Source organism: Camelus dromedarius, chromosome 6 (assembly GCF_036321535.1).
Source record: "Camelus dromedarius isolate mCamDro1 chromosome 6, mCamDro1.pat, whole genome shotgun sequence".
In the NCBI taxonomy this organism is placed as follows: domain Eukaryota; kingdom Metazoa; phylum Chordata; class Mammalia; order Artiodactyla; family Camelidae; genus Camelus; species Camelus dromedarius.
Genome location: NC_087441.1, coordinates 62,097,998 through 62,159,570, shown reverse-complemented (window position 1 = coordinate 62,159,570; position 61,573 = coordinate 62,097,998). Strand labels below are relative to the sequence as shown.

The window sequence follows — 61,573 nt, the reverse complement described above, 5'->3', positions numbered from 1 at the left end:
TGGTATAAAATGCCTGACCAACAGACTGCATCTAGTTCCTTTCCCTTTTATAATGTGAACGACTAATTTTGTATGTGTAAATTTTCACACATCACATTTTCTTTAAATAGAGCTCACCCACTGCTATGGATTTAAATATGTCCTCCTAAAATTCGTATGTTGAAACCCTAAACCCTAATACGACTATATTTGGAGATGAGGCCTTTATGAGGTAACTAAAAACGAGGTTCTAAGGCCTAATCCAATAGCTTATGGCCTTATACGAAGAAGAAGACAGAGAAATATCTCCTTCCCTCTTTCTTTCCTTGCCTGCACAAAGAGGTCATGTGGGCACACGGTGAAAAAAGACAGCCTTCTACAAGCAAAGGGAAGAGGTCTCAGAATGCAACTACCTTGCAGGCATCTTGATCTTGGACTTAGCAGTCTCCAGAACTGTGAGAAACAAATTTCTGTTAAGTCACCCCATCTATGGTATTTTATTATGGCAGCCATGGCTGACTGATACACTCATAACTCTTTTCTCATCTAAATAAATAAAATACCAAAAATTATAGGAAAGTAGGTGAGGATGGCATAAAAAGGGCTATAAAATATTTTATTTTTCCAGGTCACCATGACATTTTAAATAATATTCAAAATGCTATGGATTTAAATGTAAAAAGTTAGACTGATTGATTTGCCACCTGTCCCTGAGAAATCAGTAAAATGTTTAAGGCTTTGTATTAAAGCACTGATTCACGGAAACGCATACATATTCTAGAATTTTTAAGCAATTAAAAAGATAAATAGAACTACTGACAAAACCTTCACAAAAATTTATAATACCTAACGACTATTTTTTAAAACCTTGGGAAAAAAATAAGTGAATGGTATCATTAAATGGGTTAGTTTTCCAAATTATATTTAGAGATCCTGCATTATCAGTGCCTGCTACATGGCTGAAACTCAGTAAATATACTCTGAATGAACACTGCAGCCAATATCCAAACACAAAATGGCCAATCTTGACAGACAAATGTGTTTCAAGGACAAAAGCACAGCAGGGGAAGGAATTATAAGTAGAGTTCTAAACACTGAAACTTCAAAGATAATCATTTAAGTTAACTTTCCTAAACGAATACACTTAATTCATATTTTTCTTTTGGAGAGACAATGTAAACCAAAAATCTACTTGACTAAATTTTTATGTAAGCTTTGGAATATAGTTACATACATTCAGTGAAATGTAGCTGCAACCACACAACCACAAATATCTTTAAGTACTGTTTTCACACCCAAAACAGCTATATATAACCTGTCAATCATCCAGCAAGAGTAAGGAGAAATCCTTGTTTGTTATGAAAAACTCATAAAGAATGTCTTCCTTACAGACACACAGTTCACTATGTAGAAAAATGAAAAGGGGTAGGGAGGGAATCTACTAAAATGTATTAACTCTAAGAAAGCAAAGCAGATCTTACTTCTGTTTCTCCACATGAGACATGATTGTTTTCAAAGTGATACAATACAAAGGTTATCTGTCTTATCTATTTGCCCCAAGGAGACTATGAATTATCTCTTTAAAAAACACCAATAACAAGTGATGTATGTCTAATAAAATTTGGATAACAGAAGCAAAATGAAAGGCTATGAGACCCAATCACCTTTAATCATTATTATTAAGTCTGTTAGTCTTTATTAAAACAAAACAAAACAAAAATCCAAAATTTCAGACACTGAATTACATGATATATACAAAATATACAAAAGTAAAAGAAAAAAACAGTGCATGTCTACTACCCTAGCACAACAGAAATTTCAACTGGTTATTCAAACCCAAATCCAAATGTTTTTTATAACCAGGACGTCACAGAGGTAACTTCCTTTTGTACCTAAAGTAAAAATAAATCTATTTAATAGAAGATTAAAAAAAAAAAACAAAACTAGAGTTCATTTGTGAATTGCTTAACAGTTCCAGTGTATTAAAATTCTAACCTAAGACATATATATAACCTAAGATATATATATATATATATATATATCTTAAAAACCCACAGGAAATCAGCTGGCATAAGTCTCAGAGAACTGAAGCTTTCTTGATACTGATTCCCATGTAAGTTGAATACAAAATGTCCATAACCGCCACCCTGTTCCAGTATAATTTAATATTGCTATAACTTGAAAACTTGTATTTAAATCTAGTTTCCTCAAACTGACATTTCATTGCTGTATCACAACCTTGAAGAGCAGTTATTTCATCTGACCAAAGGGATTAGTCAAAAAATAAAAACAGTAAAAAGCAATGCTCAAAACTCAAAATCCTCAAGATTCAATACAGTAATACTACTACCATCCTCCAATTCCAATTCATTTTGTGCTCCTGGGTTAATATAAACTCAACTGCTTCAAAAATACTCAAATCTGACTTACACAGCGTTCAGTGTTGCAGGAAACAGCCTGCAGAGCTCGGCCCATTCTACTGCTAGGATGTAAACCCACACCTCCCCCAGGAAGACTCCGCAGGGTTTAACGTCCCTCTCTGCTTGTAATTAGGGAGGGAGGAAATCAAGGGAGGATTAAGTTCCTATCTCCCAAAATCCACTGTGTTTGAGCATGTTGAACTAAAATATATACATAAAGAGCGATTTGTTAAGGTTGTTCACTTTTAAAATGATCAGAAACACAAGTATTTCCTTAATTTTTGTGTCCCTAATTTAAATAAACATCAGTATACCATTAAAAACATAAAGAATAAAAAAACTGCTGCTTTTCAGTTACCTTATTGAGCTCTGGAAACAGTTCTTGTATCACAATGTCCAATAAAACGTAAGTCAGCTAAAGCACCAAAAAAAAAAAAATTATTTTTTAAGGCATTAAGGACAAAAAACCCCCATAGAAATGATAAACACAAAATTCAGGACTATGGTTATCTCTAAAGGAGAAGGTAGAGAATGAAACTGACAATATAAAATGAGCACAAAATTAGCTTCAGTAGTATTCATAATGTTCTATTCTTAAGGTGAGTGTTAGATACATCTGTGTCCACCTGGAGACATTTTATTATTGTGCCTCATAATTCATGTTGTGTTAAATATTTTATGTGTAATAACAGTTTTAAGGAAACAAGCAGGGTACAAAACTGTAACTATATTAAGATCTCAACACAATATGTACAGAGTATGAACAGTAAAATGTTAATTGTGGTTATTCTACGTAATCTGAATGATGGAATTCTTGTTTAGACTATTACTTTATTTCATGAGTTTTCAGTATATGCCAAATTTCCTACAATGAATATATATTTATTTTTAACCAAAACAATTCATATTGTAAAGGGGAAAAAAGGTAATCAGCAAAAAGAGTTAACAAATAAAACACACTTTTTTCTACCGAATGTTTGAATTACATTGCCTTGATTTAGTAAAGCATCACTTCATAGTGGAATAACATACCAGACACCCTACTGTGTCATTCAACAAACCCAGCCAACACTAGTCCACCTGCTTTAATGAATTTTACCTGCTTGTTGAGAACCGGCTGCTGTAAACCATCAAACAGAAGTCTGATGCTTTCATACTTGGCTTCTTCACCAATACATTTGACTATCAGATCTAAACAAGAAAGACACATGTGAAACAATTTTATATTATAAAGTGACTCATTACAGACTAAATCATAAAGCAAAATCTTTACCCCATTTCCCTGGTTTTATGCAAAAACTATAAATCAGCATTTCCTAAACCAATTGTTTCCGCAAGAGGCTCTTGGAAAAACAGGGTTCTGTTGTCAAGCTGACAAATGCAGCATCGTGTATCCTTTTGGAGATTCACAATGCACGAAGCAAACCACACTGCAGGCCCTGGGGACTATTGCAGTAAAGAAATCGGTTTATACTATTAAGGGATAAAAGACAGTTGGGAAATAATACATATTTTATTATTCATTCAAGGAAAACAAAATAAAAACCTATAAAACAAATTTCTTCTATATAGCACAGGGAACTATATTCAGTATCTTGTAATAACTCTGAATGAAAAAGAATAAGAAAATGAATATATGTATACATATGCATGACTGGCACATTATGCTGTACACCAGAAATTGACACATTGTAACTGACTACACTGCAATTAAAAAAAAGGAAACTCTAAAATTATGTATGTACATTTGTACACATATGTATAGAAATGTATAAAAACTGTCTGTGAGGATTAACACCAAACTGGAGCACAGGGCTCCTTCTGCACAGTGGGGACAGGATGGTGTCTACATTTTGCTCTATTTATTTTCATAATGTTCAGGTATCTTAATATTTTTAAAAGTCTAATTTTATGGTGAACATAGACTCTCTTCAGTGAATATGACCAGTTTATTTCTGTACTTTTTGCATGATTACTAATTATAAACCATCTTACAGAACAATCTTTGGGGGAAATGTTTAAATACTAATTTAGGGTCCCAAAAGTTCCAATTCATGTTTGACTGTTATGAATCATTCCTGTTACCACAGAGAATCAGTCCTTATTAAAATCTCTGCTGGATATTCTCCTCTAAGCAGGAAAAGAAAAGTATTCTTAAGTAAACAAGGTGCTCAAATACTTGTCTTTCCCCCCACTCCCAATCATAATGAAACTCTTAATGCTGTTCATGGAAAATTCTCATTTTATGTTTGCTTATATGAGGCAAGTCTAACCCTAAGAGTTTAATTTGTAATAAGCATAGTAGATTCTTGATATTTTCAAGATATGTGGCCTAATGTGCATCTGTGTGAATCCTCCAGTTCACCGATACTGCATAGAATTTCCCAATTAATATGCATGAAGCGTAATGGACAAAAACAAGTGATCCTTTCAGATCCTTCAGGGGTCGCTAAGGAAGAAACGAGGAGAGGACAACAGAAAGGCATTTTAAGCTTCCTCACTAGTTACTTCTTTCTAAATGGAAGTCTTGAAGCAGATGTGATTCAAATTCATGCCTGAGCAAAATAACAAATTATTACATTCACTGGCTTTCCACGTGATTCTGAATATCAAAACTAAGACTGTTAAAACCTTCCATGAATGCTGAAGGCCACTATAGTACAAAACAGGACAGAAATGACTTCATTGTGTACCTACAGAAGATTTACTCAAAAACAGCTTCTGTTCCCTTTCACATTCAGACCAGGGATTTAACTTAACTGTCTTCATGCAGAGCAGCAGGACCATTCTGAGACTCACTTTTCAATGATGAGACTTCTCTAAGGTATGAAGGAATTCTCCAAAGCCCTCTTCCATTCTTACTCTGTATTTTCTCCCTTGGCATACCGACCCACTCACATGACTCCCATCTCTCTACCCGACACCATCACTCCTCTAGTTTCCAAACCTAGATATCTAATTGCTTACTAGACATGTCCTCCCACAGTGTATAGACTCTTCACATGCAAAATGTCCCAAGCTGAGTATCCTCTACTTTGACCCCTCGATGTTTTTTCCTCATAGCTCCCATCTCAGTAAGAGATTGCTATCATTCATTTACTTAGTGGTCCAAGCCTACTTCCTTCACAGCAGAAGTGATCACCCTCCTCCTTTGAGATACTGTGTAACTTGAACATGCCTGTGTTGTCAAAGGTATGTTTTGTCTGCATGTCTGTCTTCCTGCCAGACTGAGCTACCCAAGTACTATTTTTATATCCCTTGCACTCTACATAGTGCCTGGCACATAGAAGGTGCTCAATAAACTTGAAATGAATGACTGAATTATGATCTTCTACACACCAGTGGAGCTCTTCTCATGGTGAAGTGAGCAGCGGGACTCCAACGGTCCCACAAACACATCACTTTAATCATTCTGATTCTGAGCTACTGTTGAATCTAACTATCGTGTGAGTAGAAACAGTCTTGTCTTAAAGTTCTCAGTGCAAACACCATAAAAACCAAATTTTATTAACTAATGAGTTAATTTTAATTAGTTCTTATATAACTATTTCTAAGATTAAAAACTCACAGTAAAAATTAGCCTCAATAATTATACATTGTGACCTCAAAGGAATACTAATCTATATTAAACAACTTTTTAAATATTACACCTGGAATGTAATTCATCATTTCTTCAAAAGTCTGTTTTGCTCGTTTTTGCTTATCTTGGAGAGAGCGAGGTTCAGTGTTTTCACAGAATACAGCATCTAAAAAGAGACAAAAAGAAACATCTGCTGGAATTTACACCTATTATATGCAAGGTATTTCCTCGTGATAGAAAAACTAATAAACCAAAGAAAAACAAAACTTCTCACTCTTTCAGATCCAATTCAAATCATTTAGAGAACACAAAACATGAAAGAAACATGAGAAAATACAAACCTCTAAGAAGTGTTATGAGTGAGACCAAACGGTGCTCCTGAAACAGCTGTTCTAGTTTACAATGAAGATAATAGTCGGTGTACATTTCCAGGGTGTTTTTAAAGAGGATTCGAGTTCCCATTAAGAGATGATGAAGCCAGTCAGGAACTTGGAAAACCACCCTTCCTGGGAAGGATCACATGGAACACTTTGTTAAGGTAAAAAGATATCTGAATATTTTCCAATACAAAAAGCACAAATGGTCAATATTTAATTTGTAAACACTAGTAATTTCAATATGTTCAAGACCAATTATATATATATTGAATTCTTAGAAAAGTATCTTCAATTAAAAAAATTTACAATGGGGCGATACTCAAGAGCATTCATCTGCATCACAGAAGAAATACAACACATAAATGAAACATGTTTGAACAGTAACCATGTAGCTCTTACCTACATACATCAGGTAATCATAGACTCCTTCTACAGTCATCATCTCCATAAAGTAATTCTGATTTTGCTTTCTTTCTGTATTCTCAGCACGGTTTGCATTATTCTTAAACAGATCATTAAAAAGCTAAAGGAAAAGATGAAATAGTAAAAAAGATATAGTTTACTATACCTGCTGATAATAATTACTAAAGGTAAGGTGATACAGAGCAAAGGCATTGAAACTTTTTCCAGTCAAAACAGAGTATCAGATAGGTTAAGATCTGCCTCCAAGATTCCACATTTATACCCAAAACTGAATGAAAAAATACAAGATTTTGGGGGGAGGAGTCAAAATATTATATAAAAGTCTAATCATTTTAGACACAACAGACAATTATTACCCATAAAGAACCCCTTTGATTTTTTACACCAAAAGGAGGAAATGAACATGTAAAGATATAGAAAGCATTAACAATAGCTAACTTTAAATCTAACATGATTTAAAAATTATCACTATTCAATCGAAGGATGTTCAGAGATGAACATTAAGCTTTAAGTAGTTTATTTGGACAGTAACAGTCAAAGCCCACAAAGGCCTAATATGTGAAAAAAATAAGATATGAAGAATTACAAAAAAAATGAAAAAATGCAACTAAATCTCAGCTCTACTTATCCTAAAAACACATAAAAAAGAGACTATTATCATTAGTAATAATTAAATAGCAGAAATTAAGGAACTAAAAATAACTGATAGAAAAGATCAACAAAATCAGATGATAAAATGGACAAAACCTTCACAAGACTGATTAAAAAAGAAAAAAAGAAGACAAACAATGTCAGGAATAAAAGGGACATAATTACAGATGTCTGAGAAAACGAAGAGGACAACTTCAGGCCAAAAATGTTTCAAATTTAGGTAAGCGGGAGAATTTGTTAAAAAATACAACTTATCAAAATCTGACTCATGAAATAATAAGCCTGAAGAATACTGAAATTAAATTGGTTGTTAAAAAAATCTACCTACAAACAAAACTTGAGGCCTAGATGGCTTTACCAAGATAACACTTACTTAAAGAACTAGTAATTCCAATTATAACTCTACCAGCAAATTGAAAAAGGTTAATATAACCCTAATACAAAAACCTGACAAAAACAGAATGAGAAAGAAAAATGACAGGCTAAATGCACCCATAAACATGGATGTAAATTTCTTTAACCTCATGAAGGGTATCTACCAAAAAAGCTACGCTGTACTACTTAATGATGAAACACTGCAATCATTTGCCCTGTGTAACAGGTCCCAGCCATGAATGAAACAAAACTGCCATCATTTGCAGATAAGTGTGTAAACCTAAAAGAATTAATAGATATGTTACTAAAATTAATATAAGTCTAGCCAGATTATTGAATTAAAAATCAATACACAAAAATCAACTGGATTTCTGTTTACCAACAATAAACTTACAAAGTGAAAAAAATTAAATGTACCCTTAATAATAATTTTTAAAAATGAAGTTTTTTGGGAGGTGAGGAGGGCTGCTCTTTGAGCTCACATCGTTCCCCTTGCTGGGTACTTCTCTGGCACAAAACTAATCTTCTTGCAGATAGGGAATTTATCTTTTTATTCCTAGTGCCTAGCCCTCAACAGCAGGCACATAATAAACTGCAGGGTTTAACGAATGGATGAAATATTTTATAAGCCATTAAAGTTAGATAATACCATCAAATAAACAAATACATTATAGCAACTAATTCCTTGATTACTGGAAGTTGATCTGCAATCTAAGAAAACTTTTAAAAAATCCCCCAAAATACAGAAATGGTAGAAGCTTGCAAATACAATTTCCAAAGAAACATTTACTCTCTTATAGCAAATAACCAAGGAACTACCGATTTCCATATAGGAAAATATAAAGTCCCACCCATTTCATAAACACAGGATTCTCCTTATAATGGAAAAGTCATCTCAAGTAGCTATATCAACTTCAAACTTAATAGCTCTTTGAGGCAGTGTATAGTACCTTCTTATTGTTTTCTGAAGTAGGGCTGAGAATGGTCAGTTCTGGTTTACTTGGTTTAGGCTTTGGAGATTCACAAGAATTAATGAAATTCATGATGAAAGGTTCCAAATGCTGACCTTTCTGTGGAGATGATGGTATAAAAATCAAAAATCAAGACTATGATTTTCAGTATCATACAACTCATTAAAATTTACTGATATTTTAAAAAGCTTATAACTATCATTTTATAGAATGCACATAAATCAGTTATTCACCTCTTTCATTAGTTTTCCAGGAACAGATTTTATAATTTTCCCTGCAATTAAAAGTAAAATATTAATTTTATAAAGGCATAATATACTGCATAATTGCTCATATGAATACTTCACTGGGTAACTTTAAACACTGAACAGCCAAGTAAAAAGCAAAATGATAAAAATATTTATAATTGACCATTTCACATTTAACAAAAATTTACAACAAATACGGCATTCTTAACTATTTATAGATACAACATTTGGGATACTTTAAAATAATCGAGTGGCGTGGGAGGTAGGGCAAGGGTCGGAACAAGCCAAATGTTGATAACTGCTGAAGGGGTAAGGAGTTCATTATACAAACTTCTCTACGTTTGTGTATATTTGAAATACTCCATAAGAAATGTTTGCAAAAGATTTTAAGCAATAGTGAGTATATAAAGATATCAAAAACTATGCAAAAGTTAGTCCAAAAACAGTCCTAAAAATTGCTAAACATGTAAATTGGCTATTTGAATAGTTGATATCCTGAATTTCAGATTAAGAATACACATTCTAATCCTGTTTGCCAGAATTTTTTCTTGATCTTATCTCCAGTTTCCCTTATTATAAAATATTAAACGTCATAAGATTTTCTCAAGCAGTTAGAAGTGACTACAAAAATTAGTCAAAATTGATAAATGTAACTTAAACTTCTTTCAGCTCATTTAGAAAAAGCAGCAATTTTGCTATTGTTAATGGCAACAGCAAAAAACAATGAAAAATTTAAAAAGAGGTTGTTTTATAACATGCACACCTCCAAACCCCTCACCAGGCTATTTCTCTTTTGGTACCCCCCCATAAACTACTCCTGCCTTAGAATTTCCCAGGTTCCTTAAATTACAGTGTTTCATCCTATGCTTCTCTCTTCTACATGCTCTTCCTGAGCCAAATTATTTCCTCAGTCTGATTTTCTGATTTCAAATAGCATTCAAATCTCTATTTCATGCCTGTCTCCTGGTCTCTCCTCCTTATAAAATTTCTTGAACTGGATTCTATAAACTCAACAAGTTCAGAACTATGCTAAATGTATTCCCTATCTCAGCAAGTGACAGCATTCATCCAGTTGTTTACATAGAAACCTGGATCATCTTTGATCATTTCTTCTCCTTCAGTGAAACCTAGTCAGTAACCAGGTTTACCCAATTCTATACCCTAAACATTACATATAACCAAATAAAAAATGTTCTCACATTTTCCCCAGATAGGAAGATCCCCTACCAAACACACACCAAATATTTCAGCTCAACTATATGTATTTATTTGGAGAGATACGGATAAAAGCCAAATGCCCACTTATAATATTTAATCCATTCATTTAGTTCTATATATACTTAAGATTACATTATATAAAATAGACTTAGAAATACTGCTTTTCTTTCATTATTATCTCTAACAATTTTATTCAAATTTTTCAGACTTACCTTATCGCTTAGTTGGTATTGAACTTTATATAAAAGGAATCATGCTGTATATATAATTTTGTGTCTTGCTTCTTTAATTCAACATTATATTTTTAAGATTATCAACACCGTTCCAAGCATGATACAGGTATTCATTGCCATACGTATACATTTTGTGAATCTACTACAATTTATCTGCCTACCCCATTGCTGACAAACATTTGTGTTATTTCCAATTTTGGCTATTATAAACAATGCTGCTATGAACATTCCTAAACATGAAAACAAGATTCTCTCAAGTGTACATCTCAGAGAAGAACTGCTGGGTCATTCAGTTATACATACAAGTGGTTTTCCAATTTATATTCCCACTAACAGTGTATAAAAAGTCCTTCAGAGTTTGATATATTGCTTCATTATATAAACTATTTTTCTAAATTAATCTGAAAATACTACTTCCTTTCTTTTCAGTTCATCCTACTCTACATGATTCTTTAAATTGACTTACCAAGATTTACGTCTGGTAGTATCTTATCAAGAAATTGTGTTTCCCCACCATTGGGGGAGAGAAAATCTGCCAGAAGTTGACTGTTACTCAATTCTGGATGCTGCAGAAGTTTCTTGATGAACAAAAATAGAAAAAAAAAAAAAAAAAAGGAAAAAAGTTTTCAAAATATAGAAGGGTGATGAAAACTACATTAAAATGATTTTTTAACCAAGAAAACGAATTTAAATCCTCAAAAGCTATTTTATATTCAGAATAATAACGAAGCACATCTATAGAAAGAATAGCATCACATAATAGGTAAGACCCCTGTAGTCAGACACGAATGGGTTTGAATTCTGGCTTGTCCATTCGCTAGCTAGGTGTCCCTAGAAAAGTTCCTATACTGCCTAAGAGTCGGTTTCCTCATGTGCAGAATGAAGATAACACTACCCACTTAAAGCGTTGTTAGATAAGGCATTGAGCACAGTACCTGACACACAGGAAGGAAGATTCAAGATTAGCTATATTACTTCTCAGTTTCTCGACTACAGAACAAGTGTTACAGTATCATACAACTTTCTTGATAATTAAAGGAAACTGGTATAAAGGGTTTTGCAGAGAACCAAACATGGAAATACGAAACAACTTGGAGACTCTATTGTCTGTCCTTGCAACACTATTTTCTAACAAGATAAACTGATGTTTTAAAGCCAAATTTAACCCAGTCTTACCTAATAATGTTTTGTAACTATTTCATAGTTACAAAGCTCTACGAGCAGAAATCTATATAAATGAAATACCAGTACTGCAACTTTTAATTCCATATTACCAGAAAATATTTCTTCTAGAATGAGGTTCTCTAATTCTTAGAAAGAATTAGTCAGTTCAAATAATGGGTTAATGATATCAACAAAGACACGGTTTTTGCATATGCTGTGTTCAAATACCCTTGCAGTAGTTCATAGTTATTTCATATTTCAATTTTCATACCACCAAAAACTTATACAAAAAATGTTTTCTGGGTTGAAATATTCATTAGTTCAAATACAGAAAATAAAATGTAAATATTCCTTTATACTGTTAAATGTTTTTAACTTAAAAGTACTTACTGTTGGCTAAAAAACATAGAAATTTAACTGAATTAACACTTAAAACTATAAAATTCCATGCCCAAATAAAGGAGGTTTTTTTTTTTTTGTAATAAAACAAATGAAAGTATCCACTCTTTGGCCTTATTCACTTTATTAAAGAAAAAAGACATTAATTTTAGAGAAGTTTCAAGTAAGTAACTTTTAAGCAGACTATACCAACAATAGAAATATATCAATTACACTGTTTACAAAACAAAATGTACACACATTGAGAAAAACAGTATTTAATTTAAAGTGATGAATGGTAGAGAGTAAGAAAATGCCAAGAAATTGGAAAAACATCTACAATTGCAGAAAGAAAAAAAAAAAAGAATTAAGAAATAAAACAGGAGGGAAATTTCCAGAGTTCAGAAAATGCAAAACACAAAATAACAAAAACCACCCAGTATTCTTAGGATGCATTTAATCTTTTACACCAAAAGTTTTTCTTTCCTTCTAACTTTCCACACCAGAAGTTTTACACTAAGCCCAACACAAGACTTTTTTCCCTCCAAGAAAATACCTGGTATTTCACTGGTCATCATTGTTTTTTAAAAGCACACTCTTGACAATGATCCATTTCCACATGGGAAAAAAATTTTTTTAATAAAAGAATTCTAGAAATCCACACTGACAGGTATTTCTAAGGCAAAGCACATATGTATGTACAAGAGAAAAAGGGAAAATTAGAGGACGTTTTAAATTATGTTGCTGCTATACCTGGAGATATTCCTGAAACTCTTCTCTCTTAGACTTTAAGAATTCATAATTTTTGGGGCCAATAATTCTCTTGGAAGGAAGCTGGGCATCAGGAAATGTGCCTGAAATTAATATATATGAAAGTTATTACTATGATCTGTTACTATTTTAAAAACCTAATTTATGATTTACTATGGCAAATTCAGATTCACAATGCTGCCTTGTAGATGTGACATTATCCTTTAAATAATCTTGACAAAATTCAGAGACAGAAGTTCAGAACAAAGAACTTGAGTCTACTGATAACCAAAAGATCACTGCTTTTAGCTGACACAGATTTATTTAGCCTTCTATACTAGTAAAAACAAAAAGCTTCAAAAAATTATCATGAGATTATTTTGAAATTGGTGGGATTCTATTATACAAAATCTTACTAAAGAAATACCTACTGGGGTGGAGGGGAGGCAATATTGCTCAGAGGTAGAGCACATACTTAGTTTGCATGAGGTCCAGGGTTCAACCCCCAGTGCCTCCATTTAAAAAAAGAAAAAGAAAGAAAGAAAGAAATACCTACTCTATCATCATAGGAAAAAGGAAGTATCTTGCCAATGCTATGTAAGCTTAAAAGCAAAATTTTAAAACCATGAACATTTTTTTCTCAGATAGTGCTGACTTTGGAAATTTTAGTGCCAAAAAGGAAAAATACTGTTGGGAGTCCAACCAATACTGGTTGATCCAGGATTTTAAATTATGGAGATAAATGATCTTCTCTCAACTAAACCAAAAGGAAAAGTCTCAGAGAAAGACCAAGACAAGGATGGCATTGTACCAGACTGGCAAAAGGCAAAGAGAAAACTATTTAAAGGCAAATACAAACTCAAAATCCGGGCAAAAAAGTATGCAGTGGGACCTTGTATTTTTGTCTTCTAATAATCTCCTTATTGTGGGTTTTGTTCTTATAGCAGGGTGAAGAAGTCTCCATGCCCTTCTCAATTCAGAAGAAACCTGAATTTGGCTCAGGGGACACTCCATATGGCTTTTTTAAAATAAAAAGATTCAGAACACACAATTCAAACTTAACAATCTATATACAAAATGACTGGAAATATTTCATGACTATATGTCTAATATTAATTAAAATAAATGTATAGATAAGAGAGACTGAGAAGGGAGAGAAAGAACTGAAAAGAAAAAATGTTCTCCTTTTATAATTGATCTACCCTTAAAAGAAACATACAACTACAAGGTGTTTTCTCCATAACTAAATCTAACAAAATATTTGCCATGTTGCATAGCAAACATGTTTACTTCAGATGATGGCAAAAGAACACAGCAACTCTGAAATATCTGGTTTAAATTCTCCGCCACATTAAGATAAACAAAAATTAAATTGGAAAGAGAACCTTTCTAAAATATACTTAAAGGATAGCTATATTTTAAATTTTTAATATCATTATTATTTAAAAAGTAATAAATTTGCATTGTAAAAACTTGAAAAAATAAATAAGCTAAAATAAGATAAAAACAGTACATTTCTGTCATCAATAGTAGTGTACACAAGTGTCACTGTTACATTTCTTTAGTATAATTACTTAAAATTAGAAAGTTAATCTTGTTCAACAGCGTTCAAGAAAGCTAATGCTGAAATGTAAAGTTTTATACAAAAAGGACAACATACCATGAAATTCTGTTAGTTTTGATTCAAGTACGTAGAATTCGAGATATCTTCTATAGACAGACCAATGTTCAGGCTCATGCCCAACTGTAAAACGAATGAATGCCCACTGAGAAATAAATAACTTTACAAACTACTACTAAGAGGATGCACTATTTAAAACATTAAGCATACAAAGCTAAAAATTATTCCAGTCTTAATAATTTATTATTCTTTGGCATCACATTATGAACATATTTTATCCAATATTTTAAGTTACTTAGTAGAGACTGATACCTTTCACCTATTTATGAAGTCATCTCAACAATATATACATTTTCCTACAACAGAATCAGAGAGCTTACAGAAGGTTCAAAAAATTATGCAATTATGCTTAAGTTTTAAATGTCACAAAAATGACACATTTCATAAAAATTTGTAATCAATTTTGGAGCTCTCAAATATGTGCCAATTGTCCTGATCTAATATATTGCACAGAAGAGTGCAATCCAAGAGAACTTTCTGCAATTATGAAAATGTTCTATATTTTAACATAGGTACTATTAGCCATATATTGCTATTGATCACTTGAAATGTGGCTAGTGTAAGTAAGGAACTGAGATTTTAATATTAATTTAATTTTAACTGCCACATATGGCTAGTGACTAGAAAATTGAACAGCACAACGTAATTGCATCAGGTCACATTGCCTATTTCAATTCCAGCTCCCCCATTTACTAAGTATGTGAACTTGAACAAAAACTTAACTTCATTGTGCTTTAGTTTGCTTATAATAAAAATAACCATCTTTAATTGTACCTATTACATTAACAATCCACCATAGAACTTTTCTGTACAGTGCACAGCAGAGTAAACACCCCAAAAGTGTTAACAGCTAGCACAGATTTGGAAATGCAATGGATCAAGTTAACTGAACCCACTCAAAAACAACACCTGTATTCAGAAAAACCAACGTGATATAGTTACATCCTATAAAGCAAATACTATTTTTCTAAGATCTATATTAAACTTAGTTTTGGTTTTAAAAATGTTAAAATTGCCATTCTGCTATACATATAAAATCAATGTAGTATTTAAATGATACACTTTTTCCCTTATGGCTTCCTAAAAGCACATTATATTGATGGTAAAAAGTCTGCAGCACTGATGACAAAAATTATCTTAGAATACAAGTTTTAAGATATTTTGGGTTTAATTTTATGTCAAATTAAGCCAAACTTTTATAAATAAAGCAGAAAAATTAAAGACAGTTGTCCAAAAGGCAAAAACAAAAGTATACTCCTAAAACATTGTACAGTATATGACATATAAATCTTTCAAAAGGAGGTAAAAGTTACTACATGTTTTCATAAATTTACTTATATGGGGGGCAGGAGTCCAAGATGGAAGTGCAGGAAGATTGTAAACTCAGTACCTCCAACAGACATACCAAATCTATAGCTACATATGAATCATTTTCTTCTGAAAAAGTTCTAAAAACTAGATGAACTGTTCCTCCACAACAAAGGACAAAAGGACCACACCGAGACAGGTAAGAAAGGCAGAGACATGATCTTGGCAAAAACTTTATCCCCAGCACGCAACACAGAACAGAGAGGGATCTCACCAGTCTGGCACTTCTCCCAGAGAAACAAAGGTTTGGGGCCCACAACAGGCCCCCCAATCCCTGGGATCTACACCTGGGAGATGAGTCTGCAAAATGTCTGGCTTAGAAACCCAATGTGACTGACATTCAAGGGACCCAAAGTGCTATAGGAAACTGAGATTCCCTTTTTAAAAGACCCATGTGGGGTCTCACTCGCTCCAAGCCCCACAGTAAGCCTAAAAAGTGCCTAGACTATGTGTAAGAAGGCTCATTTGCTAATCTGAAAACATCTGCTGGAGGGGCAGGGGAGAGAGGAAACTCTCTCAGAGACGCAGGCACCGGCAGATGCCGGTACCTCACTCCCTATGTGCCCTGCTAGCACAGGCAGATGAGCTCAGAGATGGCAGTGTCCTGCAGGTGGCACCGTCCTGCTGCCTGCCGTGCTGAGACAGGCGGGGTTAAGTGGTCGCAGCTCGATGCCATTGCAGTGCTGACAATGGAGAACACCGGTGGCTGCAGCACAAAATAGGGCAACAGGGATAACACAGAATATCCTGAGCTTTCATTCAATTTTCTGTCCTGAACATCTTTCGTATCTGCAGTCATATTCAACAGTTAGAAATTTTCATTTCTGAGAAATACAAACAAATGGGCATCTTTCAAGAAAGTAGTCATAAAGCTTCCTACCGGCTCTTCTATCATTTCTTTCAACATCAATACAAAACACGGGTATCCTCTCCTTTTTCTCCTTCCTTTCAGAGGATGTATCTTCAAAAAAGTCTACATATGGAATGCTAATTTTCCATGCAGCAAGGTTCCGAGGAGTATTAGGTGTGTTCACGGCTTCTACTGGAGAATCATCTTCCATTACAACAATACCTTCCTCAATCTGGAAAAAAATCATCAGTAAAAATTTAGTATTTCCAGGACCTTTACACCTATAGCATATGAGATACAAACTATAAAGTTGTATAAATCTATAATTTGTTAATACTTTTGAAATTAGGTGATATCAAATTTTCTATTGAAAATGTAAAGATAAAAAACTAAAACTAACAAGTTACTAGCATCAACTCCAGGTTTCATTACATCATCCACATATGAAAATTCAACAGAAAATAGAAACTTCAGCAATTACTGGAAAAGCTAATAAATATACATAAATATAGAAAAATATTTAACTTTGGTAATAACAAGTAAAATTACTGTACTGATATCTTTCATTTAGGAATGTAAGGTTTTATGATAACAGCCACTGATGGAAATTGCACAGATAAACTGAATGTGTAATATATTGGGGATTTTTTGTTTGTTTGTTTGTTTGTTTGGTGAGGGAGGTAAGTAGGTTTATTTATTTTTTGTTTTATTGGAAGTGCTGGGGATTGAATCCAGGACCTTGTGCATGCTAGGCATGCACTCTACCACTGAGCTATACCCCATCCCCCTGTAATATATTGTTAGTTACAAGATCTAAGTAAAACCCTTCTGGAAAGTGTTTGGCAATATGCATTTACAAAAAGCCATAAAACAGTTTCAACTAAGCAATTCCACTTGGTAACTTACCCTAATGAAAGTATTTATTCTAAATAAATATTTTTTAATCTGTGAAAAAGGTACAAGTATAAATATACTCACCACTGCATTAAATAATATTAAATTAGAAAAAAGGTCTGAAAAGGACCCACCTGTATAGTTAAGATTGTTTATTCATCTCCTGGCTTCTAAAATTTTAATAATGTTAACTGTTTAAAATAAATATTTTAAAAAAATTACCAGAAGAGCAATTATGTTTAAAAAGCAATTTTAAACATGTTCTAGAAAAATACATGCAGAAAGAAGGGGGGAAAAAATGTCTACTTCATTAAATCAGAAGAGAACCTCTGAATTGGCACATTGTAACACCTGGTCACCAAGACACCTCTGATTCATACTAAAGGGGCAAAATTTTACAGATAAAACACAACCATCTTGAACACACTTTTTTAAGAAAACGAGTCAAAGTTTGTAGCACTCAAGAGAATTCAGAATTCAGTCTAGTCAGAGCAAAACAGTAGCAGAGAGGTACTTCTCTCCAGAATTCTAGCACTCCTTCGCTCTCTATTCTACTCTCCTCTCACACTTGGGAGTCACCTTTCTTTTAAGTGAATTTTTTTCCTCTTCCACAAAGTCCCTGGCAATGATCCTTTTTTCTGTTTCTGTCTGAAAATGGCTTTCAGTAATCCCTAATAAGACCGTTAATAATCTTAGGAGGACTTCTTAATGCTCTGTTGAAAACAATAAAGTCTTGTAGGCCTAAAAAAAAATAAATAAAACTATAAAAACAGATGATAGATCTTGGTTTTTTGACTCTTTGGAGACAAGGCTATCTCCTTATAAACGTGGAAGAAAAACAGAGAAGCATGTATGAGGGAAACGCACACTCCATTGCCTGGAATCTGAGGTACAGGGCAGCATTTTCTGTGGTTAACACAAGTGTATTTTTTTAACGGATTTGGCTTTGTAGAAGAGACAATAAAATGAATCATAAAATGATAGAGAATTTGTTTAACATGCTGACTAAAAGTCAAAAATGGAACATTCTTAAATAAAAAGAAATTCCACAAAATCAATCCAAGAAACAAAATGGGAGAACAAAATTCTTAGCAACATAAAAATATCAAAGACAAAGGACAAAGTTTTATGTTTTAGTACTCTTACCATTTAAATGGTGTTTATATAAAAAAAAAACCAAAGGAAAAACTTCTAGGGAAATATTTCTTGAAGAATTTTCAGGGATTCCTTTAATATTATTTAAAAGTACATAACCAAAATTTTTAAAAAAGGAAAACCAAGTACTTTTTCATTTTCAAATAGATGTTCCCTCTACAAAGAGTTTATCTTCCTGCATAAGAATAAAGGAGGCCGAAGATAAAAGGCAAAGAGATGTCCTCCTATTTCCTTGAGAAATACTAATTTAACTCATTATTATCTTTTCCCTGTGTGGAGATAACTGTCAATATACCAATGGGCATATTATGTTCCAGAAGTTTACTTGTAAATCAGTTCTGAACTTGGAAAGAAATTTTCACAGAGATCTAATCTTACATAGCAGACTCTGTTCCCAGGCCAGCAGACATATGCCAGTTTAATCAATAATTTATATAATGGTATTATAACACTGTGTAGTACTCATTGTGCTTACTATGTGCTAGGTACTTCTAAGTGCTTCATATATATTACTTGCTTAATCCTCACAACACCCGTATATAAGCTAGATACTCTTATATACGTGAGGAAATTAAATCAAAATAAAATTAAGCAATTTACCCAAGTTCACATAGCAAGGAGGCACTGACATCACATGATCACATCAAGGTGATCATTTTTCTAAAAAGAAAAAAAAAGAGGAAAAAATGTCTTTCAGGTCCCAATTTTGGATCACATACCACTTTAGCCCTGGCAGTGAGACTGGCAATTTCCCTTTCCCCTACTTCCCTTCCCTCTAAACTTCCTAAACAAGGCAAAGATTTCCCAAGGTCCCACAGCTTAGAACTAGCACAGAGCCCCCTACATCCTTAGTGGGCACCATCTTGGTCTGGTTTAACACTGTATCCACCCCTGCCTCTTCTGTTCAGAGTACTAGAGATTAGTTTTCCCTCTTCTTCTACTTTCCATTATTATTATCTTTGCTTCAAATCAAGAATTTTCTTCTTCCTTTGACCACTACAAAACAGAACAAACTTTCTTAGCTTTTTAAAGATAGCTTCCTATTCCTGAAGCAAAAATATAGCTTGTATTTCAAGTAAATGGAAAGAACAACAAAAAAAGTACATCTCCTCCCATAAAAATTATGTTTCAAAAAGTTCACAAAACATGGGTAAATGCTTTTGCTATAATATTAAGTGGAGAGAGAGCAGGATAACAAACTATATATGCATATATATGTATAGACATGTGTGTGTGTGTGTGTGTGTGTGTGTGTGTGTGTGTAGCCTAAATTTATGGGGGTGAGAAGGGAAAGGTATTTTAAAAAAACAGACTCACCAAAATGTTAACAAAAGGGGTTATTGAGTGATAGAATTATAGGTGGTATTTTAAATTTTTTCCACTTTTCTATATTATTAAAAAATTGAGACTTTAAAAACATGCTTAAAATTTAAAAACCTAAATAAACATTATTTTTTTAAAAGACTCCCTCCTTTGGTCTACTGTCTTTCTTCTACCCATACTCTTAAGGAAAAACAAGGGCATAAAGAGAAAAAAAAATGCTGTATTTAGATTATCTAAAAAGCAAAAAAGGATTAAATAAGATACCCTTCCATTTAAATTATTGTGAAGAAGCAGTGAACCTTTTTAACAAATGTTAAAAACGTTGAAAGGAAGGGGTAAAGAGGGAAAATGTTTTTTTTTTCACTCTTCTCTCCCCAGTTCCTTCTTGGTCATTACCAATCCAGTCACTAATATTCATTCCTTTTACACCCAGGTTAGTGAGTTTCTTGTAAGCAAAGTCTAGGTCCTAATCACCTTTTTTTCTCTAGCGCTCACAGATATTAGAAGGCAAAATGAAGATCCAGGATCTCTGCTCAATAAAGATTTGTTAACGCAAAGGACAAATGAGACAATTTCTGCCTTTATGGAAGTCACTAATTGAGAGGGAAGATATTCATAAACATACTTTCAAACACATAAATTAAATCATAATTTCAAACACAATATGGTACATGTTTTAACATATGATCTAATAGGGGCAACAAAGGGGGGAATGTTCAGTTCTATTTGGGGGGCTCAGGTAAAGGCTTCTGGGAAGCAGCTGGACTTTGAAAGATAAGTATGTATTTTCTAAATAAATAAAGGAAAAAAGGCATTTCAAGCAAAACTTCATGTCAAAAGATACCAAAGAAACAAAACAGCATGGAGAGTGTAATGTGCATATAAATCAACTGGGGATCTTGTTAAAACGTAAATTATGATTCAGCAGGTCTAGGATGCAGCTTGAGATTCTGTATTTATAACAAGCTCCTAGCTAATGCTGATGCTGTTGATACACAGATCACAATTTGAGTATCAAGGGGTTAGGCAGGACATCTATTAATCAGCACCATGAAACTATAATAACTAATGGAAGAATGGGAAATATAAAGGAAGTTTGAAGTAAGAAGCAAGATAAAAAAGAGGCAAAATAACAAGTGAGCATATCCAATTTGTTATGTCAACTTTAAGTCTGAAGTTATACAGACATCAAACTGAAGAATTTTTACTTACAAAGTCATCTTCACCTTCAGCTAAACCATAACTAGGCAACATAGCTCCTTCCATTGTGGTGCTCTTGAATACTCCTTTAATTTTGCTACCTATTCTGCTGATTCCAAATGATTCTCCTCTTTTCTGTGTGCTCCTAATATTAAACAAAAATGCGTCAAGAAATAGCAAATTACTGTAAACCGTAATAAAAAGAGTTGTGAAAGGTAAACTGAAGGTATAGCTCAACGTAACTTTTTGGAGTCCTCAGTCCTAAATTAACTCTCAGTATCTCAAAAGCCAAAAGGGACAGAATATTTAAAGTTTAAATGTGGGGTTGGGGGGGATGAATCAATGGGACAATATTTATTAACCAACATTTGAAATTTACCTACTATTTAACTTTAAAACATTAACTGAACTAAGAAGTATAAAAGATGAGAGCCCCCTAGTGGTACTTATTTCTTACTGCCATACACGTTCTGAAATAACATTAAAAATGTGGTTAAGACTAATGTCCAAAACAGACTATCCTTTAGAACTGCACTGTAATACTGAAGTAACATAGTGTAACAGAAAAAAATATAACACTACAGCCTTCTCAGTACCTCATTTTCAGATGAAACTGAACAAAAAAATTCTAAGAATGACTAAAAATGTTTAAGCAAACTTCAACTTAATAATCATACATATATTTAAAAGAAAAATGAAGTATATTATGTAACTTCAAAGTAATAAAAACAACTGATTAAATGCCAAAGGGAAGGGTTAGCAATGAGCATAAAGATAAAAGCAAATGTAGCCTAAGGAAGAAGCCCACTCTGTCATATATATTAAATACCGGTTTTATCATTTTTTTCCAAAAGCGAATTTCTAAAGCAAAAATAGCTAGAAAGTAACAACAAAAACATGCCAAAAAGCAGCAAAAATTTCCTCCATTACAGCCTACTGCCGCATGTTTCAACAAATAAAAACATAACTTTTATCCAATTTAAAATTCATGCTCACTATAATACTACCCTTACAAAAGATGCCCAAATAAAAACGACTATTTTAAATCCAAGAAAGTTTGTTTTGAATGCTTAACTTAATGAATAGCTATTATTCCTAAAGGAAAATGTATTTATAAAAATAATGCAACAATTACAGAAATAAAAGTAAACTGATCAAATTTTAAATACACCAGGTATATATATTAGTGACATGCATTTTATGCATGTCCAAGGAGCAAATCAAACTTATTTTAAAACTGGAAAAACTCTAATAATAAGTAGCAAGTAGTAAAAAAGGTACTTAAACTAGAAGATTATTTTATTAAACAAACATGCAATTAGTATTTTTAAAAAATTCAGGATTGTAAACATAACTCTCTCTGATAGAAGAAATGTTTCCAAAAACAAATATGATAATGTTGATGAAATATTATTAAAATCTCTAAAATCTAGATAGATTATTCTAATCTCTAGGACCCAGATAAATCATAAAATGATTGGGCTTTTTGAAATATGACATATTTTTAAAATATATCACTTGTAATTATGCCCCAAAATACTATTGTACTTTTTGCTTTTGAAAAAGTTCTTTAAACACAAATAATTCCGAAAGTAATTTAGTAAAATTAATAACAAAAAAATGAGTCAATAGCCTTTAAAAGCTAAATACTAGCTTTTTCATTTTATTTTTATACTGATGTTTTTATTTTATGATGACATATATCATGCTATTTCAAAAAGGAGACATCTAGAATCAAAGTAGAGTTAATTTTAAAAGAATATCCCAAATAGCTTACATAAAGGAATTAATAAAAGTGTTTCATCTTTTTTTTCTTTTTAGTTATATACTTAGGTTGTTTTGGGTGTACTTTTTGGAGTTAAACAGGTAATTTATACAGAGAAGAATCACATGCTGTCTCAAGACTTACCGAAAATCATCCAAACTTAGGCTACCTCTGCAGTAACAGATATGTGAGATTATATAAGGAAAAGAGAAAGAGAAAGCCCAGACATTAAATAAGTTTCACCTCAGAACACAAAACAAAATTAAAAAGCTTTAAAAGTTATACAGAGGGATAGCATTCATCTTCACAAAGGAAAGGAATTCTTATGAATAACATGATAAAGGAAAGAGAAACAAACACAATGACTAACTGTTGGGAGGGAGAAGTCTGAATTCTAGATCATTAAAAGAAGTTCTTAAAAACTCAATATGTCAGGAAATAATTCTGTATTTTTTTGTCCTCATTTAGGCATACCATTTGTTTGATACAGTGGAAGTATTCAGAGACTAAGCCATCAAAAACCTGGCACAGAAAACAAACTCGTATTTTCTAGCACGGAATTCATGTCTGGATTAGATAGAACTGTGCATGCTACAAACGTTTTTTGTTTGGGTATTTTAAAAAGTTATGTTTTAAGCTAAGAAGCAAAGTTAACAGAAGACCCCTAAGTATTTTTTTAAGTTATGCTTTAAGTACAGAATGAAAGAGAATAGTAGATTAATATTAACACACATTAAAGCTTTACTTTTAAAATACAATTAAAAAGAATGTAGATATGAAATATATGAATAAATCCTTTACATATTTTAAGTCATCTAACAGCAAATTAGCAATGTTACTCTAAATTTTCAATGAAAGAACGTTAAAAATCTTTAGCTTATTCTACATAGGTAAATAAATCATTAAGTATCACAGAAGCAGAGTCCTGACAAGACTGATAGTTAATGTTAGAGTCAGGTCAATATAAAGAAAAACATACTTTAAAAGACCATAATCAGTACCTAGAATGAAAACAACTCATATTTTCTTCCTATTAATTTTATGCTTTAAAGCTAGCAAAATTAGTGTCTTAATATGTTGAAGACAACTAGGTTTTCTCAAAGCGACAAAGAAAGTTTTCCATCTCTAACGTTATGACCCTGACTTACATTTCGCTACTCCACAGGCTTATGAGATCAAAGAACCATTTCCTCTTAAATAGTCTTATATAGGTGTTTCATTAAGATCAATGTCAGTATGAGACTCTAAACGTCCTAAATACATAAACAGGGATAAATTCCACCTGCTTCTCAAGGGATGCTGGGAAATCTGACAAAAGTTTTGAAAAAGTATTCACATGAAAGAAGGTGCGTGAATTGGGTAAAGAATACTATTTGAAATAGCATGAATAGGATTTTTGTTAAATAAATTAACTGTTGTTTCATGACTGCAACACATAAATTCTAACAAAAAAGTAAACGAGTGACAGTTTAACAAAGAATCATAAAGATATTTCCCACCTTTCAGAAAAATTATAACATGTATACTACTTATATTGAGGCATTATGTAAAAATTAATAGTCAACATTAGAAAAACTTTAAATCTATTTCTACAACCCTTGGTAATGCCAAAAAATGAAATACATTCTCCCCATGGCTAAGGTTTTCACATTGTTCCTTGTACTAACTCTATATAAAACTACTCCATTTTCTGACCTATCTACTTCTCTCTTTGTACCACATTTCCAATTTATATATATGTATATTATCAGATCCTTGCTTAAACTGGACGGTGTTAAAAGCAATGTGAATATTAATTCTACAGATCATAGATTTGATATCTCTGTCAATTTTGTACATATAACAACGTAAGGGACAAATCATGACATTAATTATCCAGTTTATAAATGGATAAAGTGTCTCTCTTCTTTCTTGAAGAGAAAGATGCCTTTCTTGAGGTCATCTGACTACACACTTTTGTTTCCAGAAAGTCAAGACGGGAAAGGGAGAAAAAACCCTCCCCGTTTATAACCAGTGGGTACTTTACTAAAAAGCACTCTCTGGGAAAAAAACAAACTATCCTCTAAAATTGAGTTAACTGTGGATTTCAATTACGCATGCAGTACATAGTGTCCAGTAAAGCAGGTGATTAAGCACTAATAAATGTTAATTATTAGATTAACAAGGTAATGGTATGTTTCTTAAATTTTTCTAAAAGAATTTCAGGCATTTTCAACTTACTATACGTAATTTAGCTCTACAATTCCTTAGTAAAATGTCTTGCCTACTTACGTAGCAATGAAACCACATATTCAAAGAAAAATAGCTAGTAAAAATAATGATGCTATCACAGAATGATTAGCATCAAGAACCAAAAAAAACCATACATGATTGAATAACCATACCTGTTGAATTTTGAATTGCGTGTTGGTGATTCTGCACCTCTTAAAAGTTGTCTGAAATACTTCAAAAATAGTTATGACTTATTAAACTAATATTTGATATTGAAACATGCTATTTTACGTTACTACTTTCCAGTTTAAAAAAAATATTACTTAAATCAAGTGAATATAACCACAGTCAAATAGAGTAAGGACAGATACTGCACATGGAGGTATTCAGGCCATTTCATTTCCACAAGCCTGTAAATAACACATACACAAGAAGAATGGGGTTTCTGCATCACCACTACAAAGTCACTCAGGCATATGGCAAATGAGATAGACCAATTTAGTCACAATCTACTAGTCACATACATACACACATGGTTTTGTTATTGAGAATTATTTTTATAATCAACTTCTAATCTCCTTTAAGTTATGAAGTGGAAAACAGTATTCATTTTCTTAATCATGTTTTATTTTTCTGTTTATTTTGTTACTTGAATTACTCATCTAACATATTAAAGCCACTAATAAATTCTGAAGAAGAATCCTCAAACAAGATTAATATTTTGACTTACCTCATCACTGTGACAGAACATAGGAGTAAACACATTTTCCAAGAGAGAAAGTACATGTTCATATGCTTCAAAAAGACATCTCATAGTTTGAAGTTTCACAACATCTATATATGGGCCTTCAGCAACTATTAAAAAAATTACAACATAGAAATTGTTTATGAAAGGCATAAATACATTATATATTAGTTTAAAATTTATGACAGTGAAAGAGAATACAAACAATACTAAAACTGTTTTACAGAATATCCACTGTCAGGCATATAAATCACACTGGAATGAGGAATCAGAACAACCAAGCTCCAGTTCGGGCAAGTATTAGTTACGTGAATGGTGAATAAGTTTCTTCATCAAAGCTTTCATCTTGTTAGGAAAACAGGATAATGGCTGCCTGTGTATCTCACACAGCTGTTGCAATAAAAAGCAGGGAATACATGAAAAAAACTCTGAAAAGAGTAAAAGAGCTACAAAATTCATTCTGATCATCATCTTTTACTTACTTTTTTGTATCTCTTCTACAATAAAGGGATCAAATCGAATTTTGTCAATACTCTCATCCAAACAGTATGTTTTATAAATCTTCTGTAACTCCTCATGAAGAGACAGCATTTCATCATTTGATAACTCTGGTCGCAAAATTCTGTCATTGAATTCCTCTAGCAAATTCAGAAAGAGTTTTTTTTAAAAGCGAATTATTTTCATTGAATAAAACTATTCAATGAAAACCTCATGTCCCTAATCTAACTGTAATCAATATTTAAAGCAGCAATTATAAGCAATCTACTCATCATTTTAAAGCTTTTTCAAAAGATTTAATTGGGAGTAAAACAACTACTCAGATGAAAGAAAAGCTCAGTCAATCAAATATTTTATATACTAATATGAAATATGTAAACACTTGCATAGCAATACAAATGTTCTAAAATTTAGAATAGTAAACACATTTGTAAAATTCTCTTTAAAGAACATATTGGATTAATTTCTTATATCAAGGGTTTTTAATATTTTGAAATGATTCACTAAATAACAGTGAAAACTAAGGCTTTTTTAGTCCCAATGCTTTTAAACAATGTATCTTTCTATCATGGAGGCTACAGACTAGTGATGGAGCAGAGAGTCTGAACAAATCAATCTTTTTCTTCTAAAATGATAGATGATACCATTAGGAAAGCCAAAATACTGACTGCCTTTTTTTTTTAATTACAAGAGGTAATATGGAGTTTGCCTCTTAATTCTTTATTATCCAAACTGAAACACAGAGAGAAAGGAAGGAGTTTTTTGTTTTAAAAAAGAAGAAACTGGAATAGAACATAAAAGATCTTTGGGAATGATAGCAAATTCATATAACTGGAGTCTCAAAAAGAAAGGAGAGAGAAAAAAAGGCAGAATATTTGAAGAGATAATAGCCAAGAATTTTCAAAAATGATTAAAGATTCCAACCCACACATCCAAGACTCTTAGTAAAATCCAAGAAGGATAAATAAAAAAAAACATTACAGTCAAATTGCTAAAACCCCCCCCAAAATAAAGAGAAAATTACAAAACCAATTAGGGAGAAAGGGACATATATATATGGGAACAAACATAAGAATGAAAGATAATTTCTCATTAGAAACAATGGTTCTGTCTATAAGGCAATGGAAGAATGATTTAAAATGCTGAAAGAAAAAAAAAACCATCAACTTTAAATTCTCTATCTGGTGAAAATATCCTTTTTAAAATGAATACAAAATAAACATGTTTTCAGACAGACAAAAGCTAATAAGGGAATTTACCTCCAGCAGATTGGTATTATAAGAAATGCAAAAAAGATGTTATTTCAGCAGAAGGAAAATGATAACAAAATCCAGTTCTGCAGAAAAAAATAAAGACCACCAGAAAAGTAAATATCCCAGTAACTCTCAGGGCCAAAATGTTTGTGTGCGCGTGCGCGCGTGTGCGTGTGTAGAAGATTGTTGACTGTTTAAGAAAGAAATAACAATGTACTGTGGGGTTTCATAGCCTACACAGAATTAAACTATATGATAACATGCACAACAAGCAGGAAGGGAGTAAACTCAGGTACACTCAGGTTCTTATATTGTTCCTGAAACAGTAAAATATTTTTAAATTAGACTGTGATAAACAGAAGATGCATAGGGTAATCATTATGACCACTGAACAACCGCCAAACAAAAAAAACAGAAGAGACATAAATAAAAAGTCAACAGAGGAGATAAAACAAAACATTAAAAAATGCTCAAATAACTCGAAGAAAGGTAGGAAAAGATGAAAAGAAGAATAGATGGAACAAATATGAAACACCAAGACCAAAGATCTAAGAATAAACATACAATAGTTACATTAAGTATAAATGTACTACACACCCTAATTAGAAAACAAAGATTATCAAACTAGATTTTTTTTCTTAAAAGCAAGATTCAACTATATAGTGTTTACAGTAAATACATTAAATACCTTAATTATATAGAAAAAAGTATACAATGCAAATTCAAGTGTAAAGAAAGATGATATAGCTCTGTATTATTATCAAACAAAACAGACCTCAAGACAGAGAATTACCAAAGTTAAAGAAGAGCACTCTATAGTGATAAAAAGACAGATTCATCAAGAAGACATAACAATCTTAAGTGTCTGTGCACCTAATATAAAGTTCAAAATACATGGAAAAAAATTAATAAACTAAAGGGAGAAATAGCAGCTCCATTAAGAAATATGAAAAAATGTGTAATATATGAACATGAGCCATCAATTTACCTAACTGAACACTACCCAAACACGGCAAAACAGGCATTCTTCTCACATGCACATGAAATATTCGTTAAGACAGACCATATGGATGGGCCATAAAACAAGTTTCAATAAATTTCAAAGAGCTGAAATCACACAGAATATGTTGCCTGAGCAGAGCAGTATTAAATCAGAAATCAGTTATAATAAGATACCTCAAAAATCCCCAAATCTTTGAAATTTAACAATATACTTCAAAATAACTCAAGGGTCAAAGAATAAACCACAAGAAATTTTTAAGTATTTCAAACTGAATGACAATAAAAAAACAACAAATCAAAACTCTCAGAATTCAGTTATAGCAATTCATAGAGAGAAAGTTATAGTTTTAAGTAAGAATATTAAGAAAGAAGTGATGTGTACAAATTAATCATCAGTGTTTTCACCTTAAGAAACCAGAAGTGCAAACTAAACTCAAGGTAAGTAGAAGAAAGGAAATACTATAAATGAAAGGTGAAAATGAGTAGGTCAAAAATATTAAAAATTTTATAAGCCACTAACAATACAGATTAAGAAAAAATGTACAAATTACTAATAAAGAGGGGACTTCACTACAGCTCTATAGTAAGAGGACTTTAGGAATAACATGGTGACAAAATAGGTTACTGAAATGCACTAAAAGCATTTAAAAAGCCACTGTCCATTCATGATAAAAATTCCCAGCAAACTATAAAGAGAAGGAATTTTCTCAATCTAATAAAGGGATCTACAAAAAAACCCAGACTAATATCATACTTAATGATATAACACTAAATGATTTTACCCTAAAGCAAAAATGTCAGCTCTCACCACCTGAATTTAGCATTAGAGTAAAGGTCCCAGCCATCACAATAGGCAAGAAAAAGAAATAAAAGACATAAATATTACAAAGGAAAAGGTAAAACTGTGTATTTGCAGATGACATGACTGTAAATATAGAAAATCCTAAGGAAATCTACAAAAAAGCTACTAGAACTAACAAGTGAATTTAGCAATGTCACAGGATACAAAGTCAGTATGTAAGAAATCAATTCTACTTCTGAACTTCAGCAACAATTTAAAAAATTATTTTAAATACCACATGCAAATAAATCCAAAATCAAAGACCCGTAATGAAAACTACAAACCATTTTCATGAAGAAAAATTAAATAAGACTGAAATGAATGAAAAAATATACCCTGTTCATGCATTGGAAATCTAAATACTCTTGAGACACCATTACTCCCTAACTTGATCTATAGATTCAATGTAACCCGTGTCAAAACAACAAAGCAGGCTGTGTGTGTATGTTGGGGGAGGGTTGGCAATTCTAAAATTTACATAGAAATGCAAAGAACCTAAAATAGCTAAAACAATCTTGAAAAAGAACTAAGTGGGAAGCCTTAGACCCACCTGATTTCAAGACTTACTAGACAGCCAAAGTAATCAAGACTGTGGTACTGGCCAAAAAAAGCAGACTTGTGGATCAAAGGAAAACAGAATCCAGAAACAGACCCACACATATATGTTTTAACAAAGATGCCCAAATAATTCAAGATGGGAAAAAAATGTCTCTTCAAAAAATGGGTATTGGTAAAATTGGATACCTATACAGGGGAAAAATAAATCTCCACCCCTACCTAATACCAATACAAAAATCATTCCAAGATAGATCACACACCTGTATGTAAAATAAAATACTATAATGCATCTAGAGAAAAACAGGGAAATAAATACTACCTTGACTTAGGATAGGCAAAGATTTCTTATGGAAGTCTCAGAAAGCACTAGCCATAAAATTAAAAACAGATACATTGAATTTCATGAAAATTTAAAAGTTCTGCTCATCAAAAGACACTACTCAGAAAATGAAAAGATAAGCCATAGTCTGGAAGAAAATATTAATAATACTTATATCTGACAAAAAGACTTGTATGTAGAATACATGAAGAACTACTATAATTTAATGACAAAAAAAAAGACAATTCAATAAAAAATAGGCAGAAGACAAACAATTCCATAGAAAGATATTCAAATGGCCAATAAGCACATGATAAAGTGTCATTAGAGAAACTCAAATTAAAAGCACAGCAAGATACCACCACACACCAACTAAAATGGCAAAATTCTGGTAAAGCTGTGGCACAATCAGAACTCTCCCACTTTGCTGGAGAGTAAAATAGTACAATTACTCTGGAAAACAATTTGGCACATTCTTATAAAATTAAACATATATCTATCCCATGACGCAGCAATTCTACTTCTAGTTATTAAATATATGCCCAACAGAAAGCCCCATACAAAAATGTGCACAGCAGCTTTATAATGCCCCAAAGTAGAAGCGATGCAGACAATCATCTCCAAGGAGAATGAATTAAGTGTGATATCCTCATACAAAAGAATACTACTTAGCAATTAAAAAAAGAACAAACCACTCATCTACACAACAACACGAATCAATCTCACAAAGCATTATCCTTAATCAATGAAGCCAGGCACAGAAGAGTGCATACTACGAGATTCCATTTATACAAAGCAAAACTAATCTGTGGTAAGGGAAATGAGACAGTGATTGCTTTGGCAAGACTGGGAGCAGGGGTGGATCATTTGGGAAGGGCCCTAAGGGAATTTTCTAAGGTGAAGGAAATATTCTTTGTATCTATAAAGGTGTAGGTTATACTGATGTGCAGATTTATCAAAACTGATCTAAGTTCTATGAGTTTCACTGCACAAATTATATCTCAATTTTTTTAAGTTATATTTAAAAAAGAAACCAGGTGCATTAAAAAATTAATCTTTTCACAGATAAGTCGATACAGTGTTTCTAAATCCAACAATGCAAGATGTTATAGAACTTATGATCAAAATAAAACATTTTTATATTTGATCATTTAATCAAAATAACCCTCAACAAAAACTATGACAAAAACGCTAATGATTGGGTCTTCAATATATTTTCATTATTCTGAATTTTTAGTAGTTTTTTTTTTCTACTAGTAGGATTTGGCTGAAATCAGTTATAGACTATGTCACAATGTGGAAAGGAGTGGACACTTGGGAGCCAACTCACAGGTACCCTTAGAATATCTAGTAAATGAAATTTAGTACAATGACAGATGACAACTAAATCATCAGATCTAATCTAAATATTGAAGTATATGAAAAAGTTTTACAATGACTTTGGTAAAGTACACAGGTAAGCCTCACCCACAGTCAGACAAATCTGCAACACGTGCACTGCTCCTTCTTGTTTCAGAAAGTTCATAAAACGAAATAAGAGATCTTGCTGCTCTCTGATTTGCTTCAATTCTAACTTCAGCACCTTGATACAATACAGGAGGAAGAATAAGTTAGGCTATATAAATATGTGCTAAAACTGTTTATATCAAAAGTAATATATATTACTGCTAAAAATACTTACAGATGGTTTTTTATTTCTAGGTTCTGCAAATTTCTGCAAGAATGGAACCAAAGGAGAAGGTGGTTCAGTTGCTTTTTCAGGCTTTGAAGAAAGAGAATTAATTAATTCAATAAAATGCCATTTGATTTTATAGATACGAATCAAAATTCAATGCAATCTGAAGTATTTTCTAATATGTCCAATACTTACTGGACTGTCATCTATGAAGATGATAAGCAAATGATTCACAGTATCCTAATGGAAAAGAATAAAGATAGATCAAAATAATTCCATTACTGTATGCTGTCCAGAATTCTCAAAGCTTTTGTCATATTATGAAAGTTTCTAGAAAAATGAAGAAATAAATGTAGCAGTGGTAAAGCATTGCACTTATGTAATACAGAGGGACTTTTAAAAAATCTACAATATAGAGTTCTCAACTATCATGAAAATGGGGAAAGTTATTTTGACTTTGGCATTTAAGACACTTATAAATTATTCCTGTTTCTTCAAAATCTTATGGGATCAAAAGTAAAAGCAACTCAAGTGTCCACCAATGGATGAATGAATAAACAAAATGAATAAGCCAAAACATGGAATATTACTCAGCCTTGAAAAGGAAGGGAATTCTGATGAACCATGAAGCTACAACATGGATAAACCTTGAGGGCATTATGTTAAATAAAATAAGCCAAAGACTGCAAATACTGCAACATTTCCCTTATATGAGGTACCTAGAGTAGTCAAATTCATAGAGACAGAAAATACAATCAAGAAGCAGGGCTGCCAGGGGCTCAGAGGAATGGAGAATTACTGTTCACATGGGTACAGAGTTTCAGTTTTGTAAGATAAAGAGTTCTGGAGATAGGTAATGGCGATGTGGCTCAACAATGTAAGTGTACTAAATACCACTGAACTGTACATATAAAAACGTTTAGGATGGTAAATTTTATGTTAGATGTATTTTATCACAATTAAAGAAAAAATATTTTTTTACATCTTACTGGATCAGCGAGGAAATCCAGAGAAGGAAGGAACACTGAACCAGAGAGGATCTCTCTTAAAAGTAAGGTCAGGGATCTGGAAAAAGGAACAATATTGTATATATTTTAGTGATTTACATGAGTTCTTGCAGAGTAATCCTGCTCATATGCAGACTATGACTCAGTAGGTCTGGGTGTGCCCTGAGATTCTGCCATCTCTAACAAGCCCCCAAGTAATGCTCATGCTACTGTTCACAGACCACACCTGGAGTCCTTAATTGGCTAAAAGAGGAACCTACTTAAGAGGAAAAAAGGTATTTCCTCAGCAGAAGGAACTTGAGTGAGCATTAGAAAACACTACCTCAGAATATTAACATTTTTATATATAATAAATTCATATGTAAAATTAATACTTGTAATTAATATTATAATTAACTATTAGATTAATTGTAATTAATATTAAAAGTTTAAAACTGAAGTGTTTAATTAAAATATCTAAAATACTAAATTAAAATAATAAATTTTTAAAAATTAAAATTTTTGAATAAAATAAAGTAATATTTAAAGAACATCACTGAAAATAAGCCATGATTGGAAATATTATACAGTACAGGGAAACACAGGTTATTATTTTGGAGTAACTTTAAATGGAGTACAATGTATAAAAATACTGCATCATTATGTCATACTCCTGAAACTAATGTAATACTGTAAATTAACTATACTTCAATTTAAAAACAAACAAATAAATAAATAAAATAAGCCATGGTTTTCCCTCTAAGGATTATCAGGATAAGAGTAAAGAAGTAACTTCATGGAATAATCTAAATATGCCCCTGTAGGAACAAGGGAGGCTAGACTAAATGACCTCTAATTATTCTTCCCAGGTAGATACCTTAAAACCTAAATTTGTCCGTACAGCTTACTCAAAGTGTTCTGCCAGGGAGTCATAATGTGGGTGTCTTTAAAAAGGAACACCAAGAAAGTAACAAAAGTATAATGATCTCAAGTAAGAAAACTAATTTTTTATATTTATCTTTGATTTCCCGAGATCAATTTCCAAGAAAAAATAATTTGCAACACAACACATCATGACTACTTAGTTCCTAAAATGGTATTTTAAGATCTAATAAATTATATTTCATAAATGAAAAATTATTCACATCATAGGCTAACCTCAAGTTTCAGTATACTCCTATTATGATCAAGAATAGCAGTCTACATATGGTATGTACTGCTATGACATTTTCCAGTCTATTTATACCTGCAGTCTGTTGCTTTAGGAGGCAAAATATAAGGAAAAAGTAGTTCAGTAAGTTTCCTTAAATAATGTAATTCATCTCTTCGACTCCTCAAAGCCACATGAAGCTCTGGACCATATTCTTCTAAAGCAGCTTGCTGTAAAAACTCTGTATTTTCTACTGTAATAGAGATAAGAAATAAATATTAGGAGAAATTAAGCAACATAAAATAACTTCAACCATTTCCAGTAACAAATAGAAAATAATTTAACACAGCCATTCCTTTCTTAGCCTTCCTTTCTTTCCAAAATGTATTCTACTGGGAAATGTTTCACAAACAGGATATAAAGAAAGTAATTTTTCTCTTTGCTAAAAGTTTTTAAGTTATTCAAAATAAATTGATAAAAAGGCTCTTTCCCCCCAGGTAAACAAAATTTTAAATTCATGTTGTTACTTTACAAATTATATTAAATATATGTAAATTTTTTAAAGTGGAGAAAACTACAGAAAACATCTAACACACACAAAACTTTTGTTATCAAATGTTGCATCTTGTTCATATTCTGCAAAAAAAAAAAAGAATTCCCTGTGTAAGAGTTCTTTATTGTCTCTTCTGTCAAATCATTCAGGTAACCTTTTAAAGCAATTACAGTAATAGAAACTGGCTTCCTTGGTTAAGCTCTGTATCTTCTGCCCAGAGTATAGGACACAAGAGGTACAGAACTGTGTATGGTAGAAGTCTATGAAATTACATTACTTATAAATATTAACTGATGATAAAATTTACACTAACAGAAAGATTTCTTAACAGGCCAAGCAGTAAACTAATACTTTAAAACTTAAAAGTAATAGTATTGCCACTCCTTTTTATAATCCTTACAAGAGTAAGAGAAAAACAAGTCATGCTTTCTCCTATCTGCATTCTGGGCCAAGTTTTAAAAGCCTGGTGTGTCTGTGAAGGGACTCTTAACACTGATTCAATGACATTTATTTTTGACTATTTATTCCTTTTTTGTTTGTTTGCTTTTATTGTTGCTGTTTTTCCTTAATGGGGATGCTGGGAATTGAACCCAGGATCTTTTGCATGCTAAGCACGCGCTCTATCGCTGAGCTATACACACCACCTATTTACTTCTATTTTTATTGAGAGATGCAAGCAGGTTTACCAAAAAAAGCCAATACATGCATTCTAATTGTGTGAGAACTAAGAAGGTAAATGAAGGTTACCTGAACCAGAGGTACAAAAGCAGGCTTGGCAAAGGAGGACATAGTTTTTATAAGAATGCATTTTATTTTATAATCATGCAATTGTTTACCAAGCACTTTCCCCTAAGAATTTGGGACACAGGTCTTTCACCGACTGATGATTTTGAACAAATGATATAATTCCTTTGAGACTCAGTTTACACACCAGTAAACAGTTATTAAATAGTTAACACTGAAAAATTGCCATGCACAATGCACAAGTAATGATAATATTTGGTGCGATTAAGTATTCATTTATAACATAAATCAAATCACTAGATTGGAATCTACTCAGCATCTCTCAGATGTGAGAGATTTTTGTAGTCCTACGTAATGAGAAAATAAAGGAATCAGGCAAAAGGTAAAAAGAATATAAGGGAAAGAAAACCTTAATTGGGAATATAAGCAAAATACAGATGCTGAAAAACAGGTCACGGATTAATCCTCACTAATCATCAGTATATCTACTGCCTAATCAGTGGACAGTTTTCAGGCCACAAAAGGAAAAATCGCAGAATCCAGGACAAAGAGATATCGTTAGGATGAAAGACTGCAGTAAGGTCCTTCAATTATTACTGAATTTAAATTAAACCAATGCTTCTAATGTATGTATTTTCAACATTCCTAAGGGCGATGGAAGTACCTACACAGAAAACCTGTATGTAGTTACTACTCTCAAGAGGCAGATTAAGGAGAGAACACCAAGAGAGTAAAACTGAGTATGAATGAAGAATTGAACCTTTAATTACTTCCTGAGTATAACTGAGGGGCCAAAGAATTTAGAAAACAAATTCATGCATTAAAGGAACGAAAAATCAAAAATCTGAAAATCTTTATTTACAAGTCTAATTCACTGTTATAATATTTAGAACACCAGGACCTTTGGATAAAATGGAGTCCTCCTAATTCTCTGGCCTTTTCATTCTATGGATTTCATTATGACAATGTCATGAATGAACCCAATCTAACATTTTATGGTAATTTTATAATTGAGGACCACTTTTTACATGAAAATTAGCAACCCCTCTCCTGCAAAGACTCAAGGATAAGTTTCAGTCAAACTGGTCTGTGTATTATACATATATAACATCACTCCTACAGAAACAAAACAATTTGGGGATTTTATTAATTGATCAATTTAACTAAAAATAAAAGACAAATCCATTTACTCATAGCCTGAGATCAAGGTGTTTGTCTTTATAACAAAATTAAGAACATATTAAAAAAAAAATTTCCCACACAAAAACTTGCACACAAATGTTTATAGCAGCTTTATTCATAACTGCCAGAATTTGGTAGCAACCAAGATATCCTTCAACAAGTGAATGGATGAACAAACTGTGGTACAATGGAATATAACAGCAATGAAAGAAATGAGCTATCAAGGCATGAAAAAACATGACGAAGTCTTAAATATATAATTCAAAATCAAAGAAGCCAGTCTGAAAAGGCTACAGTATGATTCTAACCATATATAACAATCTAGAAAAGGCAGAATGATAGAAAAAGTAAAAAGATCAGCAGTTGCTAGGGGTTCATCAAGGAGGGAGGGAGGGATAAATAGGTAAAATGCAAGGGATCTGGGGGGCAGCGAAACTATTCAGTAGATATTGTGACGATGGATACATGGCATTATGTATTTGTCAAAACCCATAGGAAGTACAATGTAAGGAGTAAAAACCCTAACGAAAACTACAGACTTTATCATGTATAACTGAAAAATTGTGCTCTACACTGGAATTTGACACAACATTGTAAAATGATTATAAATCAATAAAAAATGTTAAAAAAAAAACTACAGACTTTAGTTAATAATAATGTATCAATATTGCCATATCAATTGTAAAAAATGTGCCAACTAATGCAAGATGTTAATAATAGGGAAGGGGGAATACATGGGAACTCTCTATACTTTCTTCTCAATTGTTCTATAAACTTAAAACTGCTCTAAAAAAGTAGAATTTACTAATTAAAAAAAAAAGGTTTTTCTGTATTTTTTTCTGACAGTAAAGTAGCCTTAACAAAATGGCTACAACAAAGTTACTACTTTCTGGTGTTTTTGCCAGTGACAGGACAATGATTTTAAAAGTTAAGTTTTTTTTATTTAACAATTAAATTATACATATTTAAATTCTTTCATTTTTTAACTATGTTGAAGGTAAAACTATTTTTAATCATTAAAATATTATAGGATAAACACCAAAAAATTTTAAATACATAATTTGAAATGCTTCTCATATCTGAGGAATTATACATACCAAAAGGACAAATAAACTAATAATTTAAACCTCTGTTCAATAAAAAATAAATAAAATAAAAATAAACTGATAATTTGACTTCTGCTCAACCTAAAACACAATTTCCCCAAACATACTGATCATAAGAATTGATATTATGAGGGAGGGAAAATTGGTTCCACGCTCAAAAGAGTTTGAGACGTGGTGGGTTAAACAAAGTTAAAGCTACTTCTTTGCTGCAAGACTACTCAGGAGAGATTCTGGGAATGCTAGTGCTTACTGGGAATTTCCAGAAGAGGAATACAATACGTAATAATTACCAAAAAATATGACCATGAAACCTCTTCTACATAGTCATGTACATAGAATGGTTTTCTTCTTGGGAAAGCACTGACAAAAAATACCACAGGCAGACACAAAGAAAATTTCAGTTTCACAAAGAACCAAGTACAGAGCATATAAGTAATTTTGTTAAAAATTAACATTTCAGCTGATCTAAGAGCAAGAAAAGCCCCAAACAAAGATTTCCTTCTTTCAGTCAGAAAACATTTGATGAATATATGCTATGTATACATCACGACACTACAAAGGCCAGGACACACATGAGAAACTGCAAACAGGTCATCCTGACTAAAGCACAATTCATAGTGAAGAACAAGAGTAAATTAAAAATACTTGACTAAATCGGAAAGGGTGTAAATATATGACAGTTTAGACTCTATAGCAGAGTCCCTAACTTTTTTTTTTTTTAAAGTAGGGAGGTAACGTATGAGAACTATGGCACTATGAAATTAACATGGTAGTAGTATATAGGATAGGCTAGGCTAGGCTAGGTCAAACCTGTTGAAATCACTAAGGGAAGGGGGGAGATGTGAGAGATACCTCAGGGGAAGTAACAAAGGCAACAGACTACCATTCAAAAAAAGGCAAGATTCATCAATAATATACCTAAAAATTAACTATTTTAATTTTCATAGATTGAGTTCTCACAATAACTTATATGGTTAACAAACTATTGAAAAGGACTTTAGTTTAAAAGAATACTCTCACAGCATCTGTGAATATATCAGTTAATGTATCAGCATTCAGACTTAGATATTTAAGTCGAAAGTTGGTATATGAAAAACAATCACTCAAACTTTGTAGTAGAAAACTGTGTTACCTTTATGACTGGCTTTAACTATCACTTCTATATGTTTCATTGCTGCTTTTAATAATTTCTTGGTGATAATAGATGGAATATCCACCTAGAAAAATTCAACAGTAAAATAAAACCTTTAAAATACTTATCACTAAGTTACAATGGCAGGTATACTAAATTTAAGATATTGGAACATATGATCTTAAAAAATAGCAATATTATTTGGAATCTTTCAAAAGTATAATTTAAAAGCACTTTACATTCTTGGATCATACTAACTGCCACAGTAATGGAAATATAACTTAATAGGCATACCCTATACACTAAATTTTTCTCACAAAATAGTATCTTTATTCTTGACTTATTTCTTTAATGTGTTTGTTCTAAATGCATTCAAGAAAAAAATCTCAAGTAACTTATCTCTTTGAGGTTACAAATTTGTGTTTACTAAGGTTGCTTGAAAATGAACTTTTTCACTGAGTTTACAAGATAAATTCTGGTTTTAAGATATATGGAAACATTCTATTTTGGAATAATACTAAGTTTCACCATTCCTCACAGACATTTTTCAACTTAAAGGCTGGAAACCGTAGTGACTACGGTAGGTTAGTGAGAGACAACTGGGGGCTCACAAGTACACACATTAAGAGACATAAATAACAACAACAACAAAAACCCCAAAACTTGCAAATTAAACTAAATCACCAAAAAGCATGTTTATTGTACTTCAATGGTCTTATCATCCATCTGAAAACTCAACACATTATGTTCTCCCTTTATCAAAAGCATGAGAAAACTGCATCACAATAGTGTTTTCTGTTAACTTTTCAATTCTTTTTCAACTCTGTATTAAGGAAGATGAAAAAAAATCACAGGCTGATAAATCAAACAAGCATGATGGATCATAAACCCCCAAATTTTAGTAATTTATTAGTAAAACCCAGAGCAGTCTTGATTCTTAGCTGTAGAGTTTAGATGATATCAAGGGATAATGTGCAGCAGAGGAACTTTTTAGCATAGCAGGTAGGGACTTTTTCCTAAACCTACTCTTCATACACCTATGCTGGTACTAGTGATTATAAATTGGTCTCATATTTATCAAATAAACAAATGTTTTCATTTTCAAACATTTTACAGAATCTTGTCTTCTGAGGATACTGAAAGATTTTCATTTTTAAGTTCCATTTGAGAGACTTCAGGTCATAATCAAAATGGTAAAATAAAGAGTTTGTCACTAAACTTTGACTTTAAAAAAAATTGTGGACCTTAAATGACTGTTTTCATTATCCCCAAACTGCCAGTTTACAATATTCAGGCAATGGTATCAAGGACATAACATTGTACTAGGAATAACACGACCTAGGCTTAATCCTTTGCCCATTAAAAACCTCTGACACTTTGACAAAGAATATTACTAACTTTTGTGGGGAGGGTATAGCTCAGTGGTAGAATTCATGCTTAGCATGCATGAGGTCCTGGGCTCAATCCCCCAGTACCTTCACTGAAAAAAAATTTTTTCTCAGCAAAAAACAAAATAAAAAGTATTACTAACTTTGTATAAAATAGGTGTGATAATGACCCATTTATCTTCCAGGATAGTATGCAGATAAAATGAAAAAAAAATTATAATATAGCATAACAATCCAGAAAATTAAAAAAAAAAATTTGCAAATCATATATCTGATGAAGGAAGTATATTTAGAATAAATAATGAACTCCTACATCTTATTAATAAAAAGACAAACAACCTATTTTAAAAGTGGGCAAAGAATCTGAATACTCATTTTTCCAAAAAAAAGATACACAAATGGCCAAGAAGCATCTGAAAAGATGTTCAACATCATTAGTCATAGGGAAACGAAAATCAAAGCCACAATGAGATATTGCTTCATATCCACTAGCATGGTTAGAATCAAAAAGGGAGATGATAACTACTTCTGGCAAGGATGTAGAGTCAGAACCCTCATCCACTGCTGGTGGGAACCTAAAATGGTATAGCCACTTTAGAAAACAGTTTGGCAGTTCCTCAAAAAGTTAAAACACACAGTTACCATTTGATCCAGCAATTATACTCCAAAGTAAACCCAACAGAAATGAAAACATACATTCCATGCTCCTCCCGCTCAAAAATAAAACCATACACAAATGCTATGGCAGCATTATTCATAATGGCTAAAAGGTGGAAACAATCCAAATGCCCATCAACTGATGAATGGTAAGCAAAATGTGGCATAAGCATATGATGCAATATTACTCAGACATAAACAAGAGTAGGTACTGATATATGTTACAACATGACAACATGGATGAACCTTGAAAACATTTTGCAAGCAAAAGGAATCAATCACAATAACTACAGAAAGGATACTATAGTTGTCACGTATAATATTCAACCAACCAATAATCCTATCATTGAACATCAGTTCCCCTTTTCAGTCTTCCTTATTATAAATTATACTGCAATGAATCTTTGAACATACATTTTTATACAGTACTCTGATTATTTCTTTAAGATATACCATAAAAAAAGGAATTAAATTTGGAAGTATAGACATTTTTAAGTCTTTTAATAAAGATTATCAAACTGCCTTCCAGGGTAAGAGTTATACTAATTTTAATTTATACTTGCTTTGCCTGTTTCCCTACAGTTACCATTACTAGACATTATCATTCTTTTTTATCTTTCCTAATCTGTTAGGTAAAAGAACAGTATCTCATCAAAAGATTATATTTATTTCATGTGAGACAACATATCTTCAAATATTCATTGGCCATTTCATATTTTCTTTGTGAACTACTTATTCATATTTTTTGCATATCTTTGCTACATGGTTGACTATACTGTTCACTTCTCAAATAGGTATAAAGCTTTTAACAGGATTTATCTTTATTTACTAATGGCAGAGATATTATATACCAATTTATTGTCAATATGTTCAGTTCTATTGAACTGACAAGGCTGTAGGCAAGTATTTGTGTCTACAGACAACACATTGTTAAGCATTTATAGATAAAGACCAAAACATAAACAAGATATGGCTTGAAATTTTTTAAAAAGTAGATCATAATCATTACCATTTATTCAGTAAATTCATCTAAGCGGAACATGATTTTATTTTCCTATAGTTGTCTTTTTATTTTTAATTGTCACAAACCAAGATATCCAAGCATTAAATTACAGAAAGCAAAATTAATCAATGAATCAAAAGTGATCCATGTATCTTTAAATCTAAAAAAATTAAAAGTGAAGAATAAAACAAATACAAACAGTATAGGATAAAGTAAAAATAAGATTTAAAAAGTCTCTTTAGTAACAATGAAATCTCATTTCCCAATTTCTCATTATAAATACATACCTTGTGAATCCTTCGAATTAAGACAGATGCAAAAAACCGTAATATAATTCTCAGTTCATCAACAAATGACTCATCGTCTGTTACATCCCTTCAATTGAAGAGAAAAGTAAGCATTCAGCAGTTCAAAGAAATACAGAGCTTCACCATTTACTTATGTTATATTTTTAAAAAATAATGCATTACATTACAAAATAAATGCAAAATATAAAGAAAATAAAAATCTCCCATAATTCTAGTACCAAGACTTTATCTCCCTGCAGACATTCACATGTACATAGTCATATTCTTAAGATTTTTAAGATCATTTTCTAAATACCATCAAAAAAGTATCTAAGAAACAGAACAAAGAATAACTTTGGGAAGCTACAGAATTAAATACAAAATTTTTAATTAGCTTAAAATATTTATAGATTAATAATATTAACTAATTCTAAAAGTTAAAAAAAGTGTGTTCTACTTGAAAAATAAATTGAAAATCAAATGTCTTTAAACAAATTTTGACAACCTTCTGAGTTTTCCTGCAGTTCTGAGGTCCCTAGAAGAATTAGGACATTTCCTTAATCAAATGCTGATATCTGGAACTTGAAGAGGATGCTAACTGTTAAGTTTCTTGGTAGAATAAGGAAAATAATTGTATCAACCATGCTTCCCACTATTAATTCCAAGGAAGGTACTATCACATCATCAGTAACTATACAGGAGAAAATACATACTTCAACATTTAGAAATACAACCAGATTTTATGTCTGAAGAGTCATAATAGGGGTGTGGGGATGGAGGAGTCTTTACAACAGGATTCATTTTACAAAAGGCCTCACCATCAACTTTACTTAAATGGTAAATGCCCCCTATTTAAGACAGAATGCAGTGTAAAAAATTAATTTACATAAGCTTTTCAGGAAAATATGACATATAAACTGGATATTAAATTTGTTTTAATACACTATAGATCAACTCAACTACTAGCATTTTTTAATAAGGAAATTCAAAATATACTGCATCAATATAAAATTAGGGTAGCTGTCATTAAATATTACATCTATAAGTCATATGGGTGTAAGTGTTGAAATATATAATTAAATTCATGCTTATGTAAAACAACATATATTTATTAAATAATATAGCTTGGATTTCTGATTCCCAAACCAGAGTTTGAGTTTCAGATCTAGAATATTTTCTATATCCTGCTAAGCATTGGGCACTTATACATCCATAGCAGATAAGAAAAAGTTATTTCAGGAAAAAAATATTAACTTTCCAGGAAAATTCTACTGAAATTTAACTCAATTTAATGAAATACCTGAATATAAATTTTCCTCTAAATGTACAATTACTTCAAATGTAAAAAGTGCATACAAAATAGTAAATCACTATAATTAAGAGCCATGAGAAATTCTACATGTTACCTTTCTTTCAAAAGATAGCTTAGAGTTTTTTCCTCTTTGTTATCACTAAACTGTTAATTGACTGCCTACATCAGTGGTTCTTAATTGGGACCATTATGCCTCCCAGATAACATTTGGCAATCTCTGAAGACATTTTTGGTGGTCACAACTAGAGGGAGGAAGGGGTGCCACTAGCATCCACTGGGAAAAAGCCAGGGGTGCTGCTACATACCCTATAATGCACAGTACAGGTCCCCAAAACAAAAGAATTATTTGGCCTAAAATGTCAATAGTGCCAAATTTGAGAAATTGCGGCCTACAGTGAAAACACATCGTTAGCATGCTTAACTTACTGGTATTCATTATACTAAAGAAAAAAGGTGTTACAGAAAGAACTTACCTGTACCAGGGGTAAACAAAGTTCTCCAACACTAATTCAAGAACCTGCATAAAAAATATTTTTTAAAGAAAATCAAATTAATTAACTAATTCCAAGAAAGTAAACCGCACTACTAAGTAATACATAATAGTAGCAAAAACCAAGTTTAGTATACCAAATATTGGCATCTAATATCACACTTCCACGTGAGAAAATGTGTATGTCAACCTTACATGGTTGTGATGATGAAAGAGAACATATGAGAAAACCCTTTGACAACCATAAAACTCCACAAAAAAGAAAAATTACTCTAATAGTAATGACACACACACATTTCTAAATATTCTCATAATTTAAAAATAGTTTTAAAAACCTAAATTGTTCCTGACTCTGAAGCGTCACTGAACCAAAAAAGTTCCGTGGAAAGAAGGAAAATAACAGGCTTGTCTTTTGCATTCCTCTCTCTGTAAGTCAGTAGTCCCAGAATAAAATGAGGAAACAAATAACTAAGACTCCTATTAAAGGATCAAAATTAGGTGTCCATGATTATCTTTGAAAGGAGGACAGTGACTAGAAGGGAGCATGAGGGGAAATTCGGGGTGCCAATAATGGTTTTATTTCTTGATCTGGGTGGTTATACTGATATGCTCACTTTGTGAAAATGTAGCTGTACATTTAAAGTCAATATGTAAGCTTTATGTGAAAAAGCAGTGAAACAACACAAAAGACAAAGGCTGTTAAACTTCCATTTCTTGAGCCTGGGTGTTGCAGTATGGTTTAATTTTTAAAGGGACTTGCAGCAGTGGGCATTAACTTTAAAAAGCACTGAGGAGGGAATAAAACAATATATCTAATCTGATTATATACCTTCTCTGCAGCAGTAATGAAGACAGTGGACCCTCTAAATATTGACAAGATTCAGGTTTTTTAGTAAAAAAAAAAAACTAAGCATTAGTGATATTAGCTGCAAAAAGATACACACAGAGTTAGGACACAGAGAGGAGACAAAAACAATTACCATTAAACATTTAAACTTACTTTATTCCCCAAATCCAATCAAAAATTCTACTGATTTTACATCTTTTCTACAGCTCCACTGTTCAGGTCCTCATCTTCTCACCCCTCTACACAGCAATAGCCTGTGGTCTCCCTCCTTCTAAGCAAGCTCCCCTCCATCCTCCATAAAGCTGCCAAAGTTGATCTAAAACATGTATTTGACCACATTACTCCCTTGCGTGAAACTCTCAAAACATCAAACCACAATATATCAAAGTAAGAAAAGTGGAGCTGCACTGATTTTGAAGGGGTGGGAGAAAGCTGCATGCCAGCAGCTTTGACCATCTACTTCCTTTTAACCACCCACTGCATCCTGTGAGTCACATCTGAAAACTCTAGCTACACAATTTGAAAATCACTGACTTCCACAATCAATTAAACTCCTTCAGCATGGCTTGATGATCTGATTTGTAAAGGGCCATATAAAAATTGCTTAAGAACTAAGTAAGTCCTGGGTTTTAGACTGAGCTCTACCACCAACCAGCTATGATACTTGAGAAAATTATTAAAACTCTCTAAATCCTAGCTTTGGTAAAACCATCAATAATAGCACCTACTTCACAGGTTATGTGCTGTCATGAATAATGCAAGTACAGTGATTAGCCCAAAGACTGCTACACAGTAACTGATCAATAAATACTAGCTACTAGGATACAACCTCTTCATTACCCACATCCTCTCTCACATTTCACCCTCCAGCTTACTGAACACTCTACCTTGTTTCAACGCCTCTCCTTCCTTCCAAAAGCTCTTCCCATACCCTGAAATATGCTTTCCCACATCATCAGGCTGGCAAACTTTTAGTTTTACTTCCTGACTGCCCCTCTCTCAACAGTTATGTACTTCTTTCTCTGTACTAATGCTATATTTTGTACATTTCTTCCACTATTGACTGCACTACATTATACTGTGTATATCTGTTTATATGTCTACCTCGCGTCTCAGACCAAAGTTCTCAGAAGAAAGAAACCAAACCTTATTTCTATTTTTATTCCTAGGGCCTAGTCCAGTTCCTGCCTATAGTAAGATCTCAAAAAATGTTTTTAAATATTGAAGCTAATATTTTTTGAACACCATTATGTGCCAGGCACTAGGCCAAGAGCTTTACATAAAGTTCTTTCCATTTTTTTTTAAATGAGTGTCAAAGCACAAATAATAGTCTTGCTAGAGGTCTTGTCTTCAACAGACCTTAAATCAGCACTCTCCAATAAAAATATGTGAGCCACATACGCAATTTCAAATTTTCTAGTAGCCATATTTTTTAAATGTAAAAAGAAACGGATGAAGTTAATTTTATATCTTATTTAACCCAAGATACCCAAAATGATAATATCGTTTCAGCATGTAATCAATATAAAATATATAATAGGATATTTTACACTTTTTTCCTTACTAAGTCCTCAAAATCCAATATATATTTTACATATACAAATTGGACTAACACACTTCAAGTGTTTATCAATAACCACATGTGGCCAGTGGCTACCATAATGGAAGGCACAGTCTTAAATCAGGGAATCTAGAGGATGAAAGCAGCTTACAGAAGAAATGAAAAAGAAAAATGCAAACAGTTTAGCATTTATGTAGCACACTTTTAGCCAAAGAAGGATTCAAATTGGGAAAAAGGACAATTAGGTAGGACTCAGATGCCAAATGCTATTCTTCAACCAATTAACATTCAATTTATTCAATACATAGCTATCAGCTACTAACAATACATCTGGTCCCTGCACTTGGTTCCAGGAACAAAAGAGACCCATTCCCTGCCTTGAACTTGACTGCTTTCTCAGATGGAGGGAGAGAACACGTTTCTCAAAGAAATAACTAAAACATGGTATGTTACCAAAAAGATACATATAAAATGCGACTGGAACAAAGATAAGAGAACATGCTTTCTATTCCTACATTATGCAGAAACAGTGAAATGCATCCCATTCTCTGCTCTACCCTTAAGTTAGTGTCAAAAATGGGATCATAATTCAGTAAGATATACATTTGCTCCTTGAAGCTCAGGTTTCCTTTGGAATTACAAAATGGTTATTTCTACTGCCTTATCATAAAAATGACTGTTTTTATAAGAGGTAGACAATAACTAGGTAAACCAGCACTTTCTTTGGCTATTATGTCCATTTTAATGAGACATGGAACCCAAAAACATTTCTAGCTTACCATTCAAGTTGTGTAACAATCAACTACCGAGCCAAGAATTGATTATTGGGTGGCATATATTAACATGCTCCATGATTAAATTTTCCATGGGTATTTAGTATTTTCTGCTTGGGTATATATGACAATATTAATTAAGTCAGTTACCTCTGAGAGAGATGCATCAACCTTGGAAGAAATTTTTAGGTCTAGCCATGGTTGGTAGTTTTCAAGTAACAAGGAAGGCCTAGAGAAAATCATACAGTTAAACTGCTTGAAATCCAAAATGCAAGTGGAAGGATCAACAAATTTAAAGTGTTTAACTTACCTATGTCGCTTACATTTCACTTTACCACAGACAGCACAGCTACGACCTTGAGGAAATAATTCTTGAAGTCCTAACTGCTAAAAGGGGGAAATGGGAAGATTTGTCTTTACTTTACATATATTTACTAAGAGAATCAACTTTTTTCCAAAAGCTTGTTAATCAGTGTATGAATTCAGAGGACATAATTTTATTTTTTTCCTACTGCCCACTTTAACACTGAAACCATTCTCTGTAATAAAAAATACGTGCTATACCAAACTGCCAACAGGGAAGAAAATACCTAATGAAATGTTTTACAATAACTAAGCCAAATCTCCAAGCTTAAAATTAAACTCAAATGTCACGTTCATTTATAAAAAAAAATTTTTTTCAATCAATATTTGAAAATGATACTTTGCAGCAAAGGTATAAGAAAAAACTATTTCCTATTTCTCCAAAACCTTGATTCAGTGAGGGAGAATGTATGTGCTAACTAGTAAGGCTCCTGACCACATCTGGGTACCACTTTCAGCTGCATTTCCGCTGAGTAAAAATACTGACCAACCTGAGATGAGGGACTGCATCAGCTTGAAGAATTAGCAAGTAAGACTTCAAGATATCCCACTAAATCCTGATCTACACACCAGGGACTTTGCCTACCAGAGACAGACTCAATACACTACCACCTTTATCAAATTTCAGAAATATAAATTACTTTGGTTAAGCAAACTGCCTATTTGTTTCCATGGAGCAAACAGACATTTAGGGAAAATTAGTTCCCTAACTGTGTCTGTACCTCAGAATCATCTGGAAAGCTTTTAACAAGTACTAATTACAAGGCCCTAAGCCAGAACTATTTAATCAAAACCTAGTGGCAGGGTCCAGGAATCTGTTTTTTTTTTTTTTTTTTTTTTAATCCCTCAGGTGCTTTTACTGTACAACCAACTTTGGGAACCTCTGTTTTAATTTACTGTCCTCATAGTTAATATGCAGTTAGAGGACACTAAAATTGTGGGTCCCAATTTTCCGAGAATTTTGTATTTTCTTTTTATAGCTCCTCCTAGAATTATATACTCTAAAAACATACACATGTGCAAATTTCACTTTGAAAATGTTCTGACGTCTTCCATAAGTAACTAATAGCAGATATATATTTTACAAATCACTGTTTTAACATGCTTTCAACAATAATATCGAATAGCACAGGGTCATACATACTGACTCTTTTAAAAGTAAGAACATTTATTTTACCTTGGGTTTGTATTTTATTGTGAAGAATATATTTGGTAAGAGAGAATCAGGTCCTAATGAGCAGTAGAATGTGACAACTCCAGCAACAAATGACCAGAAGATCATTAAAACATGAAGATACCTTAGAAATAAATGAAAATAATTATTAGAACAACAACAAAAAAATAGTACCTAGGTTGCCATGTTTAACTAGGCAATACTACATTTTTCCAGAATATCTTCTAATGATATAGTATAGTACTCACACCCCACCAAAATTCTGATTATTTTTCAGTAAATCAAAAAAAATTTTTCCTGAGTGCCCATTTTGTGCGACACAGTAGTAGGCTCCGGGGACACAGTAAAGAACAGCACTGCCATGGTCTCTATCTGCGTGGAAAACACCATCCGGTAGGTGTGACAGGTGAGTAACAGAGCACAGTACAACGCGGTGATGTGTTCTATACCATGACAGAGAAAGTACAGATGCTATGAGAACACTTCAGGCGGAATATACACCCAAATTTGAAAAGACAGAAAAGCTTTTTTCAGACAAAGTTGTGTCTATGGAAAAACTTAAAAAGTGAGTAGAAGAAAACCAACAGAAGACGACAGGGTGGAGGAATGAGGGACTGGGGAAGAGGTAGGGGAATTTAAACTTGAGAGAATTACATGGGCTAAGATCTGAGCATAGACCTGAAAAAGAAGTGGCCTTGAGATGAACCTAAAAAAACCACCCAGAAGCCTTATGATATAGAGTCATAAATAAGTCATATTAAGGTGTCTCAACACAGTGAGCACACTGCACAGTTCTGATATGCACAAATTTCAGGTACAATGATTTTGTGAAACACCAGCCTCCCCCCACCAACAACACAGCTCAAATGCTAATGACCACATTGTGTCTATTAATTCTGACTACATGCATATAATGCAAACTTTGGTGATAGCTCTTCAGTCCACAAATCACTACATATCGAGAAGAGAATACGGCCAATTCAAAGAGAAAAGGAGAAAAATCTGGGATGTGAAGAAAGTATTGGTGGTATCCTAATCCTGGGGATTGAACCCAGGACCTCGTGTAAGCTCTGCCGCTGAGCTATACCCTCACCTCGCCTGGCCCCCCAACTAGGCATTTTCAGTAGAATGGCAAAGGACTGCAGTGGACTGAAGAGGGGTGGGGAAGTGGAATTGATAAATGTGGATAATTCTCTTTTTAAAGGAAAGAAGAGCTAAGGTGAGAGCTGGAGAGGGACAACAAGGAAAGGTGTTTAGTAAACCTGATCACATTTAAATGTTAATAGAAGAAAGTGAAAAGAAAGAGGTGACAGAGAAAAGATAACCGAGGGAATTATTTTCTCCTACAGAAGATAGGAGTAGCTGGGATTCAGAGCTGAAACAGAAGAAAATGTTATAAAAGGGAGAGATACCTCCTCCCCAATACCAGAGAGAAAGAACAGATAGATGAGAATGGAGCTAAACCTGTACATTTAGTAACAAGAATTCAAAACTATATGATGGCCTTTAAGTGAAACAGGAGATGCTGAGAGTAAAGGGCGAAAGTGGCATGACCGAAGTTCTAGAAGACCAAGGAAGTTCTTAAGAAGCTGGTGGGGAGAAGGAAGGAGAAGCGTATCCTGGGGAACTGCTGGGCAGTACTGGGACAGAAGGTTAAATTTACAGTGTGAGATTTTTCTCCAGCAGCATTCAGTAACCATGATATGAACACTAAAAGAACAGGCAGCATCACTGATCCAAGACTTGAATTTTGTCAGGTACATGGAATGTAAGGAAAGAGAGTTAAGGATACTGGCAATAGAGCAGCTGAAGTGATGGACCATAGACTCTAGGCTAGACTGACTCTAAACTACACTGGAAAGTGACAACAGGAGAGGGACAACAGATAGGAAGAAAGCAGAGGAATCAGGAGGCTGAGAAATGCAGGTGCAGTGTGACTGACTGACTGAGAGGAGGCGGCACTGGTCAGCAAGTGGGATGCCTGAGTTTTAAGATTTCACAGGTAGAATGCCTTCTGGTGATAACAAGGGCCACCATATAGTGACCCAAGTGGGAGACTATAGAGGAGTCACCTCTCGACAGACTAGAATATTTGATGGGTTACTTGCACAAACACTGAAGTTACCTAGAATGATGGCAGGATTTTAAATGGAGAGAAAGTCTATAAGCCAGCAGCTTATAGTACAAGTGACCTGGAGATTGATATCAATGACAAAACACACAGATGGTGTCTGTTTCAAAGGAGTAAACAACTTCTACTTCCTTGACAGAATAACTGGTAACAGACTTGCCTTCCCACCATAAACAAGGACAAAACTGGATAAAACATATGCAGCAACTGTTTCTAGGCACTGGTCAACAGCCAATACAGGAACATAATCTTAAAGAGAAGGGAAGCACACAAGTGAGTTCCACATCCACCTCAGTTCTTTGAGAACAACTGCTCAAGTGCAGCATGGAATAGAAAGGGTTACAGAAGATACTGTGAAGTCCTGGGATTTCAGAACTGCAGAATAAAGCACCAAGTAGTAGGAAGAAGTGAAGATGGATGATTAAAGGTGCCAACATATTACGGACAGTGACAAAGTACAAAAGCTGTGAGACAACAGCTGTACCGCCCAAATAGATGACCCAGCCAGGTCCCCAGGTTCCCAGGGCAATTTTATACTTGAGACTCACCTTTCTACACTTATTTCTTCCCATTCCTTTACACAAAGCTTCACTCCAACCAAAACAGCATACCTGACATCAAGCCTTAAAAAAAAACCCTTAAATTTGGAAACTAACTCAATGCGTTATAGAGATACTCACAGAGGAAATTATGAAATTCATGTCCATAGCCACTTATGGAAAATCGTTTTGAGCCAGAGAGATAGACTAGGAATTCAGAATTTTTAGGATTCTTGAACTGTTATATAGTATATATCTCATAACTAACATAACACATAAATTATATGACCCATAATATTTCATAATACAACATAAATAATATAATGAGGTCTGAATGCAAGACTCCATAATCAGACATTAATATTTCTGCAGGGAGGAGGGTATAGCTCAGTGGTAGAGCATCTGCTTAGTATCCACAAGGTCCTGGGTTCAATTCTCCATTAAAAAAGTATTAAAGAAAAAAATTTCTAAAAAAAAAATTTCTGCAGCAAAACATACAAACAATGAATAGGTCAGAAATAAACATTATAATTAGTCTTATGTCTGTTCAGATCAGGTTTTGTAATTGGTGCCAAACTAAGGGGATAAGTTACTTCTTCGGAGCTTTTCTGATCTCAGAATTACAGACTAGGAATTGTAGACTTGTACTAAGACTGAATGACAATAAACACTACAAGCAATATGTATATTGCTATAAGTAAGGTAAGCAATAACTAAGGCATTATTTAAGAAGAAAATCTACAGGTTAAATGCATTAATCCTGCGGTTCTCAACCAAGGGTGATCTCACTGCCCAGGGACATCTGGCAGTACATGGAGACATTTTTGATTGCCACAACTGGGGAGTGTGCTACTTAGACCCAGTGGCTAGAGGCCAAGGCTCTGCTAAACACCTTACAGTGCACAGGACAGCCCCCACAACAAAGAATTATCTGACCCTATTATCAATAGTGCTGAGGTTGAGAAACCCTGCATTAATCAGAGACAAAGAAATGCTGAAAACCAACAAGCTAAGCATTCATAAAGTCGAAGGGTAAAAAAGCACAAATCCAAATGCATAAAAAGGAAGGAAACACTAAAAAGAACAGAAATCAATAAAGTAGATAACAATGATAACAAAGTATAAGCTAGTTCTTTGGAAAAACTCATTAAAATAAGCAAACCTCTAACTGAGTACTCTTGGAGGTTACTAGGGCACCAATAATTACTCTAAAAACTGATAATTAAGAAAAAGAAAGTCAGAGACTGTGTAGAGAAAAGGGAACCCTCCTACCCTCCTGGTGGGAATGTAGTTTGGTGCAGCCATTATGGAAAACAGTATGGCGATTCCTCAAAAAACTAAAAATAGACTTACCATATGATCCAGCAGTCCCACTCCTGGGCATATATCCAGAGGGAACTTTAATTTGAAAAGATACATGCACCCCAGTATTCATAGCAGCACTATTTATAATAGCCAAGACATGAAAACAACCTAAATGTCCACTAACAGATGACTGGATAAAGAAGTTGTGGTTTATTTATACAACGGAATACTATTCAGCCATAAAAAAGAATAATGCCATTTGCAACAACAAGGATGGACCTGGAGACTGTCATTCTAAGTGAAGTAAGCCAGAAAGAGACAGAAAAATACCATATGATTTCACTTACATGTGGAATCTAAAAAAAAAAAAAGAAAAAGACAAACGAACTTACTTACAAAACAGAAACAGACTCACAAACACAGAAAACAAACTTATGATTACCAGGGAGGGAAGGGGGTGGGAAGGGATAAGTTGGAAGTTCAAGATTTGCAGATACTGACTACTATATAGAAAATAGATAAACAAGTTTATACTGTATAGCACAGGGAACTATATTCAGTATCTTGTAGTAACCTGTAATAAAAAAAAGAATATGAAAATGAATATATGCATGTATATGTATGACTGAAGCATTATGCTGTACACCAGAAATTGACACAACATTGTAAACTGACTATACTTCAATTAAAAGAAAAGTGTAAGCATTTATCTTACTTTTCCAAGTTGAGCTGTACTTCATTATAAGCAAACAGATCTAATGGATGGAATAAAGTAATTCTACACATACACACACACACACACACGAGTTCAAATTAAAAAATACAGAAGGAATGAAAAAATAAAAAATCATCCTGTTACAACCTATAATGAAGTAACTGATTCAGGCAGTAAATAAATGGTGAAACCAAAACCAAAGAGAAAGTTTGTTGGGCAAGGTATCAGCTGTCACTATCCAAATCCGTGAAAAGTGAGGCAACTCCATCTAATGTTATCCTCTGGAGTTATCCTCTGATGTGATGTAACAGGACGTACACAGCATTAGAAAAAAAAATTAAAAATCTAAATCTAAGTGAGCCTATAAATTTAATTCCCTGTTTACAAAAAAAAAAAAGTGAAGGTGAGGATAAAAATACAAGACACCATAGGAAACCATCAGCAAAATCCAAAATGTGAACAAATGACCCAGTTTCAAGAAGTCAACAAGGCAAAGGGGAGAAAAAGAGCCACCGAGTAGGAACGTTCTAGATTAGGGTTGACAAACTATGGCTATGGTACAGCCCTCAAGCCAAGAAAAATTTTTACATTTTTAAATGGCTCTGTTAAAAAAGAATATGGGGCAGAGACCTGAGGGAGCCCACAAAGCCTAAAATATTCCCTCTCTGTTTACTGTAAATTTCAACATCACTGTAATGTTTAAAATTTTTCATCATAAAATGTTGGAGGGTAAAGTTCTAACAAATTCAGGGAAATCTGAACATTGATAGATAATTTGAGTATGCTAAGAAATTAGGGCTTTTTTTTTTAATGTGAAATGGTATTGTGGTTATGTAGAAAAAAGTTCTTATCAGAGACACATACTGAAATGTTTGATGTTTATAGATAAAATACGTCATGTGGGATTTGCTTTAAAATAATTGCGGGGTGGTGATATTTGACTTTAAACTGATCATTTTTGAAGCTGGGTGATAAGTACTTACAGGTTTCACTGTACTATTTTAATTTTGTACGTGTTTGAAATTTTCCATAATAAAATTTTTAAATGAAATAAAAAACATTAAAAGGACGTAAAAGCAGATCTGAATGAATGGATAATGATTAGGTTCATGGATGAAACCATTAAATATAGTTAAGATCCCAACTTTACCCAGATTAACACACAAATTAAACTGCAAATTCCTCGACACGCTTCACATCAAAAGCAGGAATCTAATTTCCTTCCTCTTGAACAGAGGCTAGCCTTAATAACTCACTCCTAACCACAAGAATGTGAAAGAAGTGAAAGTAGCAGTAGTGCCTAACCACCTAACTTCCAAGCCTAGGTCATAAAAAAGATAGAGCTTCCACCAGAATCTCTTTCTCAGGATACTCACCTTTTTACTCAAGCAACACACTGGGGAAAAAAGCCACATGTGAAGGCCATATGTACATGTCCTGGCCTATAGCCCAGCTGTACATAAAAAAATACTACAAAGCTATAATACTACCATTAAGAAAAAATTGGTACTGTTGTAGGAAGAGAAAAATAGACAAAAGAAACAGAACATAGAGTGAAAGACCCATTAAGTTTGGAAACAAAAATATTGTAGAGTGTGATTGGGTTCTAATCCTGGCTATGACACAATGCAGATTAGTTAATCTCTCTGACTCTTGTTTGGTCCTCTAGAAAATGGGGTTATATTAATACCCAACTCATAGGGTTGTTATGATGATTAAATAAGTTCATAAAAGCACTCAGAATAGTCTGTCACATACTAAGTTAAGTGTATGTATGCCAGTTGTGGTCAACTAAAAAGTAATAAAGAAAATAATAATAAACATGTTAAGAATTAGGCACCAAATATAGAAGGCTATATATACAGAAAAATCTCAATTTACATAAAAAAAATTGTAAATTGCAGGTAAAAGTGACAAGAATGTTAATAGTAGTCATCTTTGGTAAATTTCTGAGAGATTTTTAATATCTTCTTTGTATTTGTATTTTCTGATTATTTACAATTTATATGAATTAATGTTATTTAGAAAGTTAATAATAAGTATTTTTCTATACAGAATACCCAGAGTTGAAGAACAAAATCACTGAAATGAATAACACACTAGACGGAACCAAGAATAGACTAAAAGAGGCAGAAGAACGATCAGTGAACTAGAAGACAGATTAGTGGAAATCACTACTTCAGAACAGAAAACAGAAAAAAGAATAAATAGGAATGAGGATAGTTTAAGAGAACTCTGGGACAACATGAAGCGCTCTAATATTAGCATTACAGAGGCCCCGGAAAGAGAAGAGAGAGAAAGGACCTGAGAAAATTTTTGGAGAGATAATCACTGAAAACTTTCCCAACTTGGAAAGGAAACAGTCACCGAAGTCCAGGAAGTGCAGAGAGTACCACATAGGATCAACCAAAGAGGAACACATTAAGGCACACAGTCATCAAATTGACAATTAAGGATAAGGAGAAAATATTAAAATTAGCAAGAGAATAGCAACAAATAATATACAAGGGAACTCCCATAAGGTTATCAGCTGATTTTTTCAGCAGAAACTCTACAGGCCAGAAGGGAGTGGCATGATATATTTAAAGTGATGAAAGAGGGAAACTTACAACCAAGAATACTCCATCCAGCAAGGCTCTCGTTCAGACTCGATAGAGAAATCAAAAGCTTCACAGATAAACAAAAGCTAAAAGATTTCAGCACCACAAAACCAGCTTTATAGCAAATGTTAAAGGACCTTCTCTAGTCATCAAGCCATAAGAAAAGAGAATAATAAGTATTTTTCTTAATAATGTCTTTTTAATGTAATTTTTAAAAGTTTGGGTTTCTAAATCAGAATGATTTACATTAGAATCCCATTCTGCTACTTACTATGAATCCGGGAAAGTTATTGAACAAATCTAAACTTCAGTTTGCTTATTTGTAAAATGGGGCTAATCAAGGAATTACAAATTAAAACTACAATTAGCTACCGTTATACACTCACTAAAATGGCTAAATTAAACCTATAGACCATATCAGACAGAACTGTAAAACATTTCTGGCAAGAGTATAAATTGGTATAACCACTTTGGAAGACTGGCAGTATCTACTTAAGTTAACAAATGCATGCACTATGACTAAGCATTTTTATTTATAGGTATATATACCCAAACGAAATAAATACATGTCTATCAAAAAACGCATACATAATAATATTCACAGCAGTAGTATTCATAATAGACAAAACTATAAACAATTCAGATGCCTTTCAACAGAATGGATAAACAAAGTGTGGCATATTCTCAATGGAATACTACACAGTAACAAAAAAGAATTACTACTGATATACACAACAATATGGATAAACCTCAAAAGCAGAGTTGAGAAAAACCGGAAACAAGAAGACCATATGACTCCTTTTATATGAAATTCAGAAACAATAAAACTGATACATGATGAATGGAAGTTTACTTACTGACAAGGGAGCCTAATAGGGTGCTAAAAATGTTTTGTATCTTGATCTGGGTGGTAGTTACATGAATTTAAAAATTCACAGAACTATATAATTATTATTTTATGTGCTATGCATTTTTCTGTAAATTATATATCAGAAAAAAAAAATCACTGAGGCTAGCAACATTACCTACCTTACACTATTGTGAGGCTAAATGAGACAAAAATAACTGCTAACATGTAAAGAGAGCCCGTGTACTGAGCACCATTCTAAGCACTTTCGGTGTATTAACTCACTTAATCATCAAAATAACCATATAATATAGGTACTAGTATTATCCACATTTTACAGATGAGGGGACTGCAAAAGGTAAAAATTAGATTACTTATCCAAAGTCACGTAACTAGTTAAATGTTAATGGAGGAGTCAAAATCAAATTCTTACAATCATGCTTCAGATTCAAAATGTTCAAACACATCAAAAAATTGCCTCAACAATAAATGAAAACTCTTAACAAAATACCAGGCCAAACAAAGCACTCACAAGTGTTAGCTATTATTACTATTATTATTATTATTAGGATTAACAAGATATTTATTATAACACTCAAATACTCAATTCTATGACTGGCAAATAAACAAATCTATATAATTGTATCTATGTTCCTATTTATCCTAACAATACTGTAAAGATGAGATCATAAATAATCTTACTCTACTCTTCCCACAAATCACTGACAATGCTCCAAAGGTTTGGTCCATTTATCTTTCCAGAGATAAGATTCATAATTTTAACACTTATTGAAATAAAAATTTACATGCTAAATAACACCTTGAGAGGTCTTTATGAGATAAAGTTTCAAGACAATAAGAGAAAAAATTAATTTCAAAAAGATTATTATTCTATATTTAACCATATAGAGGAAAAGGTTCAAATACCCATACTAACCAGGGAAGATTTTTAACTGAAAATTTCTTTTAAAGTTATTTCTGAAAATTAACTGGTGAAATGCCTGTACAGAAATCATTTATTGAAATTATGTATTAAGCATATCTTTTCATTTTTTTCTAGTTCCATTATTATGCCCCCAATGTGTTTTGTATTTTATTTATATTTTTTAAATTTCTGAATAGATGTGTCATGTATGAGAAAACAGTTTCATTCATGAACCCAACCACTCAGAGATAACAGGTGCTTTTTCCTTCTTTCTTTGCATAATACAAATACAGTACAGAGAACAGATGTTACACCGACCGGATGCTATCCTGTGACTCCTTAACAACACAGAACACTAGATGCTATGATTAACGACCGGATGCTATCCTGTGACTCCTTAACAACACAGAACACTAGATGCTATGATTAAGTAAGCGACCTGAGAAATCTAGTTCATCCTGCTCCTACATAGTTGTCCTACCCTGAGACAAAATGACGCGGCTCCCAAAGAAGGTAGGTAAGAACCCCTGAACAAAACTTAACAATCGTATAAAGTTTACATGCCTTTCATATTCAACCTGTTAATCTGGCTTGAAATATCTTCCAGATGACAAAGTAAGTAAGTACTAAATCGTTTCCACTCTCTTAATGATTCTACTTCTTCCATACTTTTATAATCAAACATCTTTCCATCAAAAGTACATTTTCCAGTGAAATAACAATCGCTGTTTAAACCTATTATCATATAAGCCAACAAGAAAGCAAAGCGGTGGGGGAAGAAACTCAACTTCAACAGAGTCACGGAAAATGGTTATCTTTGAACAAAACCGCTACCAAATTTCTTGTGAATGCGTCCCTGTTCCTATCCCTGGAGATCAACTACCTCCAGATAAAGAGTAAGGAAAAGTAAGGATGTTTGCAAAACATCAAAGAAAAACATCAAGCAGAGGCTGTCGCTGACGCCGTCGCAGATCTCTTTCTACCGAAAGCAAATCTGGAAATAATTCTGAAAGAACATTTCTCGTCCACTACTGTATTTCATCACTACCGTTTCTAGATACAGCAAAACGAAGGAAATCTACCAGCTCATTTCAGGGGCAGAACCTTCCGCTTGCAAAATGTCAACGAAATTAACCAATTTCACCTTTCAGTCTTCCCTTAAGGGAATAAACTAGAGATGTTGGTACTATTTTGCCTTCTGACTCCGGTTCAACAAACCTTTATGACCGTGCGCTGTAACCAAGAACACTGCGGGGAAAGGCTCGGCTGCCATCTATATTGTGGGTGGGTGGGTGTGGGTGGGGGTGGGTGGGCGTGAGCGCGCGCGCGCGCGCGGCGAGAGCAAGGGGAGTCGGTCTAAAACCGCGACTGCAACGGGACCTTGCACCCTCCTCCGTCAGCTGATGAGACCGCCCCAGTACGGTCTCAAATTGCGCCGGGCTGACATTTCATTCTTCCGGAAAATATCGATTATGGAAGTCCAGGTTTTAAGAAATGCGTGAAAAAGAGGTAAGAACCGGGGCCGGGTGGCCACGGAGGCGAGGCCTTAGGATGGGGGGGGGGACTTGAGCCCACCCACTGCCGCACTTCCGGGCCCCGACGCTCCGCCGGGCTCCCGCAGGCCGCTCTCCGCAGAGGCCCCGCAGCCCGCCCCGCGTCCTGCAGCTGCGCAGCCCGGCGGCCTCCGCGCCGCGAAGCAACCTGGCCTACATCCGCAGTTTCGGAGGAAAGCTGGGCACCGCCCGGCCGGCTCCGCGCCGCGGCGTTACCTGTTGAGGAGCAGGGAGGCGGCGCTGAGGCAGAGCAGCAGGAAGCAGAAGAGTGGGTACTGGCGACAGATCTCGCGTCCCACGTCCAGCCGCAGACGCTGCTTCAGCTTCTCCCGCATCGTCCGCACCCAGGACGCCATCTCCGTCGAGGTGGCTGAAGCTGCACTACAGACAGGCTGAGGTCGAGGAGACCCCCCATCAACCTCCCGCGTCTCCGCCCCCCACCCCCCCAGCCGGGCCACGGACCCAGCCAGCCGGCCACCGGCGGACCGTCTGCCGGCTGCAGCCGCCCAAAGCCCCGCCCGAGGGCCCCGCCGCGCGTGCGTGGCCACGCCCCCGTCGGCCAAGGGGACAGCCGTACGCGTCCGTCGTCACCCCGCGCAAGGCCCGTCGGGTCCGGCTGCTCCGGGTTCCGAGCTCCGGGCCAGGTCTCTGCGCCGGCGTTCGGCGGAGGGCCCGACTTCCCGGAGACCACCCTTTTCCGGAAATGGGGGGAAAGCTGCAGAACCCCAGTAACAGCCTGTATTGCGAAGGAGAGAGAACGTTGTGCCCGAGCACCGGAGAAATTACAGCCCCCCACACCTCCGCGGCTACCAGGCCCTGCCTGCGCAGGGACTCCCCGAGCTCGCGGGGGCCGCTGGGGACTGTAGTCTTTGTGGCGCGAGGCCATGGAGGGTGGATCGCGCCGTCGCGCCCCCCACCGCTCTGCACGCCTCCTCTCTGTAGGGTCAGCTCTGTATGGGGTATGGTCCAAGCTTTGCGCGACGCCCTAGGGGGAGGAGGGAGGGACGCCTCTCAGTCCTTACGTGAGTAAAACAACCCTGAAACACGGAAGAGTCAAACCCACCCGGCCGTCACCCCTGCGAGAGAGCATCTTTTACGGGCTCACGGGCGAGACAGAGCTCGGTTCACAACAGCCCCGCGGGCCGAACCAAAATCCAAGTGTTTGGATGAGGCAAGTTGGCAGGTTAGGTTAAATTCCTCTTGTAGAGTCTCGTGGGGCTTTCGCTTTACTAAGTCATCATATTTCTAAATTTTAGTTTCCGTATTCTCCGGTACTCTGACATGCAGGGAGACATTCTCTTGAGTAAGTAAAATTTACTTAGGTGGCGCGCTTTCACTTAACTTCACACATTCTCCTCATGATGTAGGTACTCTGGGTTTCTCCCGATTTACAGCTAGATTACATTACTGAGGCGGAGAGGAACTTGCTCAGAATCATAACAGCTAGCGAAACCGGGATTTGAAACCGTTCTAACCACAGAGCCTGCGTTCTCATACTGCCTGTGTTTTCTCTTTCTTAGTATCTTGCCCTCTGAAGTGCGGAGACAGGAATGTTCAGAAATTATTTTTTAAAAACAAAAGCCAAAGTGTATGGATAGTTCAATTAATATTTTCCCATGTTGTTATTTCCAAACACATGGATCATCTTTAATTATGCGCTATTTTCCTTAAGAATGTATCATCCTTTATTCTACTAATGCTACTTATTTAATTTCATTGATATAATGGTCATTACTACCCTTGATCACAAATCTATACACATTTCTAATCATTTCTTTAGGATCAACATCAATACAATTGCTGGGTCAAAAAGTAACGTGATACGTACTACCAGTTTTCTTCCTAGAATGGTTTACCAATTCCACAATGGTATGTAAAAGTATCCATTTCACTGATCCTCATCATTAGGTATTGTTTAAACTAACATCACAAATATACTGAAAGACTACTCTGTAACATCATTGGAAAGCTTAGTGCTTTTATTTTTAATGTTTTGAGGTACATAATTAAACATTTATTATTTCACTTTCTCATCCTTTTTTAAAAAGTGTCTTGAACTACCTATTATGAACATTCCAGGGCTATACTTAAACATAAATAAAAAGTGTATGTTTTTCTATACACAGTTCACCTACTGTGGACTTG

At 33.8% G+C, this 61,573-nt stretch overlaps 1 protein-coding gene across 5 annotated transcripts; it reads right to left on the bottom strand.

Moving 5' to 3' along the window:
- Nucleotides 1–1,639: 1,639 nt before the first annotated feature.
- On the bottom strand, nucleotides 1,640–59,878 carry SNX14 (sorting nexin 14). 5 transcript variants are annotated; one of them, XM_031456005.2, is made up of 29 exons: nucleotides 59,645–59,878; nucleotides 48,817–48,937; nucleotides 47,587–47,663; nucleotides 47,427–47,505; nucleotides 44,079–44,122; nucleotides 42,294–42,381; nucleotides 38,959–39,043; nucleotides 34,338–34,494; nucleotides 33,095–33,170; nucleotides 32,301–32,345; nucleotides 32,112–32,192; nucleotides 31,898–32,012; nucleotides 26,442–26,597; nucleotides 25,945–26,069; nucleotides 25,388–25,446; nucleotides 23,148–23,174; nucleotides 21,251–21,383; nucleotides 16,697–16,898; nucleotides 14,428–14,511; nucleotides 12,771–12,871; nucleotides 10,942–11,053; nucleotides 9,010–9,050; nucleotides 8,756–8,875; nucleotides 6,756–6,879; nucleotides 6,321–6,485; nucleotides 6,050–6,145; nucleotides 3,499–3,590; nucleotides 2,758–2,814; nucleotides 1,640–1,871 (listed from the first exon to the last, which is right to left on the bottom strand). In XM_031456005.2, exons 1-29 carry the CDS (start codon nucleotides 59,782–59,784, stop codon nucleotides 1,833–1,835), a joined length of 2,841 nt encoding a protein of 946 aa, XP_031311865.1. In that variant the 5' UTR covers nucleotides 59,785–59,878; the 3' UTR covers nucleotides 1,640–1,832. The 5 variants fall into 5 exon arrangements, with proteins under 5 accessions (XP_031311865.1, XP_064342956.1, XP_031311866.1 ...); XM_064486886.1 differs by having other exon boundaries at nucleotides 32,112–32,144; nucleotides 59,645–59,867; XM_031456006.2 differs by having other exon boundaries at nucleotides 47,587–47,660; nucleotides 59,645–59,867.
- Nucleotides 59,879–61,573: the final 1,695 nt, after the last annotated feature.

What these genes read in the sequence shown, in the direction of transcription:
- SNX14 (XM_031456005.2), bottom strand. Translation starts at nt 59,784, where the DNA reads ATGGCGTCCTGGGTGCGGACGATGCGGGAGAAGCTGAAGCAGCGTCTG. An exon ending in AGTTTCAGGAATATCTCCAG is followed by an intron (nt 11,054 to 12,770) that starts GTATAGCAGCAA and finishes TTGTTCATCAAG; the next exon opens with AAACTTCTGCAGCATCCAGA. An exon ending in TGATTACCTGATGTATGTAG is followed by an intron (nt 6,486 to 6,755) that starts GTAAGAGCTACA and finishes GATCCTTCCCAG; the next exon opens with GAAGGGTGGTTTTCCAAGTT.